This window comes from Peromyscus californicus, unplaced genomic scaffold (assembly GCF_007827085.1).
Source record: "Peromyscus californicus insignis strain IS unplaced genomic scaffold, ASM782708v3 Scaffold_5__1_contigs__length_169319896, whole genome shotgun sequence".
NCBI lineage: Eukaryota > Metazoa > Chordata > Mammalia > Rodentia > Cricetidae > Peromyscus > Peromyscus californicus.
Genome location: NW_026294573.1, coordinates 118,701,683 through 118,773,771, shown reverse-complemented (window position 1 = coordinate 118,773,771; position 72,089 = coordinate 118,701,683). Strand labels below are relative to the sequence as shown.

Below are 72,089 nucleotides of genomic sequence, written 5' to 3'. Positions count from 1 at the left end.
CTGTTGTTGTTTGTGTTCTAACACTTACATTTAGGCATCTGGATTTGGAATGACTACAGGTCTAGGAGCCAACTTCTAGGTTTGTCTTTGTTGAATGGGTGCTTTCTTCCTTTGTTTCTGTTTCCTTTCTGGTCTTCTGGCTGCTGAAGTCTATTGGTGAATAGAGGGTCTGCACCCACAATGGGGACTGGACTTCTGATGGTCTGGGTAGTTTCTGATCTAGCAGGGAGCTGCTGTCTAAGTTTGGGGCTTGAATTCTGGCTATACATGTGGTCTCTGATCTGGCCAGGGGTCATCTGGGGTTGATGAACCTAGCATTGCTTCTAGTGGGATAGGAGATTTCTATCTGGTTTTCAGAATGTTGGCCTGGCCTCTGATAGGTTAGAATCTTCCATCAGATGTTGAGAAAGAGTATGGTGATGAGGAGAGGAAGGGTTGTTGGGGTTATGCTCATGGATTATGGGTAAGGTGCGGGGCAGTCTTATCTGGGGTTCAAGATGTTGGCCTGGCCAATAGTGCAGGAGAAGGTTTTACCAGAGGTGTGGGCTGGGATAAGTTGACAGAGGAGGGCACTTACATTATCATATTTGTAATATTTTCATTACAAGCAAAATTGACTTGAGGTTCATTATATAACATTCTTTCTTCACAGAGTGGCAGACCTCAGACAGATTCCTAGAGCTAGATTTTCTTTTAGGCACAAATACATTTTAGCAATGAACATGCCGGATAACAGCAAGAGAAACAGTTATGAGTTTAGGCTTATACATACTGTAATTCCAAAGAGACTGGTAAAATGAGTCTTTGAAAATTAAACTATCCTTAAATTGTGCTTTTTCCAGAAATTCTGCAAGTATTTTTTCCTGTTTTGCAGGAAATTGGGCAGTTGACCTCTATAAATCACCATTTCTTTTACACCAGACTTAGCATTTTTTCTTTTATGAATTCTGTTCAAATTATAGATATTGTTATCACAGAGAAGATCATTTAAAGACCATTTTAAATCTTTTGCTGAGTTCAAATAATGCTCAAAATCAATAGTATTTTCTCATATCTCCACTCTGCATTCGATTTAATGGCTGAAGTGGCCACATTTTACATCCCAAGAAATTTATGTTCCTAAAAGTCACCTTTATCAAAAGAAATATGCTGAGGAGGCCTTATTTTTATTTTGAAGCTTTATTCTGTTTGATTTACATCATGCAAACACTGATTTCTGTATAGTATATCTTGAAAATGATGCCTTAATTTGTAAAATTATGAGCATAATAGGCTATAAAAGAATTTTTACAGAGCTTATTGAATCCTTATTCTTTCCTGTTGAATAAAAGATATTATTTTGGAGAGATGGGAAATAGTTATACACTCATATGTCAATTATGGGTATATATTTAATTTTGTGTACTTGCAGGTTTTTTTAATTACACCATTTCTCCCTTCTCTTATCTCTCTCCAAGCCCTCTTACATAGCCCCCATCCCTACTTTCCTTCAATATCAATGCCTTTTTTATTTAAGAATTATTATTGCAAGCATGGATTTGAATATACACACCTATTCTTATATATAATCTGTTGAATCTATATAATGCTACCTATATGTTTCCAGGGCTGACCATTGGAACTGGACAACAAATTTGTGTGCTCTCCCCTGGGAAAGACTGCCTCTCCTGCTCCTGCTTTACTCAGTTGCCTATAGTGTGTGTGTGTGTGTGTGTGTGTGTGTGTGTGTGTGTGTGTGTGTGTGTGTAGGGTTGAGGCCTCATAGGCTTTTCCCTGTGCAATTTGGCAGGTTCATTGGTGTCACCCTTGTTCAATTTGCATTTGACTGGACATGCTGGTCAGGCTTTATGGGTGTAACTTCTATACTTGCTAGGAGACATGATCTCACAGCAAATTCCCAACTCCTGTTTTTTATAATCTCTTGGTTCCTATTTCTGCAATGATCCCTGAATCTTAAGTACAGGAAGATTTTATAGATGTCTACAAGGAGACTGGGCTCCACAACTCTGCATTTTGATTGGTTGTGTTTTTCCATAGTGGTCTCTATCTGTTTCACAGTTTCTTCATGAAGAGTAAAGACAGCACTTATATGTAGTTGAGGAACAAATCTTTAGAAATTATTCATCAAGATAGGTTGATTTCATGATTAGTATTTGTAGATTCTCCTCAAATAACGATGACTTCACTAGAAATGAGCTGTTCGCTAGGTTTCCAGCCATTATACACATCCATTGGTCACAGACACTTGTTTGCAGGACACTTGTTTTCACTGATTCTTGCACATTCCAACTCCAAAGGCATTTTGAGCCCATCATAGTAAAGCATGCTCCTTGCATCATCTGTGGCGTGAACCTCTGCTCTACCCTTCTCCATAATGAACAGCTACAGAAGCACAATGTTTATTCTCTTGTTAGCTTGCACCAAGTTATGTGTTTTAAATCATACATATTTTTCTACCAAGTCAGAATTACACATAAGTGAAGAGAAACATTTTGTCATTCAATTTTTTCTTTGAATTTATGCTTAAGCGCTAATGTGCATATGTCATCTTTGTTATCTATTTGATAACAATGGCTTCTAATTTCTAAAACTGAAACTTTTGAGAGTTATGTTAATTTGTCCTGGAGACACTTTTTTTAAAATCTGGATTTTAGTGAAAACTTCTAAAGATTATCTAATTGTACTAATTTTTGTTGTAAAGAGCAATATTTTATTTTTGTGTAATAAACATAAAGCCTTATGGAGATACATTTTTACATACACAACTTTCTTTCAAAATTTATGGCATTAGTATTATAATAAAATATCTCATTTGTTTCACATACACAAAGTATATTCTGCTCCAAGTGAAATTCTTTCCCTTAAATCAATTGTGTTTTAGTGTGCATTCTATTTCACACTTGGTCTACAGCTTTGGTGAATTTTCTGTGATTGTGTTTTGTAACAAATGAGGTTTAGTTTTCCCATGGCTGTGTGAAACACTCAGATGTGTGAAAATACATACAGTAAAAATCTTCAAGTAAATCACTGAAGCCAGATTAAAAGTTTTAATCTCCCTCAACTCAGCCAATGTCAAAAGAATTAGTGAAGACAACTAAATCTATGACTAACTGCTAGGACTATCAGCTCAAACAGTACTGCAAGGTCAGAAATCCATCACCTTCTGGCATTGATATTGGTCTCCAAAATAGTAGCCTGATATGAAAAGAGTATGCAGCATAAGATTATCCATGTTTCATTGGGAGCAAAGTTTTCTCCATGGAGAGAATTCTTTTTATGTCACTGCAGTCCTTGGTGTTGTAGAGTGAGTACTTAGCTCTCACTTTATCATCATCTTATTTGTGGGCTCTTTGCATATCAGGCCGTGTGGCCATGTAGATGTCAGATCATCAGGAAATTTTGTTGATGTGATGACTATGTACACCTGTGTACATTCATTTAGTGAAAGAGACACACTTTGCCTAAGCACTATTGACAATTTGTTAGTTTTTGTTTATGAATAATGTGAAAGGATCATACTGGGTTTCACTAACATTATTTTCTGTTTATTTATTTTTGAATGAAGATCTCACACTTCTGCCCAATTCATCCTGGAGCTCACCATGGAATCTGTCTTGTTTACAGCTTGGTATATTTCTGTCTCAGCCTTCTCAGTGATAGAATTAAAAGCATCTACCACCATGCTTGCACTCATTAACAATTTGAATTATACTTGTATTTTTAGAAGGAAAAAGCACTTCTGCCATCGTTCATGTTCTATTTGTTACCAAAGATTTACTTCCAGTGGCAGTAAATTAATACCTAAAATAACTATGATATAAAATAAATTATACTTTTAAGGAAAACTTGAAAGTCATGAGAAATCATGTAAGTTTCTATAGTGACTCACATACAACACAAATATGAGCTTTGAATCTAAAGTAAATTTTAATGAGTTACCTTTCAATTTAAAATAAAAAATTAAATCATCAGGCAGTTTAATATCATTTAAATTTAATTCTATTAATAATTTAAAGACCAATAGAAATATATGTTAACTGTTGTTTACAATTGTGCTATGATTCATAAAATATTAGTTTGAACGTTTTATATTTTTGCTAGTTGTCTTTTATTTTCATTTACCACAAATGAATTAAAAATATATAAACACTAACATACCATTTAAAAATACATAAATTATGAAAATTTGTTAAAACTCTTATAGCTCATTATCTTAAAAGTGTGTTTTAACTACTCATGTTTTAACCATTTTCAGAGCATATAACTTTTGTACAGTAGTGAATTTTTTCATGCCATTGGCCATTGTGCATATTATGTGCTTACCTGCTTTTCAGCCATTCATTACCTTTTATAGAATAAATATATATTTTTTGAGATTCATATAAGTACATCACTTCACTCTTCTCACCTCTCCCTCCAAATCCTTCTATGTACCATCGCTTACTCTTCTTAAAATCCATCACTTCATTTTCCCCAACTGTTGCCAAGACCTCATCTCTTCTTTGATTTGTCTATTCTGCAACCGTACAGTTCCTTCTGCATGTGTATGCCCTCCTCTCCCTAAACTTCGCAGTTCTACCTTGTAAGATTCATTTTAATTACAGTAAAAGACTGATTGTTTTACTTTACAAAATTCACATTCATCTCAAGGATTTTCTATTCCATAAATTGAATGTATTCAAGAGTAATATGGATTAAAGTTACTGAGAAAACATAATCTATGTTTAAATGATTCACTACATCTTCTAAATTTAACGTCCAATTGCACTTCCTTTTTGATGTGCAAAACTATAAAATTTATTTGGAATTGCCTTTGTGAATCTATTTTAAACATGTATTTTTCTTCTTACTTTGTTATTGAGTACATTAGCTCCAGTTAAAAATACACATAGGAAACTTATTTTGTCCAGTTTTAAAATTTGGCAAAAAATATCATTATTCGGGAGAAAACATGCAACTACTGTTGATCATTTAAGCTCCTGAATGTATAATGCATATTTGGGATTAGCATAACAATGTTAGCTAAGGGCAATGTAGCATAAGAGTTTTCATTTTTAAGTCATTTATTTGAATATAAATCAGATCTCCAGTGAGGTATCTCTCAGCACTACCAGAAAACTATTTCTGAGCACAGTAAAAAATGAACTGAACCCTTCTTCATTGCTGGAAGTCTCATTAAAATTCACACAGATAATACCAGTTTGTGTTGACATAATGACAATCACAAAATTCAAGTGGCTATAAATAGTGTAACTGCTACTCACTGTTTACTTTCTAGTAGAGGGTTTAGTTTATTTGATTTATTTAAAGTATTTATCAACTGTTAACCATAAATCACATAGGATATTATAGTGATGGTGATAAAGTACTTACCTATAAGTTTTCAGTTCCCAGAGTGAGATAACTAACATTTCAACTACAATCTAATGTCTCTAATCTATTTTAAAGCAACCACATCTTCCTTTTTAGATATATGAAGAGAATTACAATATGGTAACATTTGGCTACTTTTAATTCAGTTAGAGTGATAAACAAAAAATAATAGAATTTGCTAGAAGAATTCTTTTAGGTCCAGCAGATAGAATTTTGGAGAAAAAGGTCATGCCATAGGGAAAACAGGCTGAGCATCAAAATCTAAGCACTGAACACAAAAGAAATACAGGGGTTTTTTGTTTCATTTTTTTAAAGTCTTGCCTAGTGAAGGCTTCTCACAGGAATGATCCTAAGAACATATTGAGCTAATGCCAGGAATATGAAAATATCTACAGAATCAATTTTTTTTAAAAAACCAAATGCTCATAGGCTTCCAGTAGTAGCTTTTATTCTTTGTGACCAAACTTATTTTTATAAAATATGGATATAATTATTTATTTCAAAATATCTATTAATTATTTTTAGTCTGTATAGTTTTTTCTGCAGATCTAGAAAATAGATAGATAAAAGAGACTATCACTATTTTCAAATATCCTAGAGTTCACAAAAAGATATTTCCTGAGATATTTCTGTTGCAGTAGCTTTTAAAGAGATATGCTTCTAAACTGTTGAAATGTTAAAGCCAATGAAACTATGCTGTCAAGTCGCAAGAGAGCCACACCCAATGCTTAGCCTCAGAAGTAGATTGTTTTTCTCAATTAAATTTCAAGGTAATGATTGCTAGTTTAATTGCTTAGCCTCAGAAGTAGATTGTTTTTCTCAATTAAATTTCAAGGTAATGATTGCTAGTTTAATTTTATTTTACCCAAAATTCATACTGAAAAAATAACAGCATAATACCTACAAATAAAATTGTTAGAGTCATTTCAATTATACTGATTATTATCAGAATTCATGAAAGATCTCTCATCCACTCCTTATTGTGAATAAACAGCATGTGTTGTACCATTCTAATGACATGTGGAGAAATAAACCTGCAACATGATCAAATAATAGTTTATTTAGTTTAATACGACTTTCTAAACTGTCTTAATTAATAAAAAAAAAAAAGCTGGAGCCACATACTGGGGTGAAAGCCGAGAGATCAGAGGAATAGGACAAGCTATAGCCAGCCTCACCTCACTAACCCTCAGCCTCCAGAGAGAGCCATTTCCTGTATACTCACGCCTATATCTTTCCGTCCCTACCACCTCACTTCCTCTCTCTGCCCAGCTTCATCACTTTCTCTTTCTGCCTAGCTCTGTCACTTCCTGTCTTTCTGTACAGACCTCCAGACCTCTATGGTTAACTAGTGTTAGAATTTAAGATGTGTACCACCCTGCCTGGCTCTGTTCCCAGTGTGGCTTTGAACTCACAGAGACCTGGATGAATCTTTGCCTCCCAAATGCTAGGATTAAGGACATGTACTACCACTGCGAGACTTCTATGTTTAACATAGTGGCTGGCTTTTTCCTCTGATCTCCAGGTAAGCTTTATTAGGATGCACAATATATTGGGAGGCACAATATATAACCATAATTAAGCTATTGTTAGGTGGAAAATTGTGTCCATTCGCTATTTTGGAACTATATTTCTTCTGGAATTATTTAAACACATGAAACCAACTGTAGGCACCTGTTAAATAAAATTCAACCACATTCATATTTCCCTAGATGAACTGTGTTAGAAGGCAGTAGATGGAAAGTATAGTTTTGACCTATTGTAAACATTGAAACTTTGGAGGTGAGTATAAAAATAATGTATTTTAAAGTGAAAACTAAAGCTTCAGACTTAATTTCCTCATTTTTCTTCACAGACACACACACAAATGCATACAAGTATATCATAAAATATTATGATAAAAATATCTAAATGTAATTCATACACATATGAATATATATGGCATTAATTACACACAACTATTATATATACTGTAAATATATGGATGAAAAGAAGAATATAATAAATATTATTTAATGAATCCTATTTTGCCACATTTAATACTCCTAATTAGAACTCAATGATTTATACAATAATGGTATCATCATTCAGCAGATAATATTGAAAGACAAAGAAATTTGTCCTTATATATAGAATTACAAAAAAGAAGGTTCTTCATCTTTAGAGCAATGCTGTCATCCCCCATTTACACTAAACATCCTCTGTGTAACAAACATTGTCTACTCATCTTATATGCAGTATATTTGTATTTTAGTGATATAGAGATTTACATAAGAAGAACTTATTCTATATGTTTCTCTGTATGCTAGGAAGCTAGGTCAGATTTTTAAGAAGTAATTCATAAATCAATGGAGGTTTAAAATACTTATTTATGAACCATTTGTTTTTGGATAATTTCCCTGAATCTTTGTTCAATATCCATCCACCTCAGACTTTGTTTTCCTGGCAGAGCTCTTCTTCTTCTTCTCCTTCTTCTTCTTCTTCTTCTTCTTCTTCTTCTTCTTCTTCTTCTTCTTCTTCTTCTTCTTCTTCTTCTTCTTCTTCTTCTTCTTCTTCTTTGTTTTGTTTGTTTCTTGTTGCTCATTGGGTGTATTCTTTAGAAATTCTTGGCTTATCACTCTGTTTCTTTGTCATTCACAAGCCACAAACTTGGATATTTTGCTTTGTACAGTTAGTCCTTTCATTTAAGAAGCCAAGTGGCAATATACACTCCTGGAAGCATACCTGTCTATAGATCAGAGATCTGTTTATTCATGTCTCATATCAACCCAAAATATAATGGAAATTTTATCTTCCCGTATCAACAGAATGATGTTGTTACTTTTTTCATTGCATTATTTTCTCCATGTTTCTCTCATATTTACTTTTTACAACAGTAACCACATGCCTTCAGAACCTTCCCTTTTTCTTTGCCAAGAATGAGAGATTTTCAATTAGTTGGTTGCCACTGACTGATGTGTGAAAAGAAAGGTATAGTTACTTTTCTCTTCATTTAGTCTAGTTAATATTTGTCCCCATGTTCTTTCTGTTCCCTGGAAGACCTAGAATCCCTATTACCTTCTCAGGTATGTCTTTAACACTTAATTGCTATCACTACTAAAAATAAATTGCACAAATAAAATCTATAAGTCTTAATGACAGTAATTCACTTTTGAGATGTATTTAAGGAGAATAAAATTATTAAACATATTGTATTTAACCCTTAATATAGATTTATGTAAAACTTCTTTGTAAATATCTTGAGCAAATAGAAGATGAGAATAATGAAAGTTAAATCTTAAGGTTTTATTCACCTGCCTTGCATATTGCAGTGGTGAGGATTAATCAGTTGTACCTCTCACTACTTGTTTATGAATTTATGCAATAAGAAATCCTACTATATGTCATTCTTACAACATTTAGAAGTATGATTAATGTAAAGACTTTAGAGCACTGATGAGCACATATAGTTAGAATAATTGTTACAATGACATTCTTTGTTTTTAACATATTGGATGGTGTATACATGTTGAACCAAAGATTAGCATTTATATGGCACAGACCCTTCAGTTTTGAGAATATTTAGTTGTGACATAATGGAAAAAAATGATTAACTCTACCCAACTGAGAAAGCAGAACAGAGTGGGTACTGTCACTGGAAAGATGCTTTTCTCAACAGCACTTCATATTTCCTTGCTACATTGTCTGTAAACCTTACTCCTCTGTACATCCTTGGAGACTCAAATAAATATATTCCATGAAAGTAATGCACACTCAGCATGCATGTATACACAGATGTTCCAGCTGTGTTGATGGTAGCAACCGTATGTTGCCTGTTTCACAGGGGATGCTCAAGACCACTCATCTTTGCACAGTAGGAGTAATTGGGTTCAGTGGGAAGCACGGCTTTCTGTGATGGTGCAACATATCAGGTGAGAATGCAAATGAGCTGTAAATAAAAGGAAATCACAATTGCGGTGCCTGATGGCAGAAATGGTATAGGAGGAAAAGGATCATTAATTGCAGTCAGAATGTGTGACAAGAAACAATCAGATGTAAGCAATCTAAGGCATGTGAAAGGAAAAAAACACCCAGCGCAAACTAAGGAATATACTCAAGTTACTTCAGATAAACATGGACTAAGTGAATGGTACTTTTTAAATGATAAAATAATTAAACAAAGCATAAATACAATTATAGAATGACACTTACATTGCTGGAACTTTTAAGGGAGGGAATAGCTTTCAAATCATTGCTACCTGCATAGTAATTCAAAGCATCGGGAACTAAGAAATATCTATAGGAAAAGAAGAATTAAACAGTTCTTTGAGCCAGAGATAAAAACAGAGAAATAGCTGCTGTTATGCACTGACTTCCTTGAGGACAGTTGAATATTGAAAAGGAAACCTTCACCAGGAACTCACAGCATTATAATTGTACATACCTTGTCCATTACTCAGTTATTCAGAGGTCTCTCTAAAATTTAGATTTCTTGATGTAGATGTAGAACATTAATTCTAAGATTTATTTGGAGTGTGCTTCTAAAGGAACTGACCAGATTTATAATGTAGATAGAGTATTACTTAAATTCCCAGAACCTATGACTAGTCACCACACCTGTGCATCTCTCCTGGCTGAGCATTAGTTAATAATATTTATAAAGCAAAACACATCTTTCTGATATCTGCAAAAACTGCACATTTCCTTTTTTCATCATTTTTTTCTTGAGAAGCCTTTTCCAATTTTCCTTATACTTTATTCAACTAACAGCAAGAAAATGTAATAATGTTAAAAACTGCATCCATGCCTGTTGGAAGTCAGTCATATGTGGATGTGAATACAGAAAATAATGAATTTACTATGCTTTATTTGAGAATATAAAAATTGCCTCCGGTTAAATTGAACATGTTACCATATTTCTCAATTATTACTAACAATGTATCTGTTAGTGATGTCATAAGTTCATTATTTATTGATTTGGTTATAGGACAAAATCGGTCAAAAGGTGATATAGACCTTACCAAGCTTAGTGGGCCTACTGTCATTCTGCTGTGTGTGAGAGATGTGAATCCAGAGCGTAGATTATACCAGAGAAATGATGGATTTGTTTACTTTTAATTTGAGACAGGATGCTTGAAATCTAGGAATGAATTAACATAATTGCTTTAAACAGCATTAAATTAATTTGTATTCCGTGTCTGGCGAAATATATGAACATTTGGACACATATATGAAATGTGGACACTTCTGTTCACAAATAAAATTTTATTTGAATACAACCACAACAAACATCTGGGTATTGTTTATAGACACTTTCCCAGAATGATGCCAAAGTTAATTTGCTATGTCAGAAAACACATGTACCATCCAACAAAATTGCACTGACCTTTTTATAGGATACATGGAGTCAACAGGTGACTTATCCCTTGTCAGGCCTAGTGGCCTCAGTGTAATTCTGTGGGGTATGATGGATGTGAAGAATGGGTGTAGACAAGAAGAGAGAAGTAATGTATTGTCCCAAGAAACCTCAGTGAAGGGGGTTGTGACACCATCTTTCAGGGACTTCTTTTCCTATTCCGTTATATCAGAGCAACCAGAAACTTCTACCACTCACTTTGAGACTCCTAAAATGTCTTTCATATTTTCCCCCTCATTTTCAACTTCATAGACATTAAGATGTAAGCCTATGTACTTCTTCACAGAATATTTATGTTTGTTTGCGGATAGGAAAATAATGGTGTGTCAACGCTCTGATGAGCACAGGTCATCCATTACGGTCCCGCTACAGCCTGAGTCCATTAGCGCCAGGGTACGGCTGCAGGGCAAGGCTGTTTCATCTTCTAGGGGCCATTGGTCATGTACCCTTGACCTTTGAGAAAGTCGCTTTGAAGAAAGGGTGGAAGTGTATGGAGAAAGGTTATATTTGCATGCCACATTTGACCAATTAGTGGGACAGTGCTAAGCTTAACGAACAATTATACAAATAGACAGTTTTCCCTATCCCTGAAACCCTTCTAAAAACGAAAGGAGGTAGAGTAAACGAAAGTCATGAGAAAGTGAAATGCCCAAGGATCAAAGCATACTCAGCTGCAACTTTAAGAGAACTGAGAGGAAGATAGTTACAGTATTTTTGATCTAGCGCCACAGCTTAAGATGGGGCTTCTGGAATTTGCCTTCTTTGTTATTTTGGCTTGAAGGTTTTAAATCTCTGAATGATGATCTTTTCTTTGCTTTCTATCTCCTCTTTCCTGAAACACAGAGAAAGAAATTTATGCCACAGCAGGCATGTTTTCCTGAGAGGCGCTGGCTCCTAGCAAGGCTTATTAGAAAGTGCATCCACTCAAACATGGCAGTCTGGTATGGATCCTCTTGTGATGTGTTCAGCATCAAGTGCTCAAGCAGATTCTGTCCTTGAAATCCAAAGGCTTTTTAAGATGACAATGATATTGTCTGACCTACCAAGTGTTCAGCAGCTCCTCAGTCACTTGATCTCCTCTTGATGCTATTGAACAAAACACTTCATGTTTTTATGTCCTAGTTATTGGTCAGTTACAAGTATTTAGAGGCCTTGCCAGAAGCTATAGCCTTTCTTTGAGGATCTGTGATATGTGGTGATTCTGCCCTCAACTCACCAGCATTTCACCTGCTGCTGTCATATTGACAGCAAAGGGTTTCCCCTGAGGCCGACAGAAATGAATGCTGTCTTGTTAAATATACTTCAAGTTTCAAGGAAGGTTCACAACAGATCCTTTATGAACTGGAAACACTTATTTTTTTAACTAACAGTATATTTATATTATTAAAATTTAATGAGACAGCATGCATAACTAACCAGTAGAAATAGAGAAAGATGAAAAGATGTTGCTGGAAATTGAAAGTCGTTTCCATGAATACACCCAAACTGCTGAAGCATAAGGTGCAAACTCCTCCTGTCTATACAGCTACCACTTCATTTAATAATAAGCTTGCTACCCAGATCATTAATAAAAGCAAACAATTCTGTTAAAACTTTGGAAAAATCAACATTTAATTTGAAACTGTTAAGATATGTTCCTTTATTTTATCTTTAACTCATCATGTGACATGAATACCAAGTTGTCAGGAATTATAACTTCTACAAACCCAGGGCCAAACTCAAAAATTACTACTAAATAATTGTCTTTTACCTTCATTTCTTCCTTGGATACTCTTTTCTTCTAATTAATGTAATAATAGTAAAATAAATTTTAATTTAGGATGCCCATGATTTTATTCCATATTTATATGCACACTTAAAGTATTTTGATATACTTCTTTTGATGGTTATTAAAATATACATTATTGTAGGTAGCTTTTTGGTGAATGGTTTCTGAACATTCAAGATTGATGTGTTCTTTGTCAAGTAACTGAAGCTATCATATAGCTCCTTACTTCTGGGTAAATACGCAACATTTACTCAAACCACTATTTTATTGACCACTCACTCCTTGTCAGTGTTCATTTTTTGTTGTTCCTGAACTTTTCTTACCACAAAAAAACCTCTGCTGATATGAATACTGCTTTCTCCTTTTCTGGAAAAATTTGGAAGATTTTATTATTTTGTGTTCCTTTAATAAGTAGTACATTGCCATGCCAGTATGTTGCCATATTAGAATGTAACTGATGTCAAAATGCTTAATATAGTAACTTGTGGTCCTTAATGTGGGACTGCTATTTTTGTGTCCTTGCCAAATTACTTAATACACGTTTTCTCCACTCTTTGATATAATCAGACTTGACAGTTGATGATTTAGGGGAAACAAAATGGTATCAAATGTGGCTTAAATTTTAATTTTTCTGACTAATGATTTCATTGAGAGCATTTTTGTGTGTTTATTTTAAACACTTGTTCTTCCATCCATGAATCATCTTCTCCTGTGACTTATCCTATCTCTCTAGTTGCATTATTCTTGGAAGTTTTCCCTACTGTTTTGATATCTTAAAACATGTGTCCCTCCAGAACCACTCAAAGAGTACCATGGATACCTGACCTCTGAAATCCTATTAAAACGAATATTAAACTTTAAGAACCTTAGGCAGAAAAACAAAACCATTACATACTTTATTCTTGGTTGTAAGAGTTGCCAAGGAACCAAAATGTTTCATGTCCTAAAGTTAGGCAGTAAAATGCTATGGTCAGAAGTGTTAATTTATTTTAAGGAAATGATTATTGATAAAAATTTTTATTTATTGTTATTAATTTTATTTCACTTATAAGAAAACATGAGATACATTCTTGTATTAAAATCTAATTTGGATTGAACAAATAGCAGGAAGGAGATAAAATATTTTAAATCAAAAGCTCATGCGTATGTTTATGCCTTGTGTTGTGTCTTTGCTTAAATTAAGTCCTTACATGATAAAAATATGTTCCAAAATATGCCTCTTTCTCTAAAATTCTCTATTTAATCTCCCTCAAAGTCACGATTTTTTTCACTGAATCATAAATGGTCACAGGATCTGGATTTGGAATTGTCAGTGAGTGTGTATCAGTATTTTGAAGAGGGGAAAATCACTTAAACCTCACTAAAAGTATGGCATTTGTTACTTAACGTGTGTGCTGCAAACCTAAGTTTTTAAAATATTTTAGTTTGAAAAGCCCAAATCCAGTACAGCCTCAAAAACCTGTGCAGATAAGAAAGAATACTTGTTTCTTCATTTTTACCTTTTAACTTCCCATGAAATCTCTAATCAAGTTGTTCTATTTTTTAAGATATCCTGTTTCCATTTCTTCCCTATGTTCAGAATTCAATCTGTTATCTTTTTTTTTCTTGAAACAAAGGAAAAGTTACAAAAGTAATACTATTCATTTGAAGAGCTATTGCATTTACCACTAAAGTCCTAGCTGTGTACCTTTAAAGATATCGATCAACACTTAAAGCTTTCCATTATAATATCTTTCATAATCAATTACAAAATGTTCATGCATTGCACATAAGCATTTTCAGTTGCTTTAAAACATCCTTCAAAATACACTCAAATAACAGACATTATAACAGAATTTAGAAATATATGGAATTCAGTTATTAAAATTTTCACTTCTAAAGTATCATGAATGAGGCTACGACCAGAATTTGAGAAAGACATGCTCCCAGTGTTCCTTTGCACCACCATGCAACTGTAGCGGGAGACAACTCTTCAGTCTTCCACCAAAATGCCAGACACAATTATGTATTGAAAACAGCAGTTTCAAAGAGAGAGAGGGGGAAGGAAGGAAAGAAGGAAGGAAGAAAGAAGCAAAAGAGAGAGAAGGAAAGAAAGAGAGAAAGAAAGAAAGAAAGAAAGAAAGAAAGAAAGAAAGAAAGAAAGAAAGAAAGAGAGAAAGAAAATGGAAGTTTCAGGAGAGAACTTTGTCAAATTTATCACTACACAAGGTGGAGAAAAGGCTTCTAAATTTTGCTACATTAATAGTAATTTAAATATGTGGGATTATGTCTTGAAATGAAGTATAAATCAAAAGGTTTAATCTCAGTGGCTGCAAAATGAAAATACAAATCCTAAAAAGAAATGTTAGCAGGTTACATTCTGAGAGTGACTGATAACATTAATTGCAGAGTAATTTGATTAATGCTGATTTTGCAGTATTCTTACTTTGAAGAACTCTGCAGTTTGTTTTACAATGTGCAGATTTGTTTTCAAAGTGTAACCTATTCTTTGTGAACTTCTCCAAAGCCTTTACATGCCCAAAGAATCAGCAGTTAGCATTTTCTGCTTGAAGAGTCAGGACATTTTGTTAATACTTCACTGCCTTGAAGAGACTTTTGATGATGGATAGATTCACAAAAAATTTAAAGTCAACTTTAGTAAAACAATCTCAGGATTACAGTATAGGCTTAAAGTTTTAATGGGTAACTTTTCAGCCTGAATAACTTTAATTTTGACTTATTTTATGAATAAAATGACAGTTTTAATATTGTTAGTAATATTTTATCATCAGTCAATGAAATAATTAATAAAATCTGTAGTTCTTCTGAAATAAGGTTGGGTTGAACTACTGCAAGGGGGAATGATGGAATTACTGAACATCAAAGTGAATTTAATGTTCTAGCATATAAGCATTCCTGAAGTGTCAGTACAGATACAAAAGAAGAGAATAGAGTGAAGAACATGAGGTTTCATCAGAAGAGAAGCCATTTGGACTAAATAAGAGTAAGGCAAAGGAAGAGATTTTTAAGTAATGAATCTGAATAAACATGTCATTTGAATGCTTCCCATTTGAAGCAGAAGTTTTTGTTGCTAGAGTTTTCCTGCCTGGCCCACAGTCTGGACAAATCTCTCTCACCCGCCAGTCCCAAGCCGCTCAAACCCGATCAAGTAAACACAGAGACTTATATTGGTTACAAACTGTATGGCCGTGGCAGGCTTCTTGCTAACTGTTCTTACAGCTTAAATTAATCCATTTCTATTAATCTATACCTTGCCACGTGGCTTGTGGCTTACCGGTACTTTACATCTTCCTTATCCTGATGGCGGCTGGCAGTGTCTCCCTCACCAGCTTCCTGTTCTCTCAATTTTCCTCTCTGTTAGTCCCGCCTATACTTCCTGCCTGGCCACTGCCAATCAGTGATTTATTCATTGACCAATCAGCAACACATTTGACATACAGACCATCCCACAGCACCTCCCCTTTTCTTTTCTTAAAAAGGAAGGTTTTAACCTTTACACATCTTCAAAGTCAGCTTGGTATATTTGGGAATTTGGGCGTAGCTTCTCTTACTACTTCCTGCTGGAGGGGGGCGCTGTATCTTCTGGGGAAACAAAGAAAATTTTAGGATCATGGAGTAGTCCATGAGGCTGTATCATCTGAGCCAGTTGTCTTGAAACGGTTCTGGATGTTGGTTTCAGGGGGTCTTGGCTGGTCAAACCTGATGTATCTTACTCTGGAACAAATCCATAGCCTCTTGCTTTCTGTGGAAACAAAAGAGACTCTTTTCCAAAGCAACATATCCTTACATCCAAATTTTGAAGTCAAAGTATCTTTAAAATATACGTACTGGTTTAACTCAGCTTCCTTTACAATCAAACACCTCTCTGTAGTTAAGAATCCCAAAGACAACACAATCCAGACTCTCTGTGTAATAGTCATCTCTACGTGGCTTATTTTTTATATTAATTTTACTGTCTCTTTAAAGACTTTATTTTTTAAAACCATGTATTTGTTTCTATACCGTATATATCACCTTTTTTTGTCTCTTTCAAGCCTACGTATATTTTACACACATTGTAAACTATTACATCTGAATCTGTCTTATTGTGAATCTATTGCTTTAAGCTGCAGCAGCTGTGGCTGCTGGCTCCGCACACTTCAGCTTCCCAACTTGGCGTGGTACTTTACCGCCAGCTCTGGGAGCTATCGTGGGTCTATGCTTTTATCCAAGCAGCGTGTAGCCCAGAAACCTCTTTTTTTGTTTTGTACTAGCAAAGGCTAAATCCACAATGTAGCTTAATGTGCCACTTGCAGAGGCCTCATTCCTGCCATACTGCAGGTCGAGCGCGCACGCCAGCAACCCGCCAGTAGCTCAAACCGGCAGCTGCCGCTCATTTGAGAGAGACAATTAGGAAGCTGTTTTTAGCTCCGTTTTAGAATCTTTTTTCTCAGGTTTTAGGTGGAAACTCTTGCCACCACGTTGGACGCCATTTGTTGCTAAAGTTTTCCTGCCTGGCCCACAGTCTGGACAAATCTCTCTCACCCGCCAGTCCCAAGCCGCTCAAACCCGATCAAGTAAACACAGAGACTTATATTGGTTACAAACTGTATGGCCGTGGCAGGCTTCTTGCTAACTGTTCTTACAGCTTAAATTAATCCATTTCTATTAATCTATACCTTGCCACGTGGCTTGTGGCTTACCGGTACTTTACATCTTCCTTATCCTGATGGCGGCTGGCAGTGTCTCCCTCACCAGCTTCCTGTTCTCTCAATTTTCCTCTCTGTTAGTCCCGCCTATACTTCCTGCCTGGCCACTGCCAATCAGTGATTTATTCATTGACCAATCAGCAACACATTTGACATACAGACCATCCCACAGCAAGTTTTCTGATAATCATCTTTCAGGATTCAGGAACATCAGATTTGGTAGCAAGGATGCCATTTAGTACACATGCTAGACACTCACCATTGATAGCAAAGTTGGTGATCATTTCGTGCTCTCCCAAATGTCTTGATAGACTAATCTATTCTCCATTAATTATATCCATTTGCTGAGAATATACTTCTGTTCCAACTGAAAGCATCAAAATTATCAATAATTGTTCACTGCATGATGTAGCTTAATAGTATCAATTTACAGTCAAATAATTGAGGATTAGAAAAGAAATATTGGAGCCTTAATTTTCTGATTTTGTTCTTACAGTTATTAACCAATACCAGAACATATCTGTTCATTTCTATATAGAGACCAAAAATAATCAAAATCAAATGAGTCAAAGTTCTCATTCGAAGTATGCACTTATATTCCTAGCCATCCATTTTATAATCCTCCTATGTAGGTCTCCAGCCAATCAACAATGCAACAACCCCTTTCTCTGACATAATACTTTATTATTTGGAAATCTTACAAAATGTTAGGAAGTCACACTTGCTACCAAGACTTCCCAGGTCTGCCATGCCCCCATGTGCCTACCCCAGGAAAAAAAAAAGAAAGAAAAAATACACCACTTACAATTTGTGTTACCCATATACTCATTGGAGCATGGTCAAACTCTCAGTCTCCAGTCCCTAAAAAAAACTAAGTCCATCCCTATTTCCCCCCTGCACTGTTGGAGAAGATGTCATCTGTGAAGAGCTACACTTCAACATCTCTATCACAATTTTTAAGGTCTCACTTCAATGACTTCCTGTCTAGACTGTTTCTTTTTTTTTTCTTTTCTTTTCTTTTTTTTTTATTTTTTATTTTTATTTTGCAATACAATTCAGTTCTACATATCAGCCATGGATTCCCTTGTTCTCCCCTCTCCAGTCCCCCTCACCTTCCCCCCAGCCCACCCCCTATTCCCACCTCCTCCAGGGCAAAACCTCCCCCGCAGACTGAGATCAATCTGGTAGACTCAGTCCAGGTAGGTCCAGTCCCCTCCTCCCAGGCCTAGCCAAGCGATCCTGCATAGGCCCCAGGTTTCAAACAGCCAACTCATGCAATGAGCACAGGACCCGGTCCCACTGCCTGGATGCCTCCCAAACAGATCAAGCCAATCAACTGCCTCATCCATTCAGAGGGCCTGATCCAGTTGGTGACCCCTCAGCCACTGGTTCATAGTTCATGTGTTTCCATTTGTTTGGCTATTTGTCCCTGTGCTTTATCCAACCTTGGTCTCAACAATTCTCGCTCATATAAACCCTCCTCATTCTCGCTAATTGGACTCCCAGAGATCCACCCGGGGCCTAGCCATGGATCTCTGCATCCAGATCCCTCAGTAGTTGAATGGGGTTTCTAGCCACGACAATTAGGGTGTTTGGCCATCCCATCACCAGAGTAGGTCAGTTCGGGCTGTATCTCGACCATTGCCAGCAGTCTGTTGTGTGAGTATCTTTGTGGATTTCTGTGGGCCTCTCTAGCACTTTGCTTCTTCCTATTCTCACAAACCCAGATAGACTGTTTCTTTTATGGGGGTGAGCATGGGGCAAGAGGTTGTCACAGAAGTCTTCAGCGCCTTTCATTCTCAACTACGAGTCTGCAGTAGATTCCACTGTAAAAATTAGCTTCCTTGTCCATAACAGCCAGATGAAACATGGATCATGGATTTCCACAGAGTTTCAGGTGACAGCATAGACCATGGACATCAACACAGACTCAGGAGTCAGCACAGACCAAGGACACCAACATGATCTCTGGCTGCATCATGGACTACGGACATCAACATGGCTTCTGGCAGCAGCATGGACCATGCAGGTCTTTCAAGGAGGCCCAATCCAGAAAGTGAACCATTTTCCATCTTGGACATTCTGTCATAGATAAGAGGAGGAGTGATCTTACAATTGGGCAGCTCATTTAGGGGCAGGCCTGCCCAAGCTCCAGGCTGTTGTATGCTACCCTGCCAGCCAGCCCTACTGTTCTAGTTCTCTAGTTCCACCTCTCTTCCTCTCACCTCTTTTCCTTGGATATGTACTGCTCAGTTCCGTAAATACTGGATTATCCGGTCTTGAATATCTTGTTGCCCAGAGTCAGGGTGATCTTGCAGCTGGGTAGGGCTTTTGGGCTCAGAATCTGCCAAAGCTCTAGGCCTCCACACTCCTTCTTTGTCCTTGGTGCACACTGCCTGGTGACTTAACACATATGATCTTTGTGCTTGCTACCTGTGGGCATCGCTGTGGTCCCACAATCTCCCAGCAGGGGAAGTAGCAGTAAGCTGCAGCAGCTCAGTCAAGTGGTAAGAACTTGAAGCAGCTAATCACATATCCATAATCAAGAGCAGAGATTAATGAATCAAAACATTCATGCGTATTCTAAGATCAATCACTGCTTTTTGTTCATTGCAGGGTGTAGTCCTTGAGATGGTGTTGCCCAAAACCAGGGTGGGTCTTATCTCAATGAAAAAAAAAAAAGGAAATCCAAAATAGGCAAGCCCAGAGGCCAACTAAATCCTTCTTTGAGACTTCCAGGTAATTAATTATAGATTGTGTTGTAACTAACCATCACACCCTGTACAGCAGTTTTCCATTTTTGTCTTTATCAGAAACACCAACCTCATTCATATTGATGACTTTCTAATTAATTCTGCATGATATCAGATGTAGGGCTGCCTCTTCCAAAACTTCTCTTCTCTTTGGAGACACAAGATATTTTTCAAATATAGCTCTGAGCATAACATAGCATATCAATATGTTCCATGTGCTTACTGTACCAGAGCTGAATGACCTCCTTGATGTTTGAAGTCATTCATCAACTATCTAAAGATTAGTATAATTTCCATTTATTATTTCTAGACTGGATAATTCAAGAGATGATGTTTCATCACTTATCTATAAGGGTCCTGTGAATCTTTTTTCTATCTTGTCAGCCTCAGGATTCTTTGAATGATGTTTAATGTTAGTTTTATTTATTTATTTATTTATCAAAGAAAAGAAAATAGTTGTGGTATATATTATATTGCATATTGAAACTAATAAAAGTCTTTTGTAATATGGTTTCATGTACAAAATGGGTTTCTTTATGCATCTTTGTATTTATTTAGTTAGGTTGTACTAGATTTCTTTTTTTTTTTTTTTTTTTGGTTTTTCGAGACAGGGTTTCTCTGTGTAGCTTTGTGCCTTTCCTGGATCTCGCTCTGTAGACCAGGCTGGCCTCAAACTCACAAAGATTCACCTGCCTCTGCCTCCAGAGTGCTGGGATTAAAGGAACGCACCACCACTGCCCGGCTAAATTGTACTATATTTCTAAAAGCTTAATGTATGTTACTTATCATATTATTTCCTTGCTACAATTTTGCTTGGTGTAATATATTTCTGATTTTCCTTATATCACTTGATAAACCCTCAAAAATCATTTTAAAATAATTTTTTGCTTGTTTTTTATTGTTTTTGGTAAATTCATATTTTGATGAGAGTCGCTCTTCCCCCAACTATTCTAAGAATCTCTCTACCCATCCTAACTTTGTAGTCACTTAAAATAAAAACATCACATGCCAAGTGTGCTATCCCTATCTTCTCATCTGTGTGGTTATCCAATGGAGCATGAACCATCTACCCAGGGTTACACCCTTAAACAGAACTGATTCTCCCTCTCCCACCAGCAGTGGGGCTTTCTGTCCATTATTTGTCCGCTTGAGCTTCTGACGTTATTGTGCATGGTGTCACAAACGCTGTGAGTTCATCTGAATAACTACCCTGTTGCGTCTGGGAAAAAAAAAAATGATGTCTTTTAGTCAACCGTCTCTGGTTCACAGAATCCACACCCTCTACTGCAATGATCTCTCATCTTAGGAAGAAGAGAGTGTGATATAGATGTCATATTTCTGCCATCATTTTTTCCCCACCATAACCACTGTGGATCACCAAATCAATGAAGGATCTGAACATAAGACCTGATACCCTAAGTATGGTAGAGCAGAAAGTAGAGAATCTGCTTGGCCTTGTTGGTATAGGACAGAAGCTTATAAACAGAAACTAGTAGCATAAACATTAAGAAAATTAGTAGATGAGACCCTGAAAAAACTAAAAAGCTGTGTAAACAAAGGACATCCTCATTCAAGACAGGAGGAAGCCTACAGAATGGGGTAAAATCTTTGCCACACACGTATTTGACAGTGAAGTAGCATGTAGAAGATACAAAGAATTAAAAAGGTAAACATAAAAACAATATATATATATATATATGGAAATAGATTCTTCTTTCTTACATCACATCCCAGCCACAATTTCCCCTCCCTTCACTCCTCCAAGCTCCCCAAAAACTTGCCTCTGTCTGCCTTCAGAAAAGAGCAGGCAAAGATGTACTACAAAGTTATTAGAAACATTGAAAATTGCTCAACAGATTTATTCTCTCAGCTCCATCCTTAGTCATTAGAAAAGTGCAGTAGTATAAAAGGACAAAGGTCAATATGAAACAAGAAGGATTAAATGGGATGGAGGATATAAGGATAGAGTATGGAATTTGGGGAGGAGTAACTAATAACAAAGGCCAGGTGAAAAAGACAGACCGAACATTACTACTCTAGATATCTCTTAACACACACACACACACACACACACACACACACACACACACACACACACACACACACACACATATACACCTAAAAATAGTGGATGAGGAGTTACCCTAAAATGGGGCAACAGTGCCCTTGTTAGACAGGCCAGGAGTGCATTACTTTTTTTGTGGTTGTTGTCAAGTGAATTCCCCTAGACACCAAAATGTATAGGTTATTGCCAATACCCTTGTTTGTCCTCCAGACCTTGATAGTAAAACCCTATTACTCAAGGCACCACTTAGACAGAATTGAGATACCAAGCCAGCACTGCCTTGAAAGCTTCACTGCTACAAAAAAGCTTTCACAGCACTAGAGGATTCTCTACATAATACTAGAGGAGAAAAGATAAAGTCATCTTACCCAACTCTGAACTCCTAGAGTTCCAACAAAGAGCAGTTTGGTAAGGCCTTTCCACTGGTACAATATTGTCATGAATAGTATAGGAGTAACCAATAATTTTCTGATTGCATTTAAGGAATACTCCACTAGATGGCACCCATTTCTGATACCATTATCAAGCAGAACCTCTGTAAGACAGACAGGTCATAGGCCCTAGGGGAAGATCCACAACCATTCTGCCAAATGGATATAGTAGTAACTTGCCTCCTAATGAACTGTATTCATGGATTATTGCACCTCTCAGCTTTTATCAGAGAAGCTTCTTATTGTAAGAGGTAATGAATAACAATGACTCAAAGGACAGGCTTTTACTAAAGATTATTGAACATAAATGTGTTATTTGATGAATTCTTACTGTCTTTGTATACAACATTCTTACCACAATGTCAAATAAATGTATGAAATCCTGTAACTCTCAAACTCATTATGAATTACTAGTGGTTTCACAGAAAAAAAAAAAAACCCTTTCTCTTTTCCAAGAGTTTATTTTTTAGTGACCATTATTAAAAGTGTGTGTGTGTATATATATATATATATATATATATATATATATATATGTGTGTGTGTGTGTGTGTGTATTCATATGAATAAGAACTCCATTTAAAAATATATTATGCTAAAATACTTATGAATGAAAAAACAATAAAAGTCTGTCATAAATAGTCAAATCATCAAAATCTTACAGCTTAAACCAGTTTGTTTTTTTTTTTCAAAACTAATGATGACTTGTTCAACGTTCATGACCATCTCTAGGTGTTTGCAATGAATAGCTTCCTATTAATTTGTAAATATACAGCTATTGCATGCACTCCATTGTGAGTCTGCACGATTGTTTCTTTGTTGATTCTAAATCCAGAAATGGGCACCAGTCGGCTGAACTATTGTTGTTGCCAGCTGCAGCTGCACATTCTCAGAAATAGTGAGGAAAAGATTGAAAACTACACTCGAAGAGGTCCTTATCAAGGTATGGATATTGTCTTGCATTTCTAAGGATCCCTGACAAACCACCTGCACCTGGATTCTCAAGAGGCATACTTGATTTTGGATGACAATAGTGTTGTTGTGAAATTTCTTTATCATGGGTACATAGAATATTTTAGCGGCTTGTTTTTTTTTTGTTGTTGTTGTTGATATTATTTCTATCTTTACTTGTCTTTGAAGATAGCAAAGAAAATCAGTTATGGCTTTTTTCACAAGGCTTTGGTCCTAAATTTAATACCTGTATGTGTGCATACCTGTGTTTATAATAAAGTTCCACACTAAGAGCCTAATTTTTTTTTAAATGAAAATGAGTGAAACACAGAAATTCCTAAGCATGTTGATTAGGAAATAGAAAAAAAACACATTTGTATTTGTATTTTGTGATTTTTTTTTTAAATTAGCATGTAAAGGAACAGTTTTTCTTATCACATTTCAACACCTCCTCTTGTTTGATCCTGGCTTCTGCCTCTCCCTGTTCTGTCTTCCACATTGCGCCTTTCAACTCCAGTGTTACCATTTCCACTTTGCTGTCATGTGTCTAGGGCCCTCCCAACTTCATTCCTGTAAAAGCTACTTCCTCTCCTCAGGCCATACCTGAGTCACTCCAATAAAATATACTTATAGAAGAGTATAATGATATGTATGTATGCAATATAAGAATAGAATATTAGAATCTATGATTAAGATATTAGAGAAAAAACAATATTTGTGTTTCTGAGACTGTTGCTTCACTTAATATACATTTCAGTTGTATCCATTTTCATGCAAAATGCATAATTTCATTTTTCTTTGTGGTTCAATAAAATTCCATTTATTTCCATGCACCACAGTTTCATTTTCCAGCTAAAGGCTAGTCTGATTCAATTTCTGTATATTCAAGTATTTCTGTCGTAGATGAAAGAGTTATTTGGATGTATATCCAGGAGTGACATAACTATATAATATTAAGTTTTGTTTTAGCTTTTTGAGAAAACTTTTTATTGATTTTCACAGAGGCTATGCCAGTCTGTTTACCCCCATACAGTACAAAAGTGTTCCTCTCTCACTGAATTGTCAGGGTTCATTGTCAATTGTTTTCTGGAAAATAGATCCTTTGGACTAGTGTGAGATGAAATTGCCAACTATTTTAATTTGCGTTTCCCTAGTAATTCAGAATACTGAGCACTTTAAAAAAATATTCATAGGCTATTTTTTTCTTCTTTTGAGAAGTGTTGTTCAAGTCATTGGCCTGTAATTTTATTGACAATTTGGGATTTCTTTTCATTTTAAAATATGTTTTAAATTGAAATAGAATTGTATTATTATCTCCCACCCTTTCTTTCTGACATTCCCTCCCAGGACATTCCCTCAAACCACACCATTTACACATTGATAGTCTCTTTTTTGTATCTTTTTCTTTGTCTTTTATTTTATATTAGTATATAGTTTTTTTGTACTTTTTTTTTTCTTAATTTAAGCCAAAGGAACTATGGAGAGAAAGCATAAGGGAAGCAAACCTTGGGTTTATTTAGTAGTGCCAGATGTGTTAGGTATAATTAAGGTTATCATTTCTGTTTTTATTTCTGTGGACCATTCAGCCAGTGAATACACAAAAAGTGATTAAATTGCATAAGACACTCCCAAAGCCTGAAATTTAATATGCATCAATAATCTTCCAGTGAAAACTGTTACTTTAATCAAAGTATTTCCTAGGGAGAGTTTTAATGCTATTTGTTATTCAATTGGTTTTCTTTTATTGAAAATATATTTTTTTCATACAATACATTCTGATTTCTGTTTCCCCTTCTCAACTCTTCCCAGTTCCTCCCTACCTCCTTTGCCATCCTGAGTCACACCCTATCTGGCTCCCATTAGAAAACATAAAGGCCCTGCCTTTTCTTTGTAATGTGAGTTCTAGGACAGCCAAGGCTGTTACACAGAGAAACACTGTCTCAAAAAATGAAAGAAAGAAAGAAAGAAAGAAAGAAAGAAAGAGAAAGAAAGAGAAAGAAAGAAAGAAAGAAAGAAAGAAGGAAAGAAAGAAAGAAAGAAAGAAAGAAAGAAAGAAAGAAAGAAAGAAAGAAAGAAAGAAAGAAAGAAAGAAAGAAAGAAAAGAAAGAAAACAAGCATCTAGGACATTGGTTCTCAGCCTTCTGGTTCTCAGCCTTCCTAACACTGTGACCCTCTAATGTAGTTCCGCATGTTGTGGAGATCCCCAACTGTAAATAGTTTTTGTTGCTACTTCGTAACTGTTTTTTCCTGCTGTTAAGGGTTTTTCGAGACAGGGTTTCTCTGTGTAGCTTTGCTTCTTTCCTGGAACTCACTTGGTAGCCCAGGCTGGCCTCGAACTCACAGAGATCCGCCAGCCTCTGCCTCCCGAGTGCTGGGATTAAAGGCGTGCGCCACCACTGCCCGGCCCTTGGGGACTACCTCTAAGAGTGGTTTGTTTCCCTAGTGAGACTCACTTGGAGAAAAATTTTCATTTGCAAATGGTTATCAGTTGGAACTAGTTTCTGACTTAGATATAGGGTGTATGTGCCCCGTTTTCAGCTCTAGGATGCCATCTAGTACAGCCCTGTGCAAGTTGCTACAAGCTCTGTGAGTTCATACATGTGTTGGTCCTACTGTGTTTAGAAGTCCTTGCTTCCTTGGTGTCCTCTTCCAACCCTTATACTCTTTCTGCTGCCTCTTCCAAAGGGTCCTCTGAGCCCTGAGGTGAGGGATATGATGGAGACATTCTGTTTAGGTCTGAATGTTCCAGGTTCTCTCACTCTCTGCATATTGTCAGCCTATGGATCTCAGTATTTGTTCCCATCTCCTGAGGGAGGAAGCTTCTCTGATGGTGGCCTCCTGAGGGAGGAAGCTTCTCTGATGGTGGCCTCCTGAGGGAGGAAGCTTCTCTGATGGTGGCTGAGCAAGAGACTGATTCATGAGTATAGTAAAATGTTATTAGGAGATATATTGCTAAGTTCCTTTAGTATAACAATAATATTTGGTTGCTCCTTAGGTCCCTGGCCTATGTAGTCACAGGTTCTTGGCCACGCATACAGTGTCAGGTATGGGTTCCATTTCATGCAGTGGGGCTTACACAAAATCAAATCTGGATGGTTACTCTCACAATATTCACAGCACTATTTAATCAGCTTAACTTGCAGACAGGTCACCATTGTAAATCAAAGGGGTTTTGGCTCACTTGGTGCTGACTTTTCTCTTTTGGTAGACTACAGAGTACTTTCCTGTACGGAAGACACTAACTGTAGCTAGAGTTTTCCTGCCTGGCCCACAGTCAGGACAAATCTCTCTCACCCGCCAGTCCCACAGCCACTCAGACCCAACCAAGTAAACACAGAGACTTATATTGCTTACAAACTGTATGGCCGTACCAGGCTTTTTGCTAACTGCTCTTATATCTTAAGTTAATCTATTTCTATAAATCTGTACCTTGCCACGTGGCTCGTGGCTTACCGGCATCTTCACATGCTGTTTGTCATGGCGGTGGCTGGCAGTGTCTCTGACCCAGCTTTCAACTTCCCAGAATTCTTCTCCTCCTTGTCCCGCCTATACTTCCTCCTGGTTACTGGCCAATCAGTGTTTTTTTTACTAACCAACCAGAGCAACACATTTGCCATACATAACATCCCACAGCAACTAACATTTACTGGTGTGGGCTCTATGGGGGCACCAGCTGGGCTTCTCCATGTTCAGTGAGTTGTGTAGGTGTTGTCTTCATCAGTGGGTCCTTGCCATTATGGAGACAACTGAGAGTCTTGACAACAGCATGTGTTGTTTGGAGGTTCCTATGGGACTCCTTTTGCAGACATCTCAATCAAATGTATTCCACGCCTGACGCCGGTAGTTTCATTTGGTGACAAGAGATGTCCACTTAGGGTCCAATATCCCCCATTATTTGATGTTTTCCTTTAGACTTTTAAGTGTATATATTTTAGGAAGCTGCTACTGTATTAGGTTTTCGTGCTATCCCTCAAATGGAGCATTATTTTAGCCATTTCGCCTGTAACCTTTCCCTGCCCTCCGACTTCCCTCCCTGTCTCCACTTTGTACTTTCCAGCCCACCGTATCCCATCCATCCACAACTGTCTATTTTAGTCCCCTTTCCTAGGGAAATCTATCTGTCCTCCCCTGCTCTATAACCTCTGTGGGGCTATGGGTTGTAGCTTAGATATCACTGACTTACAACTACTATCCACATATAAGGGAATAATACCCTATGTGCCTTCCTGTGTCTGGGTTATCTCACTCAGGATGATTTTTTTCTGATTCCATGGATTTACCTGTAAATTTTATTATTTAAATTTTGTAATGTCTGAGTAAATGTGTAAATGTACCACATTTTCATTATCCTTTTTTTTTTTTTGGAGGAACATCTAGTCATCAATCCTATTCCATTGATTAGCAGTCTGGTTTTTGTTTCAACACCATGCTTTTTGTTATTAATATAGCTCTATGGAACACTCTTAAATCAGAGCTGTTGATGCCTACAGCATTTCTTTTCTGTTATTTGGGAGTGTTTTTGCTATTTTGGATTTTTCTGTGTTTTCATAGGAAACTGAAAATTGTCCTAATTTCTGCATATAATTGTGTTAACATTTTGATGGGGATTGCATTGAACATGTAGATTGATTTTAGTAGGTTTGTCCCCTTTAATATATTAGTACTACCTATCCATGTACACGGAAATGTGGGAGTTTTTCAGTTCTTTATATATTCTAGAAATGACTCCTTGTCTGAAATAGAGCTGACAAAAACCTCTTGCTCTCCATTTACCTTGCTTGTACCACCATTGGCTGTGTGGAACTTTGAAATGCTATGTAATGGTGTTTGGCTATTCTTGAAGCTATATACTATGCTGCTAATGTTCTATTCAGAAGATTTTGTATTACAAGTATCTAGAAGTATTTAGTTCAGCATCTCAGGTTTTGAATTATCCTCTTTGTTCTACTTTAAAATGTGCTGACTGAGAAATAATGGTCTAATTCCACTCTTCTACAGGTGGGTATGCATTTTTCTAGCACTGTTTGTGACTGGCTATGATGCAGTGCTGAGTCCGTCAATCAAATGACACATTTTAGTTTTTATTTTCTTCTAAATATGAGACATTTGTTCTCTGTGATTTTATTTGCTGATCTTTAATTTGTTCATCCTGATGCATCATATACTTGTAGTAAGACATTTCTTTCCACTGCTTTCATTGAGCAGTTAGAAATAATGCTCTGAACTGTGAATTGTTTCTGTTACATTTTAAGGTAAACAGTAACAATACTGAAAGTATTTATATGATGGATTTCATGACTTCTGTATATTGGTATTTTGGCCTGACTTGAAAGGATAGCCCAATTTATGCACTTATAATTTGATAAAATCAGAACATAGTCAAACTCACTTTCCAACACGATAAGATCTAGCATCACTTTTCTGAGTAGTTCAGCATCATTAACAGCTTGGGCTGTTTCTTCTGCATCTGATCAAGGAGCTGTTCCAGTTTTCCCCAGTGTTGATGGATAGAAATAATTTTTTCCTCTCTGGTGTCACACCTATTGGGATATCTAGTTTCAGGACATGGATGAAGAGAAGGGGGTTCTGGAACAATGTACTGAAGAACTTTTAAGTCAAGAAACGTTTGGACATACCAGTGTGGATTGCTCTTCAGGTAGCATGTTCCATTTTTGCAGTATAAAAAGCCACATGGAAAGCACAAAGAAAACAGGCATTAACCCAGTAGAGGAGTCTAAAGTGGAAGAGATATCAGAGCACTCTGTCACAACGAGCATATTGCCACCTCGAGCCTCAATAAATCTCTAGTTAATCTGAGGGTTAAGGTTATATATTTTAAAAAATAAAACCCAAAACTCCACAATTTGAGCTTGTGTACAAATTACAATGGGAGAGACTGCTGTGGGATGGTCTGTATGTGCTCTGATTGGTCAATAAATAAAACACTGATTGGCCAGTGGCCAGGCAGGAAGTATAGGCGGGACTAACAGAGAGGAGAATTGAGAGAACAGGAAGGAGGGGAGAGACACTGCCAGCTTCCGCCATGACAAGCAGCATGTAAAGATGCTGGTAAGGCCGGGCGGTGGTGGCGCACACCTTTAATCCCAGCACTCGGGAGGCAGAGCCAGGCGGATCTCTGTGAGTTCGAGGCCAGCCTGGTCTCCAAAGCGAGTTCCAGGAAAGGTGCAAAGCTACACAGAGAAACCCTGTCTCGAAAAACCAAAAAAAAAAAAAAAAAAAAAAAGATGCCGGTAAGCCATGAGCCATGTGGCAAGGTATAGATTTATAGAAATGGATTAATTTAAGATATAAGAACAGTTAGCAAGAAGCCTGCTACGGCCATACAGTTTGTAAGCAATATAAGTCTCTGTGTTTACTTGGTTGGGTCTGAGCGGCTGTGGGACTGGTGGGTGACAGAGATTTGTCCTGACTGTGGGCCAGGCAGGAAAACTCTAGCTACAAGAGACTATATCATTATCACAGTAAATGTAGTTGAATTGAAAGTCCTTTTTTAAAAAAATCATCCTTATAGCTCAAGTAGGTAGTAAGCTGGATTTCATTTGGGATTTACACTGAGTTTGTGTGTTTCTAGCTTATTATATAAAGTAGCTCTACTGTAATGAGTATTTTTCTTGTATATTATTAAATACCAAATATATGTGGAAAAAAGATCTCGTGTCACTTAGAATACAGGCCTTTGGGAATGTCTATCGGGAATAGTTTGATTAGTTTAATTGAGGTTTAAAGACATGACCATTGTAGATGGCATCATTTCTTGGAATGGGATCATAGACCATATAAAAAGGGGAAAGTATGGTGAGCATTGCTTCTTAACTGTGGATATAGTGTGATTTTTAAGGTTTTATATAAAACCTTAACTTCTGCATATTTCATAGGCTTATTGATGTTTCCAGAACAATTCCAAATTCCACCAAAAGAAAAATCAAAGACTCTTCTCACATAAACTTCCACCAATGTCTTATTCTGTAATTTGTTTGCTCAAATATGTTTTACAATGTCTAATACTGCATACTCACGAATACCCACATATATCCAAATTTTTTCTGCTCATGTGACCCTGTGGCTTTCATAGAAAACTAAGCATTTCTTTTTAATAACTGCTAGTTTTTACCTCTAGCCAGAAGTTATTTGATATTGTTAGCTACTGAGATAAGAAGGGCTTGTGTTCCCTAAGAGAATAGCTCATGATAACTTGATCATCCTCTGGTGGAAGGTCATAGACATAAATATATTTGGTCAGCACAAATTGGTCTAGATTGAGGAAAAAAGTGAAAAACAATAAAAACAAAATAACAGTAAAGTTGGTTGGTAGGAGAAAGAAGTGTGGATCTAGGAGGAGTGGGGGGAAACAGAGTGAATAAGATCAAAACATACAGATTTCTCAAAGATCTAAAATAAACAAATTAATTAATTAATTAACTAAAGCCCACATACCTCTCCATTGTTTTTCCCTTTTGCTAAGATAAATCACCATATTGGAGTCAACTTCAAGGACAAAGGATTTCTTTGGACTTATAATTCAATGTAATAATTTATACGTTTAGAGACCTTACAGCAACAGATTGAGGAATCTGATGCATCCACAGTCAAAAAGCACAGATAAATGAATGTTTGTGCTCCTACCACTTATTCATTTTTATGCACATCAGCATCCCATTCCAGGGAAGTATACTGCCCACAATGAGTACATCTTCCCACTGTAAGTCCCTCCTCTGAGGCACACACGTGGCCAAATCCCTCCCCTGATTTTCTCCACCTGCCAGGTTCTACCCACAGAACACTCTAATTGCCCTGACAGACCCAGCTCCCACCCTACAGGGTAAAAATCCCAAGCTCTGGACTAGAAAACCCACCAATTCCCACTCTGTAAATCTCCACCCTGGAAAGCTCTGTTTCCAGGAACCACTACATAAACCTTGTCTTCTGCTCAGTTCTCTGGTGCTTCTCACCCAGGCAGAGACAGCCATCCTCCTGGGTTCTTAGTAAACACTACAGCTCAAATGGAAAGGATTCCTGGCAGCTGTAAGTCAAAGAATACCACAAAGTCACACTGCCCAACAAACCTTACACAAGATTTATTGGGAGGGGAAAAAAAAACAAAGGGGTGGCTGCCTCTGCTCTACTAAGAAACAGAAGCAAACTGAATAGGATAGAGGGATTATATAAAGCCTCTTGGGAAGGGGATGGAACTTTTCAGGGTGGAGATTGGTGGAATTTCATGTCCAGAGCTTGGGCTTTTAGCTCTGCAGAGTGGGACCAGTGTCCAGCAGTTAGGGCAGTTAGAGTATTCTGTGGATGGAACCTGGTAGTTAGAGGTCCTCGGGGGGGGGGGGAGGGCTAGCCATTCTTGTGGCTCAAGGGGCTTAAATTCTTCCCTCCTAATAAATCTCTTATGTGAGGTTTGTTGTGCAGTGTGAAATTTGGGTAGGCTTTGGTTCCTGACTGCCAGGATACCTTTCTCTTCAGAGCCATGACACTGATACCCACCTCAACCTAATCATAATAAAGTCCACCAGGGTTCCCTGAAGCTTGTTCCTAAGGGAGTCTAGGTCTTAGAAATTTTGCAACTGTGATTAACTCTTTTCCACCATCTCTAGGTTCTCAGAATTCTGATAAAAGGACAAGGCATCTTAAATTTATTTTCACTTAGTCAAATCTGTCAAAGCAAGTACCCCATTCCAGATGTGACACCATGCCCAATATTGAAGCATTCTGGAAACAGGGGAACATCATTGCATGTTGCAGACACAACTACAGTGGCCTTTTAGACTTAATAGACCCGCAAAAGACATTTTACTTTGTTTAAAAAGTATGTGTATATATATATATATATATATATATATATATATATATATATATATATATATATATATATATGGATTATACTCTATTTGCATTCAGAAATGAAGTTTACTATATTTTGTTGCATTTTATTTTATTTCCAATTTTTCAATTCCTAGGTTAATCTTTTCCAAGAGAAAGTAGCTTTATATATAAAAAAGTAAAAATGACATTTACCACATACATTACAATTATTTTCCTCATTTGTTTACTAATCCTCCATGCAGGTAAATGGAGAAGGTAGGGGGTAACTGTGAGTCTGGGATCTTCAGATCCAGGATTCCGATAAATACAGATCTCTAGTCCCCAGGTCCTGTACCTGTGAGTATATACACTGCCTTTACAGCTGTCTCCAGTGCTGACTCCTGTGCCTTGTTATGAGTGTGCTTCTATTTAAAGGATAAATATTACTCTTTAAGATCACCTATGTCTTTATCAATTTTATGCCACAAAACTTATGACACATTTTGTTTTTCACTGTGACTCTCTATAATGCTGATTCCTAATATAATGACAAAAAGTAACTTATCCAAATACAGGCAAATATGTCTATTTGGTTTAAAGATGTTTTCCAGAATTGCTAGATCTAAACCCAATCCCCCAGTCAAGAGCACTGAGAGATAAGATCACAGTTCAAGTGATTAGGCTGGGGAGGCTCAGCCCAATGGGGATTAACTGCACTATCACAGGAACTGCTACTTCAAGAATCATTTTTCACATGAGCAAGTTTGGTTCTCAGCATTCCTGCACTGAATGCACTCCCATTTGTCTTTCCTCCTTTCATTTTTCTTCACCCCTTTTTATAAGTGAGGTAACACACAGGTGTTTGCTAGCTGGTGACTCCTGGATCTCGGAATCCCAAGCATTCAGAGCTATAAGAATCAAATTTTCGGCTATTTAGAAATTATCCAATCTGTGATATTATCTCATAGATGAACAAAAGACAAAAGAAATCACTCCCTTTATCTCGTCTTCACTCCATTCTTCTTTACTACATGCCAACCATTTGTACCTCAAGGATGGTTTATGCTTGATTCCAGCCTTTTTTCTATTTTTTTCCTTTGGATTAAATCCCAAACCTAATGGAGCTTTTAGAAAATGAAAACACACTAAGTTGAATACCATTTGAAAAAAACATTGGCCTAAATAATTATAAACAAATAATCAATAGCTTTTCTCCAGATTCCCTGCCTTTACATTATGTGTGTGACTTAGCCAAATATTTTGTAATCATTTTGGCCATTCAACTGAATGAAAGAGCTCTAATTTGCTGTCAACTATGATTACTGGTATGAATTTTATGGTTGTTGATATTGATTGTCAAATTGATAATCTCTAGATGGGCCTAGGAAACGTAACTTTAGGTATGTCTATGCTGGAGTTTCTAGATTGCATTGCGATGTGAAGACCCTCCCCAACTGTTGACAGCAGAACTCCAATGAGCTGGTTCCCAGACCGAATTAAAGGTTAAGAGGAGTAGAGTTCTAGAACGCATCTAAGTCTTCTCCCTGACTGCAGATGCAATGGGACCAGCTGCCTCCTCTTCCCTGCTGTAAGGGACTCTATCACCAAGTTTACAACCAAATAAGCACTTCCTCCATTAAGCTGATTTTATCTGGAATTTCCTCACATTAATAAAAAAATAACCAATAAAACAAATGTTTATATGTTTGCCCAAAGAGGAAAATGTTTTGGATAAAGTTGATGGTATACATGAGCTTGTAAATGTAACTGTAAGTTGTGACTAGAATCTGAGCTATCCCCTGAATTCTCACATATTAAAGGACTAGTTTTTAAATGGCAGGTTTTGGGGAGTGGTTGGATCATGAGCTCTCTCTATGCTAAAGTATCATAGGATTTAAAAGATGATGACCTTCTGGATACAGGGTATAGTCAAAGGAAGTAGGTCAACGTGTACTTATCCTAGAAGGTATTCCTTGAACTTGGGTCTGCTTTGACTCCTTCCTGGCTGCTGTTAAGCAAACAGCTTTTTACTACAGAATACCTGTGCCATATGTTTTATGCCTTGCCAGCTAACAATACCAGACATATGGGTCATGGACTGAAACTTTTGAAATTATGAGACCAAATGAATATTTCCCCTCTAATTCGTTGACATTGTGCATTGTGTTATAGCATCAAAAGCTAACATAATATTTGTGAGACAGGTTTTTATTCTATAAAAGGCACTTTCACAAAAGTAGGTCATAGCTTTAAGGAAACACTTTTTTTTTGTTTTACATAATGTGTACTGGCAGGATAAATGAAACTGTTCATCTTTTCCTAAAAATTATAAGAATAAACACATAACCCTTTACATAAGACAAAGTAATATGTATCTTTAGTTCAATAGGTAGCAAACACTTAATCAGGAAACAAAATAACCTTCTAATAGGTGTCAATGGGGAAAAAAGGAAACAAAGAAAAAAACAGATCCAGTTGAGTGATTTCTTATTGAACCAGTTTGGTTTTTATGTCAAACTTACTTAGAAAATCACTCTCTTTAGGAAGTTAGTAAGCAGCTCGAGAATGCTACTTAATTATCCCATTAGTGCTTGTGTACATAGTGTCTAAGTCAGCCAAAAGATGGAACAGTGCTAGAGTTTGTTTCCATGTACGAACACTTCCTGTGCCCAATTACATGGTGAAATTAAGGTAATGCACACTTGTCTATTATTTACAACCTTTTTCATTGCTACATTGCTGTTTACAATTTGGGAGTTTGACACCTTGACTGGACTTGACTCTTAGGTACTAAGATATAATAACCTCTCCCAACAGTGTTTAATAAAATAAGTTGAAAGAATTCAGATGGATTTTTATACACCTATTTTAATGGCAAGAGTATTTAAATTTTAGTGTGAATACAATAGTTGTGATTTTTTCTGGTTTTCAGATGAGCCTCCGGTTGCCATTTCCTAATGAAAAGCCATTTCCTAGTTTCAGTTTTTTTTTTTCAGATATACTCACAGGTTTTACTATGAACAGCTGCTGAAGCTTTAGATTCCTTACTTGCTTATATATAAATTTTAATTTTCTTTGAAACTTAAGCATAGATTGTGGAAATATCTTGAAGACCATTAAAAACACAACGAGTGTCCTCATTACCTTGATCCTCCGTGAAATCGTTGGCAGAGTATGGCCAATTGTCAACCAGCTACAGAAGATAACTATTAGTTTGCTTTTTACATAGAAAACAAATACATTAATTTTATTTAATATATATTTATGATCTGGACTGCATACATTTTCTGCTTGCCCCTGAATCCTATACATTGAAATTCTATCTCCTAATGTAATAGAATTAAGAGGAGCAGGCTTTGGTAGCTTTGGTATGTAATGTGTTCATTGTGCTTACAGATCCTTTACAGAAGGGTCACCACAAAGTTTTCTGTATCTCCCTACCACGTGCTAGTAATAAGGGATCAACAGCGGTAAGGAAATATAATAAAGATATAATTAACTTCCATGATCTTATGCCAGCTACTTCCTTCTTCAGTGGAGCTGTGAATTTTAGGTGATTATTTCTTGTCCATTTTAAAAAGATATTTTTTAAAGATGCATTGTATTTAAATGTAGGAGTGAGAATAAAAGAATTGCCCAGCAGAAAGAAGACATGTGGTGCCCTGTTCCTGGGTCACCAGACTGCAGAACTACAGAAACAGATTCTGTACTATAGAAGCTTCCAGGTATATAATACTTTTGCACAGCAGTGAAATTCTACTATAACTAAAAGCTTTTTCTGAGCCTGTGAGTTCTGTGCACCCAGCCAAATGCCAGCAATCTGAATGTGAGAGAGTTGCAGACTTACTTAGACTGGTAGTTTTTTTGTTTTTTCTTTCTTTTTTTTTGTTTGACTTCTCCAGTAACAGTCAATGTGCTTAAAAGATCTGCATTTCTTGAACAGCATTATTCTACCTCATTTTCTTAATGCTACCCTATAGGTTTGTCAGTATCCCTTTTATCGACTCCTTCAGCTTAAATTAAATCTAAGCAAACATATATTGTTCTCTGGAAACATTATTAAGTCATAAAGCAAACTTCCATGAACAGATAAAAGATACTTTTGAAGTTATTATTAAAGTTTTATTGTGAGAGAGACCTTGCAATCTTGTAAGGGAACTACTTATTTAAACAGAACTAACTCCTAGGTAGGAGGAAAATGAAGGAAATCAAACTAAGTTGTCTTCTCTCATCAATCCAGGTCAAGTGCCTACCTACAGGTGTTCTTAAAAGGTCTCTTTCTGACTCATGATGGCTGTCTTTCTCTAACAGTTCTTCCTTCCCGTGAATTTACTCAGGAAACAGGATCTTCTGCTATAGAAGCAGAGAAACCTGTAAATTAAATAGCAAACCCTGTTACTTCTCAATACTTTTCTCCCACCTGACATCCATGTTTCTTGAGAGTTGTGGCAACCACTGAAAGAAGAATCTATGGTTCTGATACTTCCCATTGCCACCACCATTCCTCTCAGGAACCAAAATGGCCTGTGCAAAATCCAATTGCTAGATAGTGGAAGTGTGGCTATTTCATATACAAGAGGTTATTTCCCTTCAGGTGATCTCACACGGAAGGAGCACACTTGTGTTCATTTTCCTGTGTCTCAGTTGTGAAGGAGACTTGTGGACCAAGGCAACTGAACCTTAAATTACAAAAATTGATTGCTCCATGGGACCTGCCTTCTCAAATGACTGGCAAGAGAAATTGGCTTCTAGAAGTCCCTTTAACTTCTAAGAACTATGACATAGGTATTCACAGTCTGATCAGACTTAGTTTCTGCTCTTCCACTCTATTCCTCACTTGTTAATACATGGGAGACCTTAGTCCACATGGTGGCCACTTACTCTAGGTCTCAAATAATTTATTAGAAATAAGCTAGAAAATAAATAAATAAATAAATAAATAAATAAATAAATAAATGAAAACTCTGCCATGAATTCTACTCATGCCATGTTTGAATCTCTTTTCCTAATTGAGAAAGACTACAAGCATGCAGAGCAAAAGAAGATGTGAAACCACTATACACTCACCTGAGTTAAGGCAACTGGAAACACAGCATATAAAACTATTCAGGTTTGAGTGCAAAGTGCACCTGATAGGCAGCAATCGACCAAAGAAAGGTTTCAATCTAAGTTAAACTTAGGGAAATAATAAATTTATGAGGTTTACTAATAAGACCATATGTGACTCAAAGGGAGCTTTGTGCTTTATTCGTAGAAGGGGCCCTAGGCAACTCCAAGTAGCCAAATATTGAAGTTTCCCACTACAGTTAATTGTTTACTTAATATATAACCCTAGAGAGAAGAGAGGCTACATAAAATCCATGACTCACCAGGCATCATGGTGCATGCCTTTAATCTCAGCACTCAGGAGTCAGAGGCAGGTGGGTCTCTGGCAGTCGGAGGCCATCCTGGTCTACAAAGCAAATCCCAGGACAGCGAGGGATGTTATACAGAGAAACCCTGTCTCAAAAACAAAAAAACAAACAAACAAAAATTAATGACTTTCTTCTCCATTCCATGACAGAATATTAATTGGCTTGATCTCACGAGAATCTCTTAGAGGTCATCACAGATGTTCTGCATTAAGAAAGCAATGATCATGTCTATGGAGGGAAAAGTTATACTACATGTTCTGATTATCAAATATATGGATTTTTATTTGAATTTTTATGCCTTCTGTTGTCATAATAACTATAATTTTGTGTCAAAATGTCCTGATAAATAGGTTCCTCTTTTTACTGCTTTTTGAAATACCAAATGTGTCTCAGTGAGATCAGAATGTGAATACCTACGTCATAGCTCCTAGAAGATGATTTAATTATGGTCCAGACTGTAATTCTGACTTCATGTTCATTATTTATAGAACTGTAGGAAGCTTTACCACAATACTATCCATCCAGAACAATGTCAGAATACAGAAACCTCTCATTGCTCTTACACATCATTACACTTAAAAAAAAATGTACATGCAGTGAAAGTGTGTATGATTGTAAATTTAATGTATACAAAAGATTTCATTTCATTTGCATTTACCAATGTATTGCAGGTATTATATTAGATATCAGACTTCCTTATATTTATGTAATTACTACATCTAAATCATTATTTCTTTGATGGAGTCACAAGAGAGTTGTAAAGGATATGTATTGACTTCTGAACAGCACACAAATCTTATTTGAGGTTTCCAAGTAAATAATTACTTAGTTTCTTCAAAAGGTGTAACAAAGGGTTTATTGAGAACTTTATTTTAATATGTAAATAATCAAAAATTGTCTATACCCTAGCAAGCTATCAGCCTGACAATAAAGTCCAAACACACCACATAGATGCTCAGAATTTGAAGAGCAGTCATCAAAACCATTTATGAAAAGTACTAACTCAAGTCACACATCCCAGAATGAGGCTCAGCATTTAACACATCAGTTTCTCTGTCAGAACTGTAGAATCTTCCTGTAAAGAATTTCTGTCACTTGCCAGTAGAATAAAAGCAAAATAAAATAAAAATCAAATGAAGTTAAAATAAATTAAATTAAACTGAAATAGAGAATAACAGTTTCCATCAGAATGGTAAAACATTCCAGCCTACATCCAGACATCAGAGCAAGGAGTGGAAACTCTCCCAGAAACCAGAGCACAAGACCACAAGCAGCACACTGTAAAGTGTTTTACAGTGATGACCAACAGCACTATGCAACTCAATACGCCTTGGAGCGTTGCTGGATGAGATCACAAGACAAGAATTTAAATTCTGACGGATTCATAGACGGCGGCCAGTGGTTACATTCTCTTTACACACAGGATGGTTTACAATAAAGTTCATGAAGCAGAAAAATGGCCGAACACGTTTGTCTCTAGGTGACTTAGAGAGGGGAAAAAAAGAAACTAATTCAAAACGCTTTGCTTATGACAGGTTTGAGACTTGTTTCAGAAACAATAACCTCTGTTCCTTTTTTTCTTTTATGGTTCTTCTCTGAGACACATTCTTAATGGAAACCTAGATAGTCAAGGAGGGAAGATAAAGAGGAAGTGATCCAAGAACCCCAGCGAGCCAGCCTCAGCCTGCACTGTGTGAGGGGGAAGTGGCCTCTGACAGCTGTGATCACTGTGTGAGAGGGAAGTGGCCTCTGACAGCTGTCCATCACTGTGTGAGGAGGGAGGTGACCTATGACAGTTGTCCATCATTGTGTGAGGAGGGAGGTGGCCACTGACCATTGTCATCCCTCCACTGATGCCTTCTTCTGAAGGAATTTGCAAAGCAAGAATTCTTCATGTAGAAACACAAAAAAATTAAACTTCTATTTTTTGAGTTTTGCACGTTGTTCATTCACTGAAAATATATCAGCCTTACTAATGCAGAGGAGACATTCTCCATCACACTGTAGAAACTAACGGCTTATTCAAGAAGAGACTAGAATTGCCAGTTCCATATTCCATGCCATTAAGCAAGGCAATGAAAATTCAACTGTACAGTTTATCCAGTGAAAAGAGGGTAGTGGTCATATTTATACTTTCCAAAATTACTCTAGTAATTATCAGTTCCTTGCAGTGTTTATATTACAAAATTGTTTTTCATAAACCACATGCTCACAATAGTTCTCCTTCATGGCTCTCTAGTTACTGTGTAAAGATTTTTTTTTTTTAAATCTAGAAAAACATCAACCTGAAAATTTCTTCATGTTGATATATTTAGTTTTTATTTAATTGAGGCAGTTACTGAAGAAAACAGTCTATTTATAACATAAAACTCTCTTTGTAAAAACATTTTTTATGTTTAAATTCATGCTAAATACATATAAATCTAAAACAAGGAACAAATTTTACCTACATATATTTGAAAGGATAGCGCATAGAGTTTTGATTTCTTTATCCCTGTTTAATGCTGTTTCTTAAATTGCCTAAAAATGCTGGCTGCTGAGAGTGGCCTGGCTAACACTGTCATTTAGAAGAGCATTGAAATGTGCCCTCAGCTATGAAAGTCACAGGTTCTTGCTTCTCCTGCTACTCCTGCAATCGGGAGTTTGTAATGGAAATGACAACACACCATTAAGTATAGCACTAGCTTGCAGGCATCGATATAAATATCATTACAGATTAAAGACCTCTGCAAGAATTCAGGCAAGTAGGATTAGCAAATAAACCATTAGAGCTGGAGATTGAATTCTGATAGGCCCAACAAAGCAGAATGTCTGCTAGAGTCTCAGTTTTGTTTATTTCCCAGAATGGCAATGGTTCTTCTTAGTTTGCAAAGTGCCTCGTACGTGAATCCAGTGGCTGCACAGTGCAGCCAAGGGTTGTGGAAGGATACCTGAGGTTATGAGGGAAGTAAGCAATGAAAAAAGAGGCTTTTGTCAATGTATTGGAGTTGTGGCACAGGTCATTTACAGAGACTGAAATTTCAGAGCCATTAAGTGTTGTAACAGGATCCTGGACAATGTAAGGTGGATTCTTTTTTTCTGCATTTCATGGCCTTGGGCGATCCCTTTATCAATCCCAAAGGATTTAAAGTCTCCTATGGCAGTAATTGTTAAAAGCTCAACACTATTATTTGGCTAAACATTTACCACTAATACACACTTGATGCACACAAACACAGTTATGTGCAGTCCTTGGAATGTTCACACCCTCCTATGTAAAATTTAGTGTGATCTAAGTCAGAGACATTGCCTTTATGAGGCTATTTTGTCCTGAGGACAACATTTCCTGAATGGGGGAAAGCACCCCTATAATATGGTTTTAAATGTCTCCCAAAGATCCCTCTGTCCCAGGTACCATCGTGGATCTATTAGGATTGAAGAACTTGTAAGAAATAGGAAGCAGTGGGGAGTCTTCATTTAACATGACCTCACAGAGCACAGAGGATGCATGACCTTCCTATTTCTGTCTTTCTCCTTCAGGTCACAAGGTGACTGATTTTGTTTCATCACATGTCTCTGCTCTGATGTTCTGCCAGACACAGTATCATCAGACACTGTGATCTAGAAGGTCTCAGATTGGAGAATAACAGGTAAGTTTCTGGTATAAATGAGCTACCTAGTTCATAGTATTTTGTTATAAAAGAAAGGCAATATAGTATGTGGTCTGTGTGTGAAGGTTTGCACTTACAAATGTGTGTGTGTGTTCCTTCTAACAAAGTATGTTTCCTACTCTGCCCAGCTTACTCAGACAATGACTTTATTTCTCTTGGGTTATGATTCATATAAGCCAGAACATTTTCATATTATTGACATATAAAGATTTAAACTGCATCTGTGTCCATCTTGACTTTTACATGTATTTACTTCATGGGGGGATATATTAACATAACTTTTCCTACTGTGGTTTCATGTGCTTAACTTCTACCCACTACTGAGCCATGCTGCAACACAATCACTCTACGAGCATGACAAATCTCTATACAGAGAAAATATTACTTGTGTGAATTTAATGTTTGTCTTGTTCTGATGTCTAAAGTTCCTATACAGGATATCTGTAAAGGAGAGTTCAGAATTCTTTCTCCTTTCTTTTAGCACAGCACAGGTGGTGAATCAAAAGAAAACAAAAATGGAAGGAAGACTTCTGCCAGACACTGAGTTACGTCTCTGGATCCCTCTCTTTAAGGAAATTGAAAGGCATAGTGAGAGCAGTGGTTGACCCTTGCACATCTGCAGCATAGGGGCACAGGAACTGGTGGGGAAAAACTCAAATAGAGCCACTCAGTGTAGTGCTTTGACTTACAGCTTTATTAATTTTTTCATTATTTTTCTCGTAAAAGAAGTTAGATAACTAAAAGAAATTAGGTCAACAACGGCTTCCCAAAGTTTAATAATGGCAAAAAATGACGCCATGAGAAAATTCTGAGAAAAGGTGAACAGTATGAGTGAAATGAAAAGCACTGGTCTATGGAGGTCACAGGATAGGCGGCAGCAAGACCAGTTAGAAGCAACTCAATAAATCTAATTGTCAAAATGATAACAGAGTCATGATGCCTAGCAGCAGGCTACAACTGGTCAGGGCAAGAAAATAGCCATGGATGCATGGCTGACAACAAGAAGAAACATGACCACTTAGGGCTCCAGCTTCAGAGATAAACAGAGTGGAGTGAGAACTGGAGCCCCAGACCAAGTGAGAATCCCCATGGCGGGAGTGGTGCGTATGACTGCTGTGTGCAAACATTTGGGAAGAGCATGCATTTTGGTTTGTGAAGGTCAGGAGCTTAGGGGAAGTTAAATTGTTATCTTTGGGGGCTAGAAGACCTTATTTTGGCAAAACATAAGTGTTACTTCTTGCCAGACAATTATATATGTGTTGAGTTCCTAAGAGGACACTCTGTATCTCTGATGATACATTAAAACAGCCATTCTAGACCAACCAGATGGTCCAGTGAATAAAGAAACCTGCTGCTAAGATGAAGACTTATCCCCAGAACCTACAGAGCAAAAGGTGAGAACTGATTATCACAAGTTGTTCTCTGACCTCCATACTTGTACTGTGGCATAGGCATGTCCACCTACCTACACACATATACAAAATAATAATTAAAAATAAAAATTAACAATTATTAAGTAAAAGAACATATAGTACTTGTGAATCTCAGGCATTGATCCAAAAGTTTTGAAATTAATTTTTCCTTTATTTATTAATTGCAACAAGGGCATGGAGACATTATAATCAACATCTTCATTTACAAATGTAACCTCAGTGCCACACCCAGTATGGGCTTTGGTGTTGAAATGAAACAAGTCTGTCATAGTCTGTGTAGGTGCATAGTAGGTCACCTGTAGGAGCACTAAGAAGGAACACAATATATAGCCTTTATGAAATGATGGATAAACTCCTGAAAACAACCAGGCAAAGTGTATCATAGAGTAGTGGCCAGACAAACATAGGGCAACTTGAAAGTCATTCTTCAGTGTTCCTATCCCACATATTTTTTACTTAAGAAATTATATGTATATATATATGTATATATATATATATATGCACATATATAGATACATAGATATATGTTATGCTCTCAAACTATACTTCATATATTATAACTTAAGATCATACTTATTGATGATGAAGGTACATAATAATTTATATGATTTCATTAATTCTGGAAACAGTTTGCTTTTTTACTATACTATCATGTTGAAATGATTTCTATCCTTAGCAAGTCTTTTCTATCATGGATAAGAATGGAAAAATGTGCATGAGAGGTGTGCCTGCTTCATTATTCTGCTACATTTTAGTTTTGAAGTTTAAATTCTCATACTTCCATGAAAAATCCTAGATAGACTAAGGTATTTTTTAGAATTTTGTTTAATTTATTCTAGTTAGTAGTCAAGCTTATTTATATATTTTTTAAAAAAAATTTAGACAGTATAATTTACTTAAAAGAAAAATCATAACATTTAAAATATCTATGATTGAAGTTGGTGTGCTATTGAAAAAAGGGAGTCATGGAGACTTGGAGAAAAGATGAGTGTGGTGGAAAGAAGATAGTAGCCTTGCAAGTATACAGAGATTTGCTGTTCATTCATGTAGGAGGGAGGTCTCCTGTGCCACTTTTATGGTATCAGTATCAAGAACACATGGCAGCTCCTATGATGGTGGTTTAAAATCTTAGTATCATACTACTGCAGTTAAATTCAAAGGTTGTACTCTAGGTTCTATGGTTATAACTGGCTACAGGACACCAACTTCATTTCAAGAATTTTGGAGAAATATAAGTCTGAGGCCAGACAAAAATATTTGAAAGTTGAAAGAAAATGATTGTCTTCCTTGTCTTGCTACAAAATATTGTTGAAAATTTTCTGAGTAATAAAAGGTAAAGATGCCGGGCAGTGGTGGCGCATGCCTTTAATCCCAGCACCCAGGAGGCAGAGCCAGGTGGATCTCTGTGAGTTTGAGGCTAGCCGGGTCTACAGAGCAAGATCCAGTACAGGCACCAAAATGACACAGAGAAACCCTGTCTCAAAAACCAAAATAACAAAAAAAAAATTATAAAAATAAGGTATGGAAAAGAAGAAAGACTATTTAGAAACAATGCAGTTTTCTACTTAAAATATGTGAGGGCTGGGGCTGTAGCTCAATGACAGAATAGTTTCCTTATATGTATGAAATACTAGGATATATATATATACATATATATATATACATAAATATATATATCATACATATATACATATATATATATATATTCATGCAACATTGTGGACTATTCCTTTATACTATGTTAATATATGACACTGTGATTGGTTTAATAAAGAAGCTGACTGGCCAATAACTGAATAGGATAATGTTAGGTGGGAAAGCAAAACAGAGAATTCTGGGGAAGAGAAGGGCAAAGTCTGAGGAGTCACCAGCAGATGCAGAGAGAACCAAGATGTACATGCTGTACTGAGAAAAGGTAACAAGCCATGTAGCAAAGTAGATAAGAAATATGGGTTCATTTACATGTAAGGGTTAGCTAATAACAAGCTATTGAGATATTGGCTGAGCATTTGTCATTAATAGTAAGACTCTGTGTTGGTTATTTGGGAACTGGCAGGTGAGAAAGAAACATCTGCCACCACAGCATCAATGATATTATTACCTGATTGCATGCTTGATAAGTGAGAGTCAATGAAGACGAACATGCTAGGATACATGTCAATGATACTTTAACGAAAGTAAGGTAAGTAAAATTTGAAAGTGATAGAGATAGGAATATCAGATAGTAGTAACAAATGCAAGAGAACAAAAAGTAAAATTATTAGAATGTTGATTGATTCATTTAATCAATTATATGACAATAATAAAGTTTCTATTCATCTTCATAACAACTAGTTATTATGATATACAACTAGTTAATATGAGCTGTAAGAAGGATTAGAAAGGAAAACTTAAACAAACAGAGTCAACTAATTTAAGAATTTCACAGTTTTGGAAGATAGGCAGGTATGAAATATATTCATGTTCATGACATATACATATGTATTCATCAAGCCCATGTACCATTTCCCTTTTCCAACTCCTTTACCATACCCCCAGCCACTACTCTCACTAACTTTATTTATTTATTCATTCATTCATCCCTTTATTTATTTATTTATTCATTCATTTATTTATTTGTCACTGAGTCCATCTATCACTAGAAGTGTGGATATTTATGTGGGACCATCTTTTGGAGTAACATAGCATGTCAGGGGCCATATTCTTGAAAAAAACAAACTGACTTTCTTATGAGATGTTGTAAATTACCAACAGCTCTTTAGCTAGGAGTAAGACTTCCTGACTTCCTAACACCGTGATGGGGTTTTGTCTGTCTTTACGTTGCAAAGAACTTCTGTGTATGTTCACAATAACTACCAGTACATGTGTGCTGCCATTACTGGGACATCCTAAGACAAGACAACGGTGTCTGTGGGTCAGTAAAGGGGGAGGAGATCAACCACTCCAGAGGTGGTGTCAGGGAACAGTGTTGCTGTATTGCATGTCAGAAACCATGTATATAGTGGAAGTCTACCGACTGTGATTGGTTAGCACATTACCTTGGATTGCGTAGGGAGCACTCATGCTGCCAGGACTTCTATGAAAAAGAAGCACATTAAAGGAGACTTGGAGAGTTCATACTCAACTGCAGGCCAGCTACTCGATACACATGCCAATTCAGAATTCAGTGTTCTGACTTTCTGGGGAATGGTGTGCCATGCCTCTTATTCAGAAGTGAAATGTGCCAGGTAGGTTCCCAGCCAGGACATGCCTGCATTTTCTCCTACATATGTGGGCATCTGCCTTGTGTGTCATGAAACTAGTTTCCTGTAGTCATCTACCACTTAGGCATCTTACATTCTTTCCAACCCTGTAACGTTTACCTATATTTGGCTAGTATTAATAAAATCTCAGGAGTCAGAAATTGAGATTAAAAACCTATAAATCCAAGGAACAGCAGAAGAATGATCAGTTGACCCTACTTTCCATGGTTTCCTGATCCAAAAGCCTTGGAAGTATCCGCCCCAGCCCCTCCTTCTCTCTTCTTGTCCCTCTCTATCCAACTTCCTCAGTACTCTGACATCTCTATGGATAATCCTGGTCAGTCGATTGTGTACTCTGTTCTTGATTCAAAAGGCTTTATCGGCACCATGGAGTAGCAGTGCAAACGATTCTCCTGCAACACACCCCCACTTTATCCATATTTCCTGAAGCCTGTAAAGAGATGTCACACTGAAGGCTGAGTTTCTGTAGTCTGTTATTCTCTTCATGTTGAAGAGCTGATGAGTTATGGGTCTCTGTGTTAACTGCTCTCTACTGATAAAAGGAATTTCTATGATCAGGGTTGATTTATGTGCTACATGTCCATTTAGCAAACTAACAGTAGTAGCTCCTCCCACATGGCTGAAGATCTAACTAGTCAAATGCTCTTCACACTAACAATGGTACAAAGGCTCGAGTTCTATTGTGAGGAGTAGGCCTGTACTCCAATCAGAGAGTGGTTTGTTATTCCTAGGGCATTCCTGTCAATATTGCAGCAGTGGGTATATGCTATCATCTGGTAATTATTGTAGCTATTCAGTTAAAATCTGGGTAAGAATAATAATTATTTTCTCCTCTGGTATCCTACCCAGTTCATTCTAGCATAATGAAAAATATTTAGTGCAGATGAAGTTTCCATATTCTATGACTCAAGTATTTGATGTCTTCAGTAACTGGGTTTCACTATCAGATTATAGAAGGTAATCAATATCAACAGCAATAGTCTGTAATGCTTTGGGATCTGTGCTATTTCACTGATCAACAACTCCAAATGAGTTAACTCATTCCTGAAATTGGGGTTTTTACATGATAGCCTATGATGTCTAGGAAGGTCATTGTCCCTCATTATAGTACTAGTAATTCTATCTAAATTCTTTTTACATATGTGTATATGTAAATTTTAGGATGATTCTACAATAGTAAGTTTCAAAATGAGTTTGTCAAAGTTCCTTAGTATTATTTATGCCTCCCTATAAACTCTCCTCTACTATGTCCCCGTATTCTCTACATCAACTAGTCCCTCTCTGTAAACAGAGACTTTTTCTGTCCTGCCCCATCCTGTAGCCACTTCCAAATAATCATGCAGAGACTTATATTAATTATAAATGCTTGACCGATGGCTCAGGCTTATTACTACTTAGCTCTTAAATTCAAGTTAACCCATATTTCTTATCTATTCATTGCCACATAGTTTGTGATTTGTTACCTTATTTTTTATACATTTGCTTCCTCAGTGGCTTACTGGCATCTCCCCAACTTTGCCCTTCTTCATCTCTGTCTTCAGTTTGTACAGCCTAATCTAATTCTGCCTCAAAAAACAGTTTTATTTACCAACCAATGAGAGGGACACCTATTCACATCATACAGAAAGACCATCCTACAGCACCTCTTGTTCCATTAATTCCTATTCCCCTTAATTCCATCTGAGTTCTGCTTCTTCTCTCTTAAAGGAACCCCATTCCTATGTTGTATCAACACAAATCACTCAGTCTCTCACATAGGGTTCAACCTTTTGGACCACTGCTATATTTGCTTATTTTTCTTTCTCAGAATGTCATGGATATATCCTTGTCCTTATCCCTTCACTTCACTGGGATCCTGAGACGATGACTTACTGACATAATTTTTTGCCAGCCAGTGGAATCCAGTGCTTCTTCTCTATTTTCAAAGAAAGAAAAAAAGTAATGGGGTAGGGAGTAGGAGGTAGAGTAGGAACAGGAGCAGTAGGAGAAGAAAGAGAAGGAGGAGGAGGAGGAGGAAGAGGAGTGGAGAGAGGAAGAGGGGGAGAGAGAGAGAGAGAGAGAGAGAGAGAGAGAGAGAGAGAGAGAGAGAGAATCACCCAGTCCTCTGAAAACACAGGGCATAACAACAGTAAACACAGTTAGCACTCTGTTATATTTGATTTATTTATTCAAAGTAACTCAACCTCTACATGCATTCAAAATTTTAATTATTTTCCTTGTAAGAAAAATCAGTTAAGTGAACTGAAATAATTTCCCCAAGATTACATAATATGTTATTATGTAAGCTCAACTTTGATAATTGACCAATCTGATTTAAATATAATGCTTTTGATGTTATACTGTCTTCAACTTTAATAATATTCTGGGAAGCAAATGAAATTACAGGTGTCTATATAAGCAAATTATGTTATTTATAGCTTAAATTATTATAAACACATAATATCACTATGCAGAGAGAAAATTGAATTCTTAAAATTACAGTATTAAGAACAAATATTATGAGGCATACTATTCTTATATACACATAAAAGGTACACATCTCTCAAGGAAATTCAGAAAATTTTCAAGTAACACAAAGTGATCCCAAGTTTTATCTATAAGTGATAAAAATTAGGTAATTACTACAAGTTTGAAATATATTTACCTACTGTAGTAAACAGGAAAAAAGTACACTATTGACAGCAGAAGAATATTAATTATTAAGAAAGCGCAGTCATTTGGTCTTTCACTGAGGGTCTCCACTGTAGCTACACATTATTGGATGTTTCAGCAATCAGCTATTTTCTTATTTTAAATATGATAGTGTGTTGCTACAGAAAAGCTATCCATACAAACAAAAATACTGTGTTGTTACAATAAAGTCTCTGAAACTCTTAGATTACATTGGCATCCATTTTTGCATTTTTTATGAATATATGGATAAACTTTTCCTAACAAAAATCTACTTCTTATTTCCTGTTTGAAAAATTACTGACAAAAATTGCTGTAGAAAAGAAGACTTTTTAACATAGATAATGTGAGGCAATATACACAAAACCTTCAATTCTAGCTACACAAATTTTAGTTTTTACCACAAGCATACTATACAAGAATGACTCAATAAATAGCTAGTCATTCAGTGATATAAATTGCTCTAAAAATAATAAAAACCTAAAGTTTCAGCTGAAAATGTGCGCAGGATCCAGTGGAAAGACTGATGAACAGTCCCAGTGGGAAGATTCCCTGACTATGCATTAAATTTCCCAGTATGCCAGGTCATTTTGGAATGGCATTCTTTCTAATTAATAGCTACTCAGATTAGCTCAATCCTATCTCTTTCTTCAAGTTCTTGTTACAAGCTGATTGTCGTCTCTGAGTAAGCCAGTCTAATGAACATGCTACCTTTTTCAAAGAGTCTGTTATATTTATTCCCTTTATTACATGGAATAACTTAAAGAATCTGCCCTATGCGATAATTCTGTAAGTGGATTAGGTGTGGTTTTCTGATATATTTCAGAACTGTGTGTGTGTGTGTGCATGTTCTCATGCTCACATACAAACATACACAAACATCTGTTTGCTCTGGTTTCTAAGATTTGACAAACTACATCTCAACAATTAATAACTTCAAGTAATTTTTCTCCTAAAGTAGAGGTACTGTAAGATTTATAGCATATGTAACAGTTGTGTTCCAATAGACACCCCAAAAATGGTGGAAATAAATTTATAAGAGAGACATGGAATGTTTGGGCTGTACAAACTCAAAAAGGCTAGTGGGATTCATCTGCAACACTAGCAAAATAACCAGGGACAAGAGGATGTGGTGCTGATCAAGAAGAAGCATATAGTCATTACTGGTTTACAAGGTAAGGAGGCAGAAGAGGCAGGCAGAAAGTAAAGTTACTACTAATGTTGTTTCCTGACGCTGTGTAAATTGTGTGATAGAGAGCTGAAATATCACCCACCAAAGCGCATAAGCTGTATCTGACACAAGGAGATCTGGATCAAACTGAGAAAGAGGGATGCCTGTTTAGATTACAAAAACATATGATTCCTAAATATTCTCCTCAAGCTGCTAGAATATAATCCTGACAAATACACTTGGAAAATGTATTATTTTGTTTATTTAATTTTCTGGTTTTTAATGATATAGAAATAATTAATCTTAAAATGAATATTAGGTGTAGGCATTTAAAAGAAAATGAATAACAAGAAAAATTTACTCATTAATACATGCAAAATACTGTATTAAAAGCGAAGAAACTACTCTGAAAGCAATTTAATACCAACATAAGAAATAACTTTTAGATGATGTGTTATTCAAATTCTCACAGTTGAATATGTCTAATAATTTGGATTAGGAAAGAGATAAGTATAACTATTTAAATAACAAACACAAAGATTAGACTATTAGATACTGCAGGAACTATAACAAAACTAGTTATAGCAAACCATAAATGTCATCAAATTATCTCGGAAACCAAAGGAAGAAAGCAGCATAATGATTGATATGATACAACCTAGTCAGAAGGAATAAACTCAAGGAAGATTATACAATATAAAAAATAGTATGGCCTATGTTAAACTTTTTAGTTTATAGGTGAAAATGGTTCATAGAATACCCAGCACTATTAGAGAACCATGTCTTAGATATACTTTTGTGGAAGTATTGGACTAAAAAGCCTTAAAAATATTTCCTATGAGCATTTTCTCAAAAAAAAATATTTATAAGCATGAAAATACTAGCCCAATGACAAACGCATGTCAACAAGAATGCCAAAAGACAAAGGATATTATAAAAGGAGACTTGGAGATAGCGACAATCAAGATATTATTTATACATTTCAGTTATTTTCAAGTGAGTGATGAGTAGTAAAATATCCCATTCAGATGTTTTTATAATAAAGATTAGGTTTTTATAATAAAAATTGATATATTCCAAGTATCTGAGTGATTAATTAAACTTAATATTTTACAATGGGATTCTAAGTACTAGAACCAACACTGCTTGTTGCTGTGGGAGTTTCTGTATGTTACGTGTGTTGCTCTGATTGGGTAATAAATAAAACACTGTTTGGCCAGTAGCCAGGCAGGAAGTATAGGTGGGACAAAGAGAAGAAATTTGGGGGGAAGTGGAAGGCTGAGGAGGAGAGACCTGCCAGCCACCGCCATGACAAGTGAGATGTAAGGTACCGGTAAGCCACCAGCCATGTGGCAACTTATAGATTAATAAAAATGGGTTAATTTAAGATAGAAGAAGTGGATAACAAGAAGCCTGCCATGGCCATACAGTTTATAAGTAATAAAAGTGTCTGAGTGATTACTTTATACGTGGGTTGTGGGACTGCGGGGGCTTTGTGGGACTTGGAGAGAAGCTCTCCAGCTACAGTTTGTATACAAAACAAATTTAGAACATTATATGAAAAAATATTCTTGATATGAAAATAAAATTTCCTGTGAACACACTCAGACTAATGCTGTATGCTTTATTTCAATAAGATAACCACATCAATAATATCAAGCTATGATCTTTGCTTAATAACCAAAATGCAACAGAAAAAAAAAACTTATCTAAAAGACACTTCTGGGAAAGATGGCAATTAGAAGTTCTCTCTTATGATCCATTATGGACAAAAATAAGGACAAAAAGAGAGAATGGACTGAAAGGAAAAGAAATAAATGGTGAGATCTACAGGATCTCTCATGGAACAGCAACTAGGAACCGCAGACCAGTGGATCCCACCAGTGCTGTGCTACTGGCACCAGACTGGGGTCAACAACTGCCAGGGAAGGGCACATGGTCAACACAAGGACTAGAGAGAGACTGACAAGACCATGAGACAGGACTAAAGGCTGGACACTAAGTGGTTGAAGAGATGGCTGGAGGATTTCAGCTGGATACAGAACTGTGGTATGGGAGACAGAAGAAGGGATTCTCAGGGAATATCCTGGAGTGAAAAGCCTGAGAAATATTCTTTCCCAACTCTATTTGAGCCAAAATAGTTCAGGGATTCACAAGAAGCATGCGACCGAACTTTGTGATATCCGTGGAGGGACATGAGTACTTTGAGGTAAAATCAAACAAAATCCAAAACAACTCAAATCTCCTACCTGGAAAAAAATACCCAGTACCAATGGTAAACAAAAGCAATAGGTATACACATCATTTAATAAAGCATATCACTGATAGCCTTGAAGCAAACTCTTAGCTTGTGGGTAGTAGGTCTTACTCTAAAGAGCCCCTGGCTATTGCCCTGTGGATTTGTAGCTCCCACCTTGCTTTACTCCTTTACTGTCAATTCTTTCTTTTGTAGGCATAGTTTATTCTTGTTTATTTGTACTTACTGCTAGATAATACTGGTACTCTCCCATTTCCTTGTCTTTTTTTTTTTTATTTGTGCAGCCAACTCCCCTGAAATGAGAGCTGAGCTATAAACTGAAATGAACACTGTTCACTAAGGATCACAGAAATAAATAAAAATAAATAAATAAAATGTAAAGGGAAACTTAACAAATAGAGGATAAATCCATTCTAACAGATATGTAAACCACAATAAAGAATCATGAAATAGTGGATAATTCAATAGGATCTCACAATAGTCTAACTATGCTTTAATGCTGAAACCACAGGCACATAAGGAGAAGGCTAAAATTCCATGCACAAAATAAATTAAGTCATAAATTTAAAAAACAATGGCCATACATACATTTTAAAGAAGTAAATGAATAAAAGAAGACCATGTACTTATAGCCTAGAAAAGAAACAAGAATGTGGATGAAATGATCAGCAAAGGCAAAGGAAACTCCATCAAAAACTCAGTAGAAAACAGTACCAACCAAGTAAATGAAGCAGAAGAAAACTAGTTGGGATGGAGGAAAAGATTGAGACAATACATCAATTATATGTATGCATTATATATGTACACACACACACATATATATATGCACATATGTAAATATAAAAGAAATATCTTTTTAAGTTGAAGGAAAATAAGAGCATTTATGAAAAAACATGTGCTTAGGAACTCCTGACAATGAAGCTACACTGTAGGAAAAACATCAAACCTTCTGGTAAAAGAGGAAGAAGAAAGAGAGTTTATTCATAGAAGTAGAAGAATAAATTTCTTATAAGGAAAAGAAGAAGAATGGAGAAGTAGAATGGAACATACCATGTTCAAAAGAAGCAAAGCATATAACCCCTGATATTAATAAAGGAGAAAAAGGGAATTAATAAGAATCCATTTAACTAGAACAACCAACAAAACCATAGGAATTAGCAGCCTGCTCTCTTTAGAAACCTGAAGTGCAAATAGCTACAACCCACCATTTTAAAGTATAAGGAAAGCTGAATAGGTTATCAAAAAAGATCCATCTATCTGTTGTCTCCAGGAAATACATGTTAATGACATAAACATTGACCAACTGAAAAATCAAGGATAAAAATCAACTACCGAGTTAGAGGAAGCTGAAGAAAAGAACTGACATAGCAACTCTAACGTCTGATAAGTACATTCCAAAACAAAGCTAGCCAGAAGAGATAAAGAAGTTTCTAGATATGAATAAAAGGATTAATTCATCAAGATGTTATACTTATTAACATATCTACAACAAGTGCTACGGCTCCTAAATTCATCAAGAAAAAACAAAAATGCATGAGAGTGTAAGAGAGTTCTTGATACAGTAATATTGGGTCAACTCAATGTCCTGTTGTTATCAATAGATTTACCATCCAATGTAATATTTAACAAAGAAATTTCAGAGCTCAATATTCCTGTAAATCCATTTTATTTAATAATATATGTAGATATTTATTCCAACAGAGACAACATAGATTCTCAAGTGATCCATGGAATCTTTTTAGAACCTCATCACATTAAGTGTCACAGTAAATCCTTAATAAATGCTTGAGAGGAATAATTCATTATAGTTCATATAATTTCTGTAGAATACAGCTAAAAACCAACATGAAAGAACATGCAAGAAGTATATTAATAATGGAGATATAATGATATACTTTCAGGTGACTAGAGAGTCATTAATAAAAACCACAGAGGATGTTTTTCAAAATTCTTAGAATCTGTGTAAACAATAGAAACATTTACCGGAATAAATAGCCCATAAAACAGTTGCACTCAAAATCAATTTAAAAAATCATTAACATTTTTATATATGGATGACAAGCTTGCTGAGAAGGGAATTAGAAAAATATTCCATGCTTGACAGCTTAAAAAGAGTTTCCTAGGAATAACCCAAACAAAGGATGTGAAAGAGTACTATGAAGAAACCAAAAGTCCTGAAGAAAGGAACAGAGTAAGATATCAGACTTACAAAAATTTCATTCTCATTGGTTCACAGAAATAATAGCTATATTGCCCCAAATGCTCAATTATTCACTGCAATGCCGCCATAGACCTACAAAGAAACAACTAAAATTCACCCAGCAATGTGAAAGATCCTGAATAGGCAATTCAATCACAAAAGACCATTGCCTGAGATAACCTAAAACCTGATCTCAAACCATACTAAAGCACTACAATAAACATGTATATACCTTCATGTATATATACACACACACACATATTTAGAGAGAGAGAGAGAGGTATTATGTGGTGTGTGTTGTTAGGGATATCATAAAACTAGAAAAAAATAATGAAAGAAAAAATGAGATCTTTCATAAAAAGATAGATAAATAGTACAGAATATTTGTGAGTAGTAGGGGTGGGTTGATTACTATTGGAAGTTGAAAATGGAAACAATGATAGTGGGTAAGAAATGGTAAAGGAGAAATAATGTGAATAAAGTATGCATGGAATGACTATAATAAAACATTTGACTTCATATGATAACATAAAGAATACAATTTTAAAGAAAAACCATTAAACTATATCTGTAACAAACACAGCACACAACTAAGATGTATTGAGATACTATTAATCACATATCATAATAAAAACTATAATACATGTAAGTATGTGTATAAATATGCATATATTGTTTAAATGAAATTCTCTCATCTTGGCTGAAAATATTTCCCCAAAGAACTAAGTCCAGCTAACAAAAAATCTCAACACCAAGCATGAGAAGGCCTCTTTGAGTTTATGGTCAGAGTTGTCCAAAAAACTCCTAAAACATTTCAGCATATTGTCATTGCCCTTTGTAAACTCCCGGAAATGGAAAGTAAGTACCCAGCATTGAAGATACCATGCACTTCAGACACAGGCCCTAGAGGGCCTGAGCTAAAACTGACCTACAGTCTTCTCTCTGAGGACTAGCTTTCATTGTACTAGAATGTAAGACCAATTGCTAAACCGTCTTATGAATAAAAACCCAGAGCCAGATATTGAGGTAAAAACTGAGAGATCAGAAAAGCAGGAAGTTTACAGCTTGGAGATCCTCGGCCAAAGAGACCTATTTCCTGTATACCCATGCATACATGCCTTTCTGTTCTGCATCTCACTTCCTTTCCCCACCCAGCTACATCACTTCCTGTCTGTCTGTACAGACCTCCAGACCTCTATCATTACTGCTGGGGGGTAAAGGCATGTGTCACCATGCCTGGTTCTATTCCCCAGAGTGGCTTTGAACTCACAGAGATCCGGGTGGATCTCTGCATCCTGAATGCTAGGATAAAAGGCATGTGCCACTACTGCCTGACTTTTATGTTTAACATGGTGGCTGGCTTTTTCCTCTAATCTTCGGATAAGCTTCATTAGGGTACACACTATATTAGGGGATACAATATATCACCACACTATAGTGTCATGCAAACTTCCAAAGGAACAACCAACAATCTTACTCAAGTATGGCACCTCTGAACCACAATGACAAATATGACATGACAACCCTAAGGAACTGATGTGGCATGGCGATCTTGGGAGTCACAACAGTAATAAACATGATAAAATGGATGAGGGGAAAGGCCATGAGGTCTCAACCCAAAATACAGAACTTCAGGCAACTAAGAAATTCTAAGAGTGTGAGAACTGATTTTCCCCATGGAAGAACACAGGAATTGGTTATCCAATTTTAAAGGGTCAGCTTTGAAAACATCTGTACAGGTAACATTATAATGACTGTGCAGGTTGTATTTATATATTTAGGAATATATATACATATACATATGTGTATATGTATACGTATATGTATGTAATAATAAATAATGAAAAAATAAAGATCATAATTTTGAAAAGGATCAAGGAGTGAAAATTATGCAGTTCTATTATAATCTCAAAAAATGAAAAAAATAAGTTTTTTAAAAGATACAGCAATTGAAATCAATTTTGAAAACTATTTAAGAAGTGAAAAATGCTCACCATGGATGGAAAAACTCATCTATAGTGACACAAACACAGAAAAACGTCCAAGCCTTGGATTCATGTACCTGTGAACTTGCAAACTGTAGTCTAGTATTCTATTGGCTGCCATGGTCATTGATGTTTAAATTTTTCTTATTTATATTTCTGAACAATGTACAACTTAAAAACATACATATTCAATGTGCAATAGCAAAGTGTTTTAACAAAAAAAAACAAATGATACTTATTCATTCACCCATCTCTAGTCTCCTTAATGTTTGGAACTACATTATTACTTTTAGTGTAATGGATGCATTTTTTTTTCTCTAAAGGGCTCTGGAAGCAGCTGTCTGAGCTAGTCCCAAGTGGATATGGGCTTGGTGGAGCCTGGAGCCAACCACGATGTGTCTACATTATTGAATATGCAAATGCATTTTAACTCGTATGCTTTTGTTTCCTTGGTTTAACGAAATTAGCAGGAAATTGAATTTAAGGAGCTAATAAAGATGTTCAAAGGTGTGGTGGCTTCTCATGGAAAGAGGAGTCTATGCTAGACCCTGTTTGTTAGGAAACTTGTTCATTTCAGTACTGAACAAAATACGTTGACAGGACTGGCGAGAGACAGGACTGGAGAACAATCCACGCTATACAACTGGATAAAGGAATTACTGCTTTGATATTTCTTCCACAGCTCCTGAAGCATCTTTGGAATCAAGGTCAGAAATTGTGCACTAAAAACAAAAACAAGAGCAACAGACTTTGTCCGTATAGGAGCATCCCTGTGATAAGGAGCAGCAGTGAGATTGTAGAAACAGTGTCTCGCAGTTTTTGTACGCTAATTAGATGAGAAGAAACTAATGCAGTTTGTGATAAGTAACTCCTGAACTGGACCACAGTTTCTCTTGCTAGGCTCTCAAAGGCTCCCCAAAGGCTTTCCAATACATTTAAAATAATTACACAGTTCAGGCATTAACACCTAATCTCGTGACCACATTTTTCATCAGTCCAATTTTCTAAATATTAAACTGCACTTTTTTTTCTTGTAAATCTCCCTGCTCCTCTGACTGTTGCACTTACATTCTCATTTCTATAATTTATTGTTTTTATTTATCTCTGTTGTTCCCGAATGAGAGAACAAAATATCTCAAATGTGCTTATCAAAGGAACCACTACCATCATACATATATTCTGTACTCCACTGTTGAGTCATTTTTTTTTTATCAGTTTGGCCTAGATATTTTTGATTTTCAGGGTTTTTTCTTTATTTATAAATGTCATCTACTACTTCTTATTGTCTTTGTTTTGAATTACAAAAAATGAAATTAGAGAAAATTTTACAGCCATCATGTTAAATCATCATGATGTCATTTAATATCCTCTAGATAAATGAACGTAAAAACTCAATAAAAATATCAAATAAATTCATTTTAATTTAATTCACAACTCCTTTCTTGCTTGCAGATTTATTACTATTCCTGTATTTGTAGAATCTGAATGTTCTACTATGATTGCAGTAATAACCTTCCTCCTCTGCATTCCACTCGGGAGTCCCAGCCATATGGGAACTATGGGAACCACAGTATGAGCATCGGAACGCTCAGTGTTACCTAGTCTTCCTCTGTCTATAGCATACATAGAAATTAAATGTGCCCGAATTATATCTACACAGACTTCTATTAAGTGAAGTATCGTCTAGAAAATAGTGACAATTCTTAAACAAATACAGAAAAATTCACTGGAACCAAGGAGGCAAGAAATAGCAGAAAGATGTTCATGTAAGAGGATAACAAAGGGCTATATGTAATCATTAAGCAAGATAAACATGGCTTGGAAAAAGAGAGGTTTTAAATGAAAATTTTGATTTCTCATGCTCCACAGAGATCAATCTTTTAGGACATTTCTATGAACACTGGATGTCAAGTGATACCATTCATTATGTTTTCAAAAGTGAAACATAGAGTCAAGGATGTAGGGGAGGGGACAATCAGCTTTGAGAAATTACGTTTTTGTAAAAGTTGTACGGTATCCTCCTTTGTAACCTTTCAATACCCTTTCTTCTCATAGCAAAATCTAAAAACAATATAAAATTAGAGTAATTTCTCAGATTTTAATTTGATAGGCTCATTTTGTTATCCTGCCCCATCCCCTAGCATGGCTATTTAAAAACCATTTCAAATCCATTGTGAAGTTTCTCACTTGGGAAGAATAGATGCTTTGTAATTTATAAAAGGAAAGTTTCTCCCCCAAAGAACAATCACATCCCATTGTTCATAACATTTATAATCATGTATGGTTATGTACAAAAATCTTGAAAAATACTGCTTTTCTGGGGTTATTTAAAGCTGCCAACAGTCCAAGCTTATTAAGATCAAGGCTAAATCACTGCGGTGAGCAAAGTCTCAAAGATTTAGCTGAATTGTCACAGGCATACGAATAAATTAAAATGTAAAACTTGAACTCGAAGGTATTTAAATGATCAAACTGAAGCATTAATTCAGGATAAACCTAATCTTAGCAGCACAGGAATAAGGCTTTGCTAGCACGACTCTTTCAAGAATCAATAAATGTTAGTGAACAATATTAAGTGATGTGTTTAACAGTCCAAGTATTAATACACTCAACCTGCTTTTCTCAAAACAGAAAATTTGATCACATTGGATAAAAGCAGCCAGATATATTACAGCATAAATTAAATTCCTCTTTTACAAAGACTTTTCACTGAATAATCTTAAAGATCAAAATTAATTTTTCTCAATTAAGAAAATGATTTCATTTGACTATTATACTATTTCAACACAAATTCTTAATATTATAAAATCTAAATAGGCCATCCAGACTTTGGAAATTCCTTGTAATATTATACCCTGGTAAAAAGATTCATTACTAATGGTTAGTCATTTTTGTAGTATTAACACACAGGTTTACATTGTAAAGAGGAAACCGAAGGCACACTTTTCTGTGGCATTCATTTGAAAACAAAAAGATGTAACATATTTGGAAATGTGTATTAAATACTTTCATGATATTTATACTTGAATGTTAAGAAATTCTATATTTATTTGATGTCATTTTATAACTGTTATTTCATAAAAAATAGCAATTTTTGTTTGATTGTGGTCTATATTTTACTTTGTTTCTCATTAAAATGCATTAGACTGTAATTACCTTGTGTCAGGGTTTCTAATTGTTCCATTTTTCATAGCATACAAACAAAGTCACCCACGGACAAAATAAAACAGGACTGTCAAGAAAAACACAAATAGCATCATCCTCTCCTCCCCACTCTTAACTTGGGTGCAGTAACCCCACCTGTGTAAAGCTCAGTCTCCACTTTTTGGTACACTTATTACTTTGGCTATTGAAATTCAGTGCATATTTGTTCCTGGCACTAGAATCACTCCACTCTTCTCATACTTTATAGAACCTCTAAGGTGACATTGCCTTGCTCAGTCTCTTAAGTGTGTCCATTATGTCTGTTTCTCAGCCTATAAAAAGGGAGTTAGAGTTGCATACATCTGGAACTCTGACATTTGTTCATTATTATGAAGACAACATCAGAGAGAGGTACTCTTGGTCAGCTCATCCATGACACACCAGCTCTTTCATATCCTTGATTTCATAAGTGATATATACTATTCTAGTTATCAAATCTGTTGAATGTGATTGTATGCATTAATAAACACATTATGCAAATGGGAAAGATAAACCAATTAGTTTAATATGTACATTAAACTCATTGAAAATAAATAAATGCTAAATTATTCAGCAATGTATATATTAACTTATTAAAACTCTAATATATAAACTTAACAATTATTTGCTATTTCATCTAATGTTTATTGAATGTCCTAAACATTTTAATAGCAATGGATGAATAGACAGACAAATCCATGCTACTCTGAAGTGGCAATGAGGAATTATGAAGAAAATTATCTGTAAAACATAAACAATGGATTGCGTTTGAGTAAGTAAAACAAGTAAAGAAGACAGTCAATAATATTAAAAGAAATTACTTCACTTGGAGAGGAAAGGTAAATAATGTTCTAAATTTAAAAAAATAATGTGTATTAGTTATTTTTCTGTTGCTATGATAAAATACCACAACTAAGGAAATTTATAGAAGAAAGCCATCATTTTATTTTATGGTTACAAATGGTTAAAGTTGGTAATGGCAGGGCTGAAGCAGCAGGTATGATGTCATGAACAGGATAATGAGAGCTTATATCTTGAGCAATAAGCATGAACATAAAAAACAAACTGCAAGTAGGGGAGGCTTTTTAATCTCACCACATGTTCCCTGTGATATCCTTCCTCCAGCATAGGTGAATCTCCTAAACCCAACCAAAGGGCTCCATCAACTCAGGACTGAGTGTACAAGTGCCGGAGACTGTTGAGGACATTCCTCTTCCAAATCACCACAGAAAGTAAGTGAAGAAGACACACAGAAAACATTTTCCCTTACTAACGAAACGGTAGGTATAAAAGCCTGTGACAGAAGGAAATCTGGTGTGTTGAAGGTGTAAAACAGTGACCACTCTGATTAATATGAAAGAAAAAAAAGTTCATAGGAAAATAAGAGAACAAAGATACACTGCTTATGTTTGTTTGCAAATTAAAAGAATTTATCTTCTAAATAGCTAAAGCCCATAGAGGTTCATTGACCTGTTCTGAATTACTTTTAAATAAGGTCACTTTGAGTAGTTTTAGAGAAACCAATATAAGAAATATTGCTTTCAAAGTTATTGCAGTATTTCTTCCTTCAGAATGATACCAGGATGTTGGAAGAAACAGTTCCACATGATAAGATCTTGTCTATCTTTAGATGACAGACCAGATTTGTGTATAAATTAAATGTGGCCTATTGCCGAAAACAGGAAACCAAGAATTATTCCAAGGCTTTGGACCAAGTAACTTCCAAATATAAAGAGGGGAATCTGAGTAGCTGAAGGTTCTGGGGAGATATGGAGTATAATGGAGAATGTTGGGTTGTGAGGTATATTAGTGATCTGGGTAAAGCATGGAAAATGTGATAGATATAGATATAGATATATAGATGTGGGAACTTAGATTGAGATACCAAAGGGTGAGAAACCTCTATATTTTGTTTATTGAGTAATTCAATGTACTATTTTTAAAAATTAGTACATATATTTTATCTAGTGTGTGTGTTTATATGCATGTAGCTTTATTTTAGCAGCAAGTTCATCAAATGATATTAGAATGCATATTAATGAAAACTACACATAAAACCAGACTGAACATTATGACAAGATTTAGAGATGAATGAGCATGAAGGAAAGGAATAGACACATAACATGATGAAAAATCCTTGAGTTGTAATTGTACACTGTAATAGACAAATACGTTATAAATATATATATATATATATATATATATATGTGTGTGTGTGTGTGTGTGTAATAGCATATTTGTATATATATTTACAATATGTTTAATATATATATATATATATTTACAATTTTTTTATGATGGAAATGCTTTTAACAATGGAAATAGAGGGTTGAGAGAATTTGCATGCTTTCCTGATTTGAAAGTGTAGGTTGAATGAAAATAAATTAAGAAATGAACTATGTGCTATAAAGGTCAAGAGAGGCAATGCCTCAGTCTTTCACTGGCAAGATTTAGCTGATAGACACAGGAATAGGAGGAAGAGGGACAGAGTTGGGTATGAGAATTTTTCTTGCTGTATAAGTTCTGGCTTCAACCTAATGTCTGTGTGAACATAGCAAACTCTTACATAAAGCAATTGCTGAGGAGCCTGCCATCCCTCCTGTGGTGGCACCAGGCTGTGAACATCAGAATATAGATGCTGCTATACAGTACTAAACCAAAATTTTACTGACCTGGTTCTTTCTGTCTCCATGGAGGTAACACTATGTTTGACAATTAAAGGCAAAAGATTAAAAATGATCATAATATATTGAAAATTTTGGGTTTCATTTTTTTTATTGACTAGTATGTTTATTCATTTTTTAAAATTTAATTTTATTTTATTTTACAATACAATTCAGTTCTACATATCAGCCATGGATTCCCTTGTTCTCCCCCCTCCTGCCCCCTCCCCTTCCCCCCAGCTAGCCCCCATTCCCACCTCCTCCAGGACAAAGCCTCCCCCAAGGACTGAGATCAACCTGGTAGACTCAGTCCAGGCAGGTCCAGTTCCTTCCTCCCAGGCCGAGCCAAGCGACCCTGTATAAGCCCCAGGTTTCAAACAGCCAACTCATGCAATTAGCACAAGACCCGGTCCCACTTCCTGGATGACTCCCAAACAGATCAAGCCAATCAACTGTCTCACCCACTCAGAGGGCCTGATCCAGTTGGTGACCCCTCAGCCGTTGGTTCATAGTTCATGTGTTTCCATTCGTTTGGCTATATGAGCAAGAATTGTTGAGACCAAGGTTGGATAAAGCACAGGGACAAATAGCCAAAACGAATGGGTTTCATTTTTGTTTATTTATTTGTGTGTATGTGTGTGCATGTGCATGCACTCACCATAGGACACATGTGAAAATCAGAGAACAACTTGAATAAGTCTGTCCTAGCCTTCTAACACATAGGTTCAAGGATCCACTCAGTTCATCTGGCTGAGTGGTTAGTGCCCCTATCTGATGATAAACCTCTAACCCTATTGGTTTTATTTATTATACAAGGTCTGTAATTTTACATTTTCAGGAGTAAATGCAAATATTATAAAACAGTAAAATCACAAAGAAAGACATTATAATGAGAAGAATAGACTTTAGTTGAAGTATTATTCTTCAAAGAAGAAATAGTCACTACACATGCTTTACTAAAGTGATTTACAAGCATATTAGAGTTACAGAGAAAAGTACAAGGAAAAAGACAAAACAATATTCAGTCTCCTTGGGAGAATCAAATTGGAGAAAAATTGTGTGTGTGTGTGTGTGTGTGTGTGTGTGTGCGTGTGTGTGTGTGTGTGTGTGTGTGAGAGAGAGAGAGAGAGAGAGAGAGAGAGAGAGAGAGAGAGAGAGAGAGAGAGAGAGAGAGAGAGAGAATTGAGCAGGAGAAGAAGAGACAGAGAGACAGACAGACAGAGACAGGGGAGGGGGGCCAGCCCTTTTTCTAGTCATCTGTAATGAGCACTTCTGTTATTAGGAATCAGCATTGTCTTGGTGTTTACTGAAGTGGAGAGAGCCAATTAAACAGCAGGGACTAGAGCCCAAATTACTTGACCATCTTCACCTTATGAAACTCCGGGGGAACAAGCAAGAAATTAGCTCAAAGAACAGAATATTGAACATCCAAACTACCATTGTTTGGAGAATTTTGCTGCCTGCCTAGAAAGTTTTTCCATGATGTACACAAAACACCCATTGTTGATTAACAAACATATTGAATTAATATCAGTTGACTCACCACAAAACCAGTAATATTAAGTATATTTATAACTTGTTCTATTTTTTTTATTTAAAAGAATAAACCACAAGGAATCGAATGCCAGAGATGGTCCTCAGGTGAAATTGCTAGTTAACGAGGTGTGGTGAATAGTTTCTTTAGCCAGAGTAAGAATCCGCTTCAGAGTGCTGGCTGTTTCAAATGAGCCACGCAATGATGAAATGAAGATAGGAAAAGACCCTTCTGAACAAGATTTGGGGACTCTGGGAATGCACTAAATGACATTATGCACATTTGCTTGATGAGACCATTTCGACATTTCCTAATTTCTACCACAATTTAACAGTTACAGCAGACCTGGTTTCATTGAAATTTGATGTGAGGTTAGTAAGGAATTCATTCTACCTGCACTAGACAAAGGATTAAATTACTCATTTTAACTTAAAGTAGCTGTGAATCTTATTACCTATCAACATTAAACATTTTTGTCTGTCTAAGAAGACTTTGTGAACCATTTCCCCATGAGGGGTTAAAAAGCAATGTTAGAAAATAAAGATAACGAATCCTCACTACAAATCATAAAATGACACCCAAAAAATTAAAGAATATTGTGTTTTAAGAGACTTTTGAGTTCAACATTTTCTCTGATAAGTATTTGATATTTGATGTTCTATGTCTAAATAATGTGTAACATCTCTAATTATATTATAATTTTAATTTATTTCTATTATATGCAGTAGAAAGTTTTAGTTTTATTAATCAACAAGAGAATACTTTATGTCAATAAGCACAAATAAAGCCAAATAATTGTGTCTTTGAATTTACATTTATTAAATATTTTGAAAACTGTTCTTTATTCCAGTTCTTGAGATGTATGGGTGACTTTTAAAATTTTCTTGCTTTATTAGTTTTAGAGATTTTTGAAATATAACATAAATTTGTATATGGGAAGTTTTCATTTTAACCAGGCAGAACAACACATGCCTTTAATCTCAGCACACCAGAGATAGAGGCAGGAAGATCTCTGTGAATTCCAGGCCAAATTGGTCTAAGTAGGAAGTTTCAAGCATGCCAAGGTTATACAGAGAGATGACAAAGCACTTAGCACTTTCTGATCTTGCGAAGGACCTGGGTTCAGTTCCCAGTATCCACTACCTTCAAGTCATTTCTGCTCCTGTAAGTAAGCCCTGACTCATAGTCCTGTAAGCAACCCCAAATAAACTCATTTATTCAGCAAGGTGGATGTTGGTGGTAGCCATAATTTGATCTGTTGCTGACACTTTACTTAATTTGACAGTTCTACACGTCTCCTAGGAATGTTGTCACACAATAACATAGCAGCTAAGAATTGTCTAGAACCCCATTTCCAGAGGGTCTGATACCCTCATCTGGACTCCACTGGCAGCAGCACACATGCATTGAACATACAAAACACTCACACTCACAAAAGCTAAGTACAAATAAAATTGTAAGTTGTAATTTGATATAAATTCATAATTTGCAAACCATACCCAGCAGATGCCAACAAACTGCATTAATATATGAACTCTGTTAAGAATACTTCATTTTCAAAAAAGAACAGCATAACATTCTTCTGGCAAGTTGCAAAAGGAAGTTATTCTCCTTATTCTCTTTGGAGAGTGTGTCTATAACAGTCTATAGATCTTTGCTCATGAGTTAAAAAAGGTTTTTCATATAAAAAATTGAGCATGTAAGTCTTAGAAATACAAGTTAAAACAAGAAATTTCAATGTAAGCATTTAAGAATTTCTAAAATCTTATATTGGTTCATTACTTTCTCCTGACTCAGCTCTAACATATTATCAGTTTTATGGTTCAGAATCTCATCAGCAACTCATTGTCTATCCTCACTAGTTTATCATCATAGCATCATTTAAAGAATTTAAACATTTTCTCACCAACCCACTTACCAGACAGAATTTGTTTTATAAATAACAATATACCTTATGCTAATATAATTTAGAAATAATGTGTCCCTCACAAAACTCATGTGTTAATGTCTTTGTTGGCAGCTGATGGGGTTTTCAAGAATAGTGGATCATGCTCATTAATGGGTTCGTATCTGACTTGACTGCTATGAGTTAGAGAGTGGTTAAGAATGTGGGTCACTTGGGAGAGACCACGGAGGGTATAACATTTCCAGATTTTCCCCCACTGTCTGCCCTTGTCCAGTGTGAGGTAAGTCTCTCAGCTCCACTGTAAGCTTCCTTTCTCTTCATGTCCTCCGTGGAAACACAAGATCATGGATTGGAACCACTGAAACTATTAGCCAAACATGGCATCCCATAAATTTCTTAGGTAAACATTTTTTTTTACAGTGACAAAAAAGTAACTCTCATAAGGATAAATAAAATAATACCCAAATAGTGTAATTTTTTTAAAATATGTTTTTACCCTGGTTGGTATCTGCTTGATTATTAATCTTTAAAATTATTTTTGATAACAAAAATGGAATTAATAATTAAACCTAGAAAATAGATTTACACTGGAACTGTCCAGACAATGGCAGACCTTGCTTTTAAAGGTCTCAGATAAGTTGTCATGGCAGAAATCAGAATTTAAGGCAGATAGCTATAAGGGAATTATTTTTCCTTATTAAGAGTTAAATGTGGAATTAGTATATGTGTAGCATGAAGATGTGGCATGAATCTTAGATAGTCTTGTTAATAAAATAAAACCTGGGGCCAGTTATTGGGGTGATAGATGCAGAACAAGCCACAGCTATCTCACCTTGCCAATTCCTCAGCTGGTCCTGTTTCCTCAGACTTGGAAGCCTCTGAGTCCTCATCCAGAATTAATCTCAGCTGAGCTGTGCTGCTCCAAAGCCTGAAAGCTTGACCAGGCCAAATGCTTAACCAGCCAAATGCTTCTAGTTCCTGGTCCTCACACCTTATATACCTTTCTGCCTTCTACCATCACTCCCTGGGATTAAAGGCTCACTCCCTGGGATTAAAGGCATGTGTCACCATGCCTGGCTCTTTCCAATGTGGCCTTGAACACATGGATTTCTGCCTCTGGAACGCTAGGATTAAAGGCGTGTGCTACCACTGCCTATCCTTTATGTTTAATATTGTGGCTGTTCTGTCTCTGACCCCAGGTAAGTTTATTAGCATGCACAATATTTGGGGGAATACAATACCACAGTATATGGGAGCCCATGATGTTTAAGTTTTATCTTGGGGCTGGAGAGATGGCTCAGTGGTTTAGAGCACTGGCTACTCTTTCAGGGGAGAAGGGTTCAATTCCCACCACCCACATGGCAGCTCATAACTGTCTGTAACTCCAGTTCCAGGGGATTTATAAACACCCTCACACCAATACACATAAAATATAATTTCAAATTGAGCAAAAATTAAGGAAATAGTAATTTTCAGATAATGTTCTTTTTCTTTTTTTCCCCAAGGAGTTGAGTTGTGGGATTATTGGGAACAAGCAGAAGTTTACAGTCATTTGGAGAAGGGAGTATTGAATCACTGATTCTCCACAACACAGCAAGGAACTGTCCTATTCATCCTGACCCTGAATTCCATCCAATGCTATCACTAGAGAGAAAAATAAAATCTTTTCAAAACCACCAACTAGTTTTCAAGCAAGTTGTTCATATATATATATGTGTGTGTGTGTGTGTGTGTATGCATAGTGTATTATAATTGTTACATTTATTACAAATTTATATGTGTAGAGACAGATTTTGAATATATATTTTGATGAGTTCCCTTTTATAATCTATGGCTTCTTTTTCAAAATGTTTAACCAAATCTAAAATAAGATCAAAGAGAGGATCATTAAAACCTACATACAAAATCTCTTTCTTAAGATTATCATGACACAGACACAGGATTGTTTTTCAGAATGATCTAGTTTTTAAGCACATCTTAGACCTGAACAATAGAAAGGGGTGTGGATGTTGGGAAAATGTGTACCAGAATTTCCCAGTATTTTTTTTTATTAACTGCAGACAATTAAAATAATCCAAAACATGCTTGAATGATTATTATTGTAGTACATCAGGGATTGTATATCATAGTGAAAGAATTTGTGCTTAAGAGCCTTTCTATATCATGAGTCTCATCACTAGAATCATAAAGCTTCAGAGACTGAGTGATCCATAAAATTCATCCTTCCTAGAATGCCACCCTTTCCAGTCTCTTTATGATGTACTAATTTACTGGACAATATACTAGAAGACGATTGCTCTAATTCACCTTAATAACTCCAATAATGAGAACTCATTACCCACTAAGGAAGCCTCTTTAATTTACAGACAGTTAATGTGTGCTGTGGATAATTTGGAAAGTCTGTATGTGTATATGAGTGTGTGTGTGTGTGTGTGTGTGTGTGTGTGTGTGTGTGTGTGTGTATGTGTGCATGTGTGTGTGTGTATATTTGTGCATTCATGCAATATTTGACCCTATTTCTTTAAGTATCTTAATATTCTATACCGTCCTCATGTTACTTCCATTCATATAACTTGACTTGTTTATTTATTGAAATGACGAAATACTATCCAAATAATTAATATGTCTTGATATAAAATCAAGAGTTTGCTTTTGGGGGGCGGAGGGAGGGTTTAAAGGCTCCAGGAATTATTAAAAACCTTTACAGTGTAAATGAGAAATTTAAGTGACATTTCTAGCTTCGGAAGACCTGATCACTATTCCTAGTCCTTAGGAAAGAACAGTATGAAAATGAAGAATACTTTGATGTTAATATGAGGCCCTGAGGTATTCAGCTATATCCAAGTCCAGGGTTTTTGTTATGAAATACATAAACAATCTGAAAACTGGGAAATCTTGAGTAATCTAAATACAGTAAAAAGAAATGCTCTTTCATTTCAATCAAGATTGAAATTTTAAGAATCTAGATCTCCAATCTCCCTAGAAAAAGAAAAAAAGTGAAGCATGCAGATTGTGTTCATGACATGAAGAGAATATATGAACACAGAAATTTGGTAAGAGTTATGGACTTGGCTGAAGCCTGGGTTGGGATTTATGATCCTGAAATCAAAGGGAGATCAATCACTAAAAGTACTGTGTCTAATATTCACACCCATGTGTTTCGACATGCTTCAGATGGATCAGAAAATATGGATATTGTCAGGTTAGTAACACACATGGGTAAAACTTTTAAAACATAGTGTAGATATTGCAAGCATGTCATACATAGTTGTATTGAATGAGGTTTATAAAATAAAGAAATGGGGAAAATTAGTCCTTTCCATTCCCTGGAAAATATTGGGTAAATGACTTGTAATTAACTTTGAAATTAAAATAATTTAAAATTGGGTCACCAAAACATGTTACTATAAAACTAACACATTCCATAATGGAAGAGTATAATTTTAGGTTTTTTATTAAGAACATTTGAAATGATATAGTTTATGACTTGAATATACGTGTATATTGACATGCTACTGTAATGAATTCCAGAATCTTTCTAGAAAATGCTTTCTTCCATAAAGCAATAAATGGTGAAGGAGAATGGATTGGAGGATAACCTGCACCTGTGTTCTCTAGAGGGTATAAGCTTTATATAGCTATATATCTATACAATTTTATTTTATGCATATATATACAATTGTGTATTTTAATTCATATAACTTGACTTGTTTATATATATATATATATATATATATATGTTCACAAGAGCAGAGACTTAGAAAGATATCATTTCATAGGAATTTAACATGAACTGCCAGACTAGCAATTTCTGTATAGCAATAGTGCTGTTCACTTATTATGAGGACAATCATGAGTGTATGCATATTATTATGAGGGAATTGTGAAACTATGTATATGGAAGTATGTCAGGCATGCACAAAACACTGACTCCTCATTTGTTACATGTAAAGGTCATGTAAAGCAATTATACTCAGTTTAAGCAATAATGAAAAAGTCATCATGAATGTGTTTGAAACTTATAGTTTCAAAAGTTAATATCTTAAAGTTTCATTACTTTTACTATGCTGTAGCATTTTTGGTGAATTAATTTTCACTGGATACTAACACAGAAACAGATATTGTAACAAATGGACAAACATTCTAGCACAGGCATGGATGTTCTAACAATAGACAGATGTTCTAACATATTGAATGATTATCTAATATGTGGACAGATGTTCTAACACACAGACAGATGTTGTAATGTATGGATAGATGTAACATATGAACAGGCATTCTATAACATGCACAGATGTTTTAACACACAATCAGATGTTCTAACACATGGAAAGTTTTTCGAGAAAAAAAATCACAGTTTCTGAAATCTTTGGTGAGCTAATAAAATGAGTAATTTTATCAGCCTTGATTTCATTCAGGTTAATAAAGAAATAATACCCTTAAGATAAAACCTGGCTGCTTATCATTGAGTTACTCTTCCAGTGTTGAATTTTTCGTTTTCTTTTTTAAAAACAAGGAAACTTTGCCTAAAATATACCTATATACTATGACTTATTCAAAGTTTAGTGAATCTTCCTATTCAGGAAAAAAATGAGTAAAAATAAATTAGTGCTAATATTTATTTATTTAATATTTCTTTTCTACTTTAATTATTCTTTATTAAATTATTTATAATGCTGGAGACAGAATACAGGCAAGCATGCTAGCAATGAGCTTCACTTCTCCTTAGTCCACATTGAGGCTAGTCTTGAGAGTCAAAGGACATTAAAAGGAAAGGATGCACACTCCAGAATGAGCTTTTGAATATGACTTTCATCACATCATAAAGCACATGGCCATGGACAAATTTTAACCCCTGATTACAATTTTTTTATATATGAATCAAAATAATAAACCAGTGAAGTTCTTGGGAGACATATATGGTGTTTTAAATAAGAACGGTCCCCATAGACTCACATATTTGAATGCTTAGTCATCAGGAAGTGACACTATTTGAAAAGATCAAAAGACTTAGGAGTTGTGGTATGGTGGTATTTTATTTGTACTGAAATGTGATTTTAATTGTATGTTAATAAATAAAGTTGCCCGTGGGTCAGAGCTATTAGAGCTATAGCAAGAGCATGGCGGTGGTGGCGCACACCTTTAATCCCAGCACTTGGTAGACAGAGCTAGGTAGATCTCTGTGTGTAAAAGGATACAGCCAGCATTGGAGACATACGTCTTTAATCTCAATCCCAACCATAGAAGACCTGGAAGTCTCTATAGACAGGCAGTGACGAGGCAGTCATGTGTTTGGGTTTACAACCAATGAGAAGGCAGAACAGAAAGACTATATAAAGACAAACACACAGGAAGTAGGTCCTTTTCGGAGAGCTCTCTTGACTGAAGAGGGTCGCTGAAGCAGGAAGGGTAAGACTCTTAGCTCTGACCTCTTGGCTTTCTTCTCTGAATCAGCTCTGTGTTTCTTATTTGATAAGACGGTTGGTTACATCTACATTGTGGCATTGTTGGTGAAAGCAGTTCATTGCATGTAGGCGTTGAGGCTTCAAAAGTCCATCTGACACTGACTCTCTCTCTCTCTCTCTCTCTCTCTCTCTCTCTCTCTCTCTCTGCCTTTAGATCAGGATGTAGCTCTCAGCCGTTCCTCTGGCATCATGCTTGCCATGCCCAACACCATGCTCCCTGCCAAGATGATAATAGACTAAGCTCCTGAAACTGTTAGAGAGACCACGATTAAATGCTTTTCTTTGTAAGAGTTGCAGTGGTCATGCTGTCTCTTCCCAGCAATAAAACAGTGACAAAGACATGAAACAATAATCCATACAAGCTACTTTCCATGGATTTAAGTATTGTATGTAAGGTGAAAAATATTTATGTTTGGATGAGCAAGGTGTATTTAGAATTGCAGTTAAAATGCTAAAGGCCTATATAATCTGTCACACATGAGCACTGACAAAAATGTTCTCTAAATATTGAAATAAGGGAGCTAGAAAGATAGATTATTTATTAATACCTATATTATACTTCCAGAAGTTCACAGAAACCAACCCCAATATCTAACCACTTATTTAACACTGACTCCAAAGTCTGACCTCCACTTTCATGTGCACTCATGGGTGCAACCCTTTAACATACACATTCATATGCATAATTTTAAAAATAGATCTTAAATGATACTGAAATTAAAAGAAAAACACTTAGAATCATGGCCTATGGTGATTATGAATGGAAAAATAATTCTTCATAACTGGTTAACTGAAATAACAGTTTGGTTTTAAAATTTTAGTGGCATATATACATTGGTGTTAATCAGCTTAAGACTGGTTAACAAGCAGAAGACCGTGTTGGTATTGGAAACCTAAATAACTACTCAGTGTTAATGAAATCATGGTTTTTGAGGGAGAATCTACAACCACTTATTTACTAAACCAACATAATCTTTAACAACCATCTCTAAACATTTGTTCTTAAACCCACAGGTAAGTATGAATTAGTGAATCAAAACACAGAGTT

At 35.9% G+C, this 72,089-nt stretch overlaps 2 long non-coding RNA genes across 2 annotated transcripts; both read left to right on the top strand.

Moving 5' to 3' along the window:
- The first annotated feature begins 23,338 nt into the window (after positions 1-23,338).
- LOC128097773 (uncharacterized) lies at positions 23,339-41,295 on the top strand. Its single transcript, XR_008213984.1, has 2 exons — positions 23,339-23,413; positions 41,181-41,295. It is a non-coding gene; the product is annotated as an uncharacterized LOC128097773 (long non-coding RNA).
- Positions 41,296-41,798: 503 nt separating this feature from the next.
- LOC128097755 (uncharacterized) lies at positions 41,799-67,232 on the top strand. Its single transcript, XR_008213974.1, has 4 exons — positions 41,799-42,705; positions 44,801-44,926; positions 60,599-60,705; positions 67,082-67,232. It is a non-coding gene; the product is annotated as an uncharacterized LOC128097755 (long non-coding RNA).
- Positions 67,233-72,089: the final 4,857 nt, after the last annotated feature.